Source organism: Amblyomma maculatum, chromosome 8 (assembly GCF_055883805.1).
Source record: "Amblyomma maculatum isolate TAMU_Amacu chromosome 8, ASM5588380v1, whole genome shotgun sequence".
Taxonomy (NCBI): domain Eukaryota; kingdom Metazoa; phylum Arthropoda; class Arachnida; order Ixodida; family Ixodidae; genus Amblyomma; species Amblyomma maculatum.
The window spans coordinates 39,038,054-39,110,142 of record NC_139351.1 but is presented as its reverse complement, the minus strand read 5'-3'; the positions used below and the strand labels follow the sequence as shown (position 1 = coordinate 39,110,142).

The 72,089-nt window shown below is 46.9% G+C and overlaps 2 pseudogenes across 1 annotated transcript; one reads left to right on the top strand and one right to left on the bottom strand.

Annotated features, from left to right (window-relative positions):
• Positions 1-1,262: 1,262 nt before the first annotated feature.
• Positions 1,263-1,712, top strand: LOC146181023 (rhomboid-related protein 4 pseudogene; annotated as a pseudogene).
• Positions 1,713-16,387: 14,675 nt separating this feature from the next.
• Positions 16,388-44,429, bottom strand: LOC146181022 (sphingomyelin phosphodiesterase-like; annotated as a pseudogene). The gene is made up of 12 exons (XR_014700404.1): positions 44,267-44,429; positions 43,560-43,717; positions 42,536-42,767; positions 37,567-37,736; positions 36,437-36,547; positions 34,368-34,448; positions 32,808-32,895; positions 22,991-23,073; positions 20,969-21,161; positions 19,907-20,075; positions 19,026-19,047; positions 16,388-16,496 (listed from the first exon to the last, which is right to left on the bottom strand). The product of XR_014700404.1 is annotated as a sphingomyelin phosphodiesterase-like (transcript).
• Positions 44,430-72,089: the final 27,660 nt, after the last annotated feature.

Sequence of the window (72,089 nt, the reverse complement as noted above, 5' to 3'; positions counted from 1 at the left end):
AGCTCGAAAATGCGTCTATTGAAACAAGCCCTGATGTTTTTCCTTCCGTTACATTTACAGGAAGTCCATTTCCATTGAGTTCCGGGACACTGCGGCATCGTTTCTAATAGAATGGCGGATTATTTAGCAAAATCACCTCTTAATGAAGCTGTTGCCGATGTTGTACCCAATACTATTTTGCTAAATATATCCCGTTTTAAACGGTTTCAAACGTTAAATTTCTTGAGCCATGAACCACCCCTTGCGACTACGGATTTTAATCATTTAAATTTCCATTGGAATGTCCGCAGTTGTACCTCGAGACAAAGTGAGATCTCCATGACGCTCATGCGTTAGAATTCCTTCCCTCAATCTTTATTTATGTCGCTCTGGATTCACGCCGTCGAATCTTTGTGCGTCCTGTGATGACGTGGAAACAATTGAACATTAAACCCTCTCCTGGCTCAGGTATGGTACTCAGGGAACAAACTTATTAGAAATACCCCCTGCTCGCCTAGAATTGCCATTTACAGTTCCGGTCCTCCGGTGTGAGTTACTTCACAATTATAATATTGCTACTGGAAGATTTGTGTGTTAGCGCTGATTTGTGTGAATTGTACTTTTTTTCTTATTATTATGTTTTTATTTTTTTTTTAATTTTAACTCATTTTTTATTGTTTTCTACTACTAACGCCTCAAAAGTCGAATTATTTCAGCAACACTAACTCCTAATTATTAGGTTATCTATCATACAGTCTAATCGACATTATCAATTATGGTTGGTTGGTTGGTTGGTTGGTTTGTGCGGTTTAACGTCCCAAAGCAACTCAGACTATGAGAGACGCCGTAGTGGAGGACTCCGGAAATTTCGACCACCTGGAGTTCTTTAACGTGCACTGACATCGCACAGCATTATGTCACCTACATTGAATTCTGGCCAGTCCCCTACTGTGGGTATGTGCTACTATAAAGAAGAAGAAGAAGAAGAAGAAGAAGAAGAAGAAGAAGAAGAAGAAGAAGAAGAAGAAGAAGAAGAAGAAGAAGAAGAAGAAGAAGAAGAAGAAGAAGAAGAAGAAGAAGAAGAAGAAGAAGAAGAAGAAGAAGAAGAAGAAGAAGAAGAAGAAGAAGAAGAAGAAGAAGAAGAAGAAGAAGAAGAAGAAGAAGAAGAAGAAGAAGAAGAAGAAGAAGAAGAAGAAGAAGAAGAAGAAGAAGAAGAAGAAGACAGCACGTCTGTGCTGCGAAGGTTGGGAGATTTGTGGGGTGTAGGCCTTCTGCTGGCGCGCATGTTCTTCGAGGTGGGACCCCGCAACATCCCGCCGGTCACCGCAGCGGCGACGATGCTGCAGGTGGCAATCTACTGCAGGCTGATGCCCGTCATGTGGAAGTCTCCCTGGGATGTGTGCATGAGTGTAGATAGCGTCCTGTGGCGAAGGCAGTGGAGGCGGGTCATCGTGAGCCAGCTAGAGCACGCCGACAGTATGCACCTGTACTTCAACATGCTGTCCTTCGTCTGGAAGGGAATCCTTCTAGAGAAGGAGATGGGCAGCGTGAAATTCGGACGCGTCTTAATCCTCTTCATCATCGAGGTGGGGGCCCTCCACCTGCTGCTTTATTCTGTCTTTGGTTGCCTATTTCAGAATGACTACTCCGAGAATGTGTGCTCCATTGGTCTCTCCGGTGTGGTCTTCGCGCTCAAGGTGAGCCTTGTCGTAGAGAACCCGGAGGTGTACTGAGGGCTAAAAAAATTAGCTGCGGTTAACCCTACCTGAATTGCGAATGGAACAACGCAAGCTTCGTTTGCCTGCTACATTATTCGCCTGTCATTTCCTATCAGTGAAAGGTGTCACATTATTGGGGACACTTAAGCTCATCGTTTAAGGGTATGACGTGAGAGCGTAAGCTACCAGCCCATATATGAAGTCACGCTTCAACCAAACCAAATGGACGTGCCTGCGTGTCGTGGGGGTAACAAGAAGGCAAACGGTTTTGGCAGTTTGATTCTGATATCACCCTCCCATATGACAGAAGCGACCCGAGTTGGCAGCTCTTGCCCGTAGCTAAGGGGTAGCGTGAATTCAAATGTCATGGCAGGCGGATGTTTTTATGAGGAGACCGTAGCTGTGCCTCTTCACGGCGTATCTTCAACCACCTGATTTCTCGCTTTGACTGACGTAGTATTGGTTTCGCAATAAAAGAACGAAGTAGAAGAGAGAAGGACGTCGTGAGGATGAGGATCATGTTGTCTTTTGGTCGAGGGTGTTCTATTAAGTTAGCCATAACAACACTTCAGCAAGAGAAGACCGGCTTCGTAGTTCTGAAACCTCGTCGCCTGCCACTTGCCTGGGGGCGGAGCTGCCTGCCACGTGGCGTATTGGCCAAACGTAGCCAAGCAGCCCCGCCGGCCGGCGGACCAGGCACGATGCCGAGATGCAGCGCTATCATAACCGTCGCTGGCCGCTGCTCTCCGGCACGCTGTGCTCATGAGGGAGGGCATTCCGCACAGGCATCAGTTGCTCAACGCTCCTTTATGGCTGGCGCTATGAAGCTATGGGTTTCGTTCAATGTTTTCGCCTCTAATATCCGTGCAGTGTTCCAGTAGTTGGAACGCATGGACACGACATGCTATTATGCTTGTTTGCATCGTTGGGAAAGTAAGGAAGGGAATTAATTTTGAAAACTAGGCACGCTTTGTCCTGCAGTTTCTGGTCATCTGTTGTGATGACCGGATTTGTTGTGACGCTTCGTTAAGCTGCGGGCGAGAAAAAGAATTCTAACTGGTTTAAAGTGCCCTTCATACTACATACCGTATTTCGCGCTATTTGTTAACGTACAAAAAGCATGCCGTATTTCGCACCATTTGATAATGTACCAAAAGCGCGCAATGTTTTTCGTGTTGATAATTATGTTCATGCGTTAAAGTTAACCTTTGGCCAAGCTCCTCATTTGATGACCGAATTGCACAAAATGTTATTTTCACATCCCAACCGTATATTGACCATTTGCTCAATAAGTGCGAAAGTTTTTTTTTTTTTTTTTTTTTTGCATGAACGCCGTGTGACCAAAACACAGCAATATGTTCTAGAAAGAAAGAGAAATCCTGGCACGTGCCATTTGAAGTGTAACATAGTTTTGTGTTTCTCGCTTCTACCTAGCCAACTGATTGGCTACATCGGCTGTTAGATAAGGTGCATCACGTTTGCTCTCATTATGATTATAAAAAAAACGCGCCATCACTATTATGGCTATTGTCATCATTGTCGTTATTGCTAATGGCCGTGTCATTCTCAACGCTACTATTATGCTCACGGTAGGCAAGAAGAATTAAAATGTGACTTTCACAATTCCGGGCGTGGCGCAGTAGTTAAAGCGCTCGGATACGGGGCCGAGGGATGGAAGTTTGATTTCCAGTGGAGGCAGAGTTTTTATTTTTCTGATAGCGTCATCGGAATGATTGACAAGTGACGCATCAGCGCACGGATTCCGCGCCCATTTTGAGCACGTCTCTCACGCAGGGGATTTCTTCTTTTGACTCAAATAAGAAGAGGACAGCTCATGGAAAGTGGTGCATACTCAAGTACGTTAGGTCAGTATGACAGTTTCAGTAGTATACAAGTTCTAAATCAGCTAATCAAGCGAGTAAAATTTAAACCGAGAGCCTACTCAAAGTGCACATGAGTGTACACCACTTTTTAATGAGCTGCCGCTGTTCGTTTTCCTTTTTATTTGAACGGTTCGTTAGATTAGCAGATATGGGTGTTAACAACGTTTTTAATGGAAGCGAATTTTGGTGGTGGTTTGTGATGGGTCGTTTTTTGTTGCACGATTATATTAATTTGTAAGTTGTAGTTCTGTCTGACCTAGATGTCCTTGTCCTATCAAACTCTTTTTTCGTTAAGCTAAATACAACAAAGAACCATTTGCATTCAAGTATAGTTCAATATGAGTTCAAAAATACACTCTTTTCGCCATATAGGAATTAAGCGTCTAATGGACATCTTCGCTCTTTCTTCTCTACCACTCAGGTTCTGAAGAACGTGCAGTGGTTTCATGTCACACCCTTTCCTGCATGGGTTGTGTGGCTCGAGCGTTTTCTAATCCACATCGGGGTTCCCAGCAGTTCACTGCTGGGTCACTTGGCCGGCGTGCTCGTAGGCTTTGGATACGTCTACGGCCTCTCTGTGTCGTCTTCACGTTTTACGCCGACTTTCGTGGCGACGCTTCTCTCGGCGCTGACTGTGGCGCTTCGAACAGGAGCAGTACCAGATAATTGGGAAGCATTTCTTCGTGCGCTTTGCTTAAGTTCTGACCTGGTCTTCAAAAGGTACACAGATCCCTGCCTAACGTTTCCTTTTTGTTCGGTCGTAATGCTGTTCGTCGTCAGAAACCTGAACTTGTCAGTTATCGACTAGTGGAGAAGAGCTCAGGAGTAACCTGCAGGCATAGCGCCCGATGTGCGCCTCCTTGCCGCCTCTGTGGTTAAGACATCGGTGTTTAGGTATCCTTTATATGGGGCTTGCAAACTGTACGCAATTGTTAGAAGACACGAAAATTAATGCAATGCGCCTTCTTGGCCACTTTGAGTCTACTTGAAAGGAACTGCAAGAATGAAGGTTATCATAGGTTGATCCGTGCGCCGCTGTGTAAAACATTAATGTGTGTACGTCGTGCGACCGGTCCCTGTATTGCAGCAGCTACTGTAATAGAGGTTTTGCCAGATTGTTTTCGCCGACTGACTATTTTTTGTTCATTGCTCTTATCCTAATAAATGTCAATATTTTAAATATGATGATTTATAGCAGAATGTTTTTTGATACAACCAACGAAAAGTCAATATGACTTAACCTGTGCAATACAAGTTCTAGAGAGGCTAATCCAATGAGCGAAGTTCGAAACGACAGGAACTTGCAGCACAGGTGTACCACATTGTCGTCGTATGTGAGTAGCGTGCAATAGATAGAAATATAATTTGTTATAACTGATCAAATCAAGGCAAGTGGACTTTTTATATAGGTAACTTCACAGTCAGTCCATATCTCATTTGTTACAGTCTGCGAAAATGAGTGGTTGAACAGCACTACGGACTCCAGGACGGGTGGGAAATTCGTTAGTAAGTGTACGTTATAGAAGGAAATCCTTTCGTGCGCTCTTTTTTATCACCCGCTGCTAACAGTTTCTTGTTTTCTTGCAACCTTTACAGGGGCCAATTGAAATTCCTGCTCTTGTCCCCACTCCATGCTCCGAGTGATCCCCACGCGGTCTACGTTTTCTGCTCCTTGATGTTCATCGGGTATCGCTACGAGAGAGGACTCGGCTCTATCAAGCTCGCATTCATGACACTGGTGCTGACGCTGGCCACAGGACTTGTCTACTGCTTGAGCACTCTGCTGCCTTGGTCGCTGCTGGGCATCTCCTACCTCGACGGTGTCCACACTTTGGAGTTGGCGTACAAGTGCTTCACAGGCTTTACGGCAGGCCTACTCGCGTTAAAGGTTGGAACCGACGTATGCACATTCCTGTCACAGCGGGCTTCGCTATTGACATAGTGATCACCATCAATCCATTTTAGGTATATTCATGGGCTACATTCGGACCAGGAAGTAAGCCAGGCATGTGCTTTTTTTGTAAGGAACAATCGCATTTTCTATAGCGATAGTATATCTGGCCAAGTCTTACAGACGAGACAGTTAGGCATAAACACGACTTTAAAATCAAATTGCTTTGTTCCGGAAGCCCTATAGCAATGGGAACGTAGCAACCTCGACCTATCTTTCACTTCATTACCTTTATCTGGCCTCTAAGCATTTTTTTTCTTACTAAATGTACCATTAACACGCGGCCGACCGCTTGAAAGATGTAAAACACTCAGCGAATGTTGACAAGAACGTGTGCTATAAGGCACTTACATTAGACCAGCTCCAATTATCAAGTTGTTTATCTCTGAATAGTCTGAACAGTCATCCAAAAACGTAGCACTACAAGTCTCAAGTTACTAATATCCCTAAAAAATACATTTTATGAATAATTAAGAATAAAGCCATGTGCAGAGTTGTATATTCACGGCAAGTATGGTGGACGTTTATAGGTTTTCATGATAAAATGATGCTATATTTTAACGTGATAGCGTTAAGGGCCCTGTGCCGCAGAAAAGTCTGTGTCGTCGTCGGCGGCCGCCGTCCCGCGTTGTCCGGAGTTGGCCGCGAGCGAAACATCTCAGAAGAATTAATAAATAAAACGAGTAGGAAAAAACGCCGACCTGGGGAAACGAGCGTGGGCATCCGGGGTGCGATACGAGCACGCTAACCACTTCGCCAGGAGAGCTGGATGGTTTTAAATGGACAACGGCGCGTCTACTGATTGCGGTGTTGTCTCAGAAATGTCCCTTAGAGAAGTGTATTGTTGAATATAATAATAATTATGAGCATGTAATTTACAGAATTACAGATCACGCAGTTAAGCGAGTGGCAAATTATTTTTCCGCCGTACTTCCTCTTCGCTTGACATGCACGCAGCGCCATCATGCGTGTGGCGCACGGAATAAGATAGGCAGGGCATGGCCTCCGAGATCTTCAACGCGCCGGTTTGGATCGGCAACGATTTTGCCGACGAACTACGATTGCAACTTGAGGCCCGCGCGTTTCGGCAAGGTGGCTGGTAGCGCTTCTACGTCCCGGAAGGATTAATAAATAATGTGTGGTGAGTGAGCGAGATTATGAATGCGCGCGATCTCTAAACAAACAGGGGAGCAAGAAAATCTGCAGTATGCAGAACACAACACAAAAGTGTATAATGTCAGAATCACGTTTCAGAACACGTAATTACCAAACAGTCATGCTTTGGACAAGTTAACGAGTGTTGTATCATGTGAACTACGTCTTTGTGTCACTGAAAAGCGCGACAAGAAAATGAGTAGACGGTGCGAACGGGGCGCGATAACGCTATCGCGTTCCATTCATAAAGGCGAAGCTTAAGCGCCCTCCAATTTTTCTTTTTGAAATACAATTTTCGGCAAAGAAGTTAACTTTTTTGTGCTTTTGTACTCCATGGCAAGAAGCACCAAAATTTTATCTTACCCTTTTATAGTCGTCCGTACAGAAATAGTTACTCATTTTCTCCATACAATTATTCGTGTACTGACCAGCGGTGGAAGCAATATGTTTTGTCGTTAACAAATAGAAATAATATATGCAAATGTAGCCGCGCATTGAGCGAGGAATTTCCAGTTATATGATGGGAAATATACAACGAACCTAGTCAACGTGTTGATAGCAGCTATGAATCTGCAACTTAACCGTGATTCCAACTAAACATAGAATTTTTCCGTGACTTTTAGATGTTTCACGTCAGTATCTTTACATGCTGATAGAAGCACAAACTTAGTGAATGAAATTTTTAAACCAAGTGACGACAGTGAAGACACAGGCTTTACGTATAACCTTACGGCTTAGAGAGTACTGAAGCCGCTGAATGGCTTAAGATGCAGACGTCCGCGCCGCGGTGGCGCAGCGGTTAGCTTGCCCGACTGCGTTACCAATAATTCGGGATTGAATCCCGACCGCGCGGCATTGTTTCGATGGAGGTGAAAATCAAGGTGCCCGTGTGCTGTGCGATGTCAGTGCACGGTGACGAACACCAGGTGGTCGAAATTGCCGGAGCCCTCCGCTATGACGGCTCTCACAGAGAAAGTCGCTTTGGAAAGCTAAACCCCCAAAACGAAATCAAAGCAATGTGCAGAAGTGCTCTAGGTCTGTCTGTATTTCTTGCTAACTCATTTTTTCATCTAAACTCTTATATATATCGAGTGCACCTTTTAGTGAAAGCCATGTTAACAATTGCACGCTTCTCAGAGATACCAATATTTGACGGCAGAAAGTGCACTTTAATATAGCTCTATGCTGTCACCTAATGTTTTCTTCAAGGAATATATCTATTAGTCAAAAGTGTATTAATATTGTCATCAGGAAAGCTGGTTTTGTTCCGGCGACATGAAGTACTTGTTTGAGAAGACAGCGCTATTGTTTCGGTAATATATCGCCTACAACTGTTTCACGTGAAATCTCCGTCTCCCTGTCGTAGAATAACAGTTCGAACCTAGGCAGCAAAAAGCATAGAAATTGCAGTCATTGCAAGGAAGTAATCTTAGATTCATGCGCTAATGCTTTCTAGGACAAGTTATTTTTGGCGCGAAGCTCTAATTAATAAAACATCGCTACGAGCATTGGGTTGAAACATTCGGCCGCCTAATCATTTTTCGTGTGCATGAACTGCGCTTTGGAGCGAGGTGTCTAGGCAGCGGTAAAAATGTAGCCTAGGGTAGCCAGGGTAGAGAATTTCGAACAGTTGTGACGGATGTGTGGGCATGTACGGTAAAAGAAGGCAGGAGATATTAATTAAATTATCGTGGCTTCGCCTAGAATGTTTAGTATTGGTGCTATAATTGTGAGATGGCAACGAGCAGTTACCTCAGCTATTCTGGGTGCTTCGTGTTGCTGAACTTGGGCTGCATTTTTTCCTTGTACCTAAGAAAGAAACATGGCCACCAGCATGATGTCAATGGTGTGCTAAAACATTTAAAACACATTAACATATCTTACAAATTTTGCATTCGCCTTCATAGAAAACTTCAGTACTTTTATTCGTGACAGAATTCTTGTAGTATGCCGCACATACTGCGGCGCTGTCCTTGAGAGCCACAATAGCTACCCATCGGCTCAAAACAGTCCTCAGCAGTTTAAAACCTGTCTTGTCATCATCAAAGAGGGCGAAAAACTTGTAGAACCCAGCGCATGCCCAAACTTGGCACACATAGGTGTTAAAAAAATGTTTCAATATTTCTGAGAAGGCAGCACTTTGGCGAAGATATAGCATTTAGCTGGGGCTATCTAAGCTCTCCAATTGGCTTTAATTCAAAAGCGTAGCTTTTTGGGCTTTTCGATGCCTGGACATAGCGATATTGTAACGTAAAACAGACAAGACACACGAGAAGACCGAACAACACGAGCGCTAACTTCCAACAGAATTCTTTTTTCACACATGCAGCACAGTTTGACGCTAAAGACAAGATATCACATGTGGTTCCGGAGAGACATGTGTTAGCCCTCCGTTGATTTGTTTATGGGAGAAGGAGCTGTCTTTTCTCAGGCGATGATTCTGTTAGCACATGTGATATCTTGTCTTTGGCGTATAGATGTGCTGCATGTGAGAAAAAAAAATTGTTGAAAGATAGCGCATGTGTTGTTCGGTCTTCTCGTGTGTCTTGTCTGTTTTGCGCTACTTTATCGCTAGGCTTTAATTCAACCGATCATTTTTTCTACAGAGCCGATCCTTATCGGAAGATATTCGGGTTCAAAATGGGGCTAATCAATTGGGCTTGTTGAACACTAGTTTTGCCAAACTTTAATCGATATCAGCGCACAATAAGGAAGTCTTCGGCGTCTGCCATAGCCAGAGTCGACTTATGACGACCTACCCCATAAACTAAATCAAACCAAACCTTGGCCTTCGGCGAGAATGCTTGTGCATATGGCGTATTTAAATACTAGGTGCAATAATTGAGTGGGTAGATAGAACTTCACAAACACGAGGGTTCGCTGCAAGCGCGAGATTGTTTGAATTTGGAATTTGATGAAGACGACGATGTTTTCTGCACAGCGTGAGTGTGTGTTGACATTTACCAAGGAGGAGGAAGAAAAGTGTGTTGCAGTTTTATACAAGGCGTGATCGGCTGCGGCAATAACATAATGAACTCGTGCCTGGGAACGGTAATAAAAACGACAATGTACACTGGGCAACGCTCGTGTTCAAAATCGCAATCGTGCCATTCTTTAACCTTGCTTTTTGTGCTAACGCTCTGAAAATTTGGACACTTATGCGCTGCCTTTAGCAACCTACGCGGCACGATGGCATGATATCTGCCTTTTATTTTTACAATACTGGTATCCTATTTTTTATTATTCATCATCAGCTCCTGCTAAGCATATTTACTCCCGGCACGAAGATAAGTAACAGCGTTACACGCTTTGCGCTGCGTAATAACTTTTTACTATCTAAGGTCACTTTAACTACGGGAAACAATGCCTTTATTTTTCTTCTATATCATTTTGAAATTTCCTGAACGTAGACATCAAGCAAACTCATACGCTTTTATTTTGCTAGGTCAAATTAAATCTTTTTCTTCTTAATGTGTAATTTTCATGCTATTCATCCTATTTATCGATGCATCGGTAAGTGTTTTTTTTTTTGTGACTGCTCCTAAATTATATTGTTTCTATTGAAATATTTTGGTAACTAATAATACACTATGTATCTACCTACTTGTTCTCTGCTCAGCTTATAATTATGTTGTGCATTGACTATTCAGTTGCTAATTGAAATCTATTTTCATGGGAGGCCGCACACACAGTCTTGTACCATGGGACCTCTCCCTGTATACGCTTCTAACTCTGGATTTCGAAATAAACTTCCAACAACGGGCTCTCTTCAGAACGCGGCATCGATCTATTTAAGTCCCTTTATGACACTACTGGATCCTTCTTTGCCTATTTCAGGGGTTAAAAGTCAAGCACCTAAAGTATATATCTTCTCAAAAACGTCCATGTGCATGTACAGGTCTTAACTTAATAATGGTTTCACAATGTGCAGTGCAACAGGAATGTACGCGTTGTTGCTCCCAGTAGCCCCTCAAAGGAGCAACAGTGCTCCCCAAAATTTAAAAATGTATATTGTGTAATTTGTATGTATTTATTGTGTAATGAATGTGTAATGTGTATAAATGTGTACCGGGAAATAAATATCTTGCATTACTCCTGCATCCTCAGAGCTACGTAGCCTGTTCATTTGATTGTTTTCTGGCCCCTGATTTCAGTAAACGTCTATGAAGCTGGCTGACGGTCGCGACAGACAGTCTAGTAAGGCAGACATTTTCTTAAGTATGTTTGCAGCGCCTGTTATCATTGCTTGGTACGAATCAGCTTCAGGCTAAAACCTTTCTTACAGGTATATATTACGCAAGGTGCCCTGCACATCAGCAGGAACACTCCAGAATCGGTAGCAAGGTGCCTCGCGCTGCTGACGTGGCGCTACCCGTTTCTCTTGTCGGAGCTGCCGTTGCACCCTCTCTTGGGGGCTGCCGTGGAGGTTGCCTTTCTTCGAATTATGATGCCCTTTCTTTGGGGACCCGGCCACGTGACTGGAATCATCGCGGGACTCCTGCCTGGCCTTTTCTCTGGTCTCTGCTCACTCAATCAGCGGTCTAGCAAGCAGAGGTCTCAAGACCCTACGAATGCATTTTGCGGAATTTGATCGAGAATTTACTTCCTTTCTTTTGCCTTTGTATAAGCCGTAGTTCACAAACTACGCCAACTTGAGTGCGAATTGAACTTTCTCTACAAGCTGATACACCAAGTGACGTTTTTTTCGCATCTGTATTGTCTCGTACATACGCAAATGAATGTTGCTCCTTAGTAGTAGTGTAAGTAGTAGTAGAAGACTTTATTGAATGCAGCACTTAGGCGCCTATTACATTGATAGTCTGCTGGACGAGCAAGCGCTGTTCTTCCTCACCCTCACCGCCAAGCCAGTTCACCCAGGTCCATATAGTATGGGAGGGAGTGGGAATGAAACCCGATTGCAATGCCACCGGGCAGGAAAATAGGCAGTTGGAAAGGTTGCCATAAGGGGAAGGGCAGTTGGAGCATGAAGGATCGAGGCGGAATTTACCAAATTCCCTCGCCATCCTTCATGCCCCAACTGCCCTTCCTCTTATGCCAACTTTGCTGCTTAAAACTGTTATAACACCTGAAACGCTTCTGCGCAGTGCCTACTGTAATTCAAAGAGATGAAAGGAGTGCTGTTTAAAGGCGTCATACATGAAATTTGGCCCGAAGAGATAAAATTTGGTGTTCGTAATGCTAGTTTTGAGATTTTGCTGTTCGTTTACTAAACGCGCGCTGAAAGAAGAGTATAATTGTTATCTCTAACGTAAAATTTTGATTTTCAACGTGCAATGAATGCTTTTATTTTCCTTTTTTGGTATAGATACCGGATATGCAAAGAATGTTCAGGTCACATTATCTTATACGTACTCTAGGAAATGTGAGACTAGATCACAATTCAGATTATTAGGGCATTTTGTAGATTAATTAAAACCATTTCATTACATGTCTTTTTCATTCGCTGCGTTTTCCTGTTGGCATGTTTGGATTTCATGAAATTTAATGCACTTTTTAAATTACGACCAATAGCTTTTTAACTGTTATCAGTTTTATGTTTAAAAGTAGAAACACACTAAAGGGCGCCACTGCGCTTTAGCGAATTAATCGTTGGAAGCGTACGGCAGCGAAAATGGTATGGTAGCTCTGTCGAGAACGCATCGTCGTTCTGATCGTGGGAGCTTTTATCCTGGCCACTTAGGCGATAGCGTAGACCTCAGACGCCAATAAGCAGTGCTGTCTAGCAGCATCACCCAAGCTTGGCTCCAAAAGTTTTCCTGCCAGGACATGGCGAGTGTGCCATGCACTCCGTACGCAAAGAAAACACACACAGGTTTAGTATGCCCATAACCAAACACGTTTACGACATCCATCACCTGTTTTAAAATTGACGAGCATGCTGTGCTAAAGATCGCAGTCACTAGCATAGAAGGCAGGAATATGCGATGGACCCCTCAGAGGTAGTCGTTAAACCTGCCTCCGTACAAACTCGATTTACGTATACAAATTTTTAGGCACATAAAATGCAACCTTATAGATTTTGTGCACTTAAGATCAATTGACTTGAATACATTCTAATTCAAAGCTGGTGTAAATGCGAACTACAACACTTCTTGTATATTTCGCACTTGCTTCTGTGGACAGCTGAAGTAATTTTGAGGTACCTCCGAGTCAACACGCCGGTGACCGTACGTTCGCGTAATGGGGCTAGTAAACCCCTCCCTTTAAAATTCTTTGCCATTGGGGTTCGAGCCGAGATCCTCTTCGTGCCAGGCGGTCACGCAACGCATATGGTAATAAGGATACTTGTTTTCTTTATTGGGGCAACGAAGGGTATTTTTGGTACCAAGCGTGTTAGAGGTGCACCTAATGTATGTACTGTGGTGCTTATGACTTGCTAACGTTTGTTTTCGACGTGTATACCAGTGTTACGGTAATTGAAACAATTTGAACAAAAATTAGTTTAAGAATCGTTCAATGAAAAAGAGCTTCGTTTCTTATCCTAATTCGAAGCCTAGGCGTTCCCCTAATGATATTTTGTTTCTGTCGTTCCCAAGGCATATACGTTCACGGCTATGCATGCGATTAAACTGATGGATTTTAGATCACTAGCAGCTGAGACTAAAGACTTGGACCGCTTTGGACTAAATGAGACTTCCCGCAGGTCAGGGGAGGAAAAGACTTTATAATGAACTATTTATATAAAACGCCCACTATGTTGGAATTTACTTTGGGCAAATATTTAGGCTCAGCAGAATTAACCCTTATCCGTACATCAGGCGCACGGGTGCTGGTAGTACTTTAAACAAAATCTACATAACCTTTTCTCTTGTCTCACGAAGTCAACTGGTTCAGGCTTATTGTTATGATATATTTATTATATTAGAGTGGATTTCGTCAGCTTTAAAAAACGTTTCTGTGAAAAATATGTATTCAAAGATCGCGCGAATTTTAATGTAAAATGGGGTGCAAAGGTGCTGTCAAATAAAACTAAAGCTGCTCTCCCCGAAGCCAGATATCAAAACTACATGACAGCACAACCTATCGTTCTCACTCGCACCGTTGCTGTCCTCTCTTATTGTCTTCACAATGCCTATAAGTAAGTGGCAAAAATTCAACATCTCTGTTGTTGGTAAGGCCAGCGTCAGAGATATCGTGAATAAACACATAATAAATGAGAAGGGACCTTTGAAGTAGGCCTGGTACTTCCACACAAGTTCTTCAGGGCTGCGCAGATCCACTGGAATGCTGCCGCGCTATTCTGTTCACATCCCAAATCAACTTTTGCCTATTAGGCAAGGATGGGCTGCAGCCGCTGTCTGCATTCTGTTCCCGGCTTCATAAGGAACACTGCGTCTTCAGGTAGCTATATACACCTGCTGTAGCGCCCTTGACGGCACTGGTGCATGCGCAGAATTATTGTAATATGAAATAATAAAGCTGCTGCTGCAAATTAGCATCCATTGCTGCCAGTGGCAAGGCTGTCTGGAGTGCATTGTGGGGTCTGACTATTCGATTCGCTTACCTGCATGTTTTGGTACATTTAGTCGTTTTTGTCCGGACGAGGTTTAGGCTTGGAGGTCGTAAAACAGAAAGGTAACTTGTATGTTGGAAGGAACCATTTTTATTCAGTTATTTGCAGGCGATTGCTGGCTGTACCGCAAAGTCGTGAAAAGGAATGGTGTACACGTTTGCATAGAACGAGCAGAAAAATATTACAACATCTTTTCGTTCTAAATTAAGTAGTGTTTTTATAAATACAATAAGCACAACTTATTTAACAACGGTGAAAAAACAAGTACGCAAAAAAAAAGCACCAGTACCTGTCGAATAAGAGCGATGACACTGTGCTGCTGCTCTCACGAAAACTTTCTAATGTATTTGACAGCAGGAATAAAGTTGAAGGAAAAATTCGAATTCTTAAGAAGGACACCAATAATTTTTAACCATGTTCCGGAGCTAGTGCAGCGTTTAACTCACGAATGAGGCGTAATAAACAAAGCGTTATCTTTTTAGGCTCGTTTTTAACACCATAAAAAGTCATCGTCACAAGTGCGAACAGGAGGGGAGTATATGGACACCGGGTTTTCTAGTGCGCACCGTCACCGACATGTGCAAGCGCACTTCGCCGATGTTGCACATTATTTCTATTGACGTTATATGCAATTAACAAGCTGTTATTATTCAATCTTAGTTCCAATCAATTGGTCACCTCTTTTCTTCTGTATGACGATAGAGTCAATTTAGTTTTTTTTTTTCTAAAAAAAATCCCGAGAGTGTGATTTAGAATAGCTTAGCAACACGGCTATGGTGCGATTCTCAATCGCTGTGCCATTTATCGCACAGGTAATCTTTTATTAACTGTTTTCTTCCTGCCTCTGAACATGTTCGTTTTGGTTTGCTTGTAAATTTAATACAACGTTAATATGTCTGCTGTTTCAGAGGAGCTACTAAGCAAGCGTGATATGCTTAAAATAAAAATCACCTGCATTTTCAGCCATGCTTGACCGTACACGCACGACTCAAGCTTCGTGCCAACGGAAAGAATATACCTAAAATGATTAAATGCCTAATGTAATCAGTTTCATATGCCTTTTCCGTAATGTTGCACTATGACATTATCCATAGTAAATTTGGGACACAGATGCTGCCGTCCCACCTGCTGCTTGCACTACTCGATTTGGCAGCGACTCGACTACTCGACTACTCGATCTGTCAAACAAGCTTCCGCGAATCGCAGCTGTCGTATGCACTACAATTATCGATGCTCCTCGTTCACGAATGCTGCTAGAAATGTTTCCCTTATAGCCTAGACAGCATTAAACGTTGAAGTATTCTTCCCTGAGGTCCAGCGTAGGTAGGGTGATTTTGCGAATGTAAACAGTATATAAAATTGGATCCTTATATGACATAAAAACTCTTCCGACATACACTACATCTTATGGTAAATGCCAGTCCGAGATTCAAAACTATTCTGGTACAACCTATGTACTTGTTACCGAAGCAGAGTTTTGCAACAGCAAATAAAGATCCAGATCTCTTTTCCAATTGCCGAACTAGCATAGCGTAAGGAATAACAAGGACTGCTGCTTAGGAATGGCTCTTCCTATCAGAAGTAGGCAGTTTTATAGTGGAATACGCGCGCATGAGAGAGCAAAGTACACTGAATACTCGTGTTTGTCAGCATTGTGCTAGCTGCTCTTGCCAGGCCCTAGCTGTATATAGCCGATTCGGCGCAAATATTTGCTGCCGATTTCAAGCGTTTTGTCTTTTAGCCTGTCAGCCTATTGACATCTGCTATTGAAATTAACTATCAGCCTTCTACAGAGTTGTGGACAGGTGAAAAGCGACGTCCAAAAGTCAGTTTTGATTAAAAGCGATACGATGACGACGTTTAAACCAAATATGAATGGGTACTTTACCTCAAACTTATAAATTATTGAAATATTTTCGCTTTTTATCGTTTCCAGCGCATTGCCTCAAAGGTTCTCACCTATTTTTGCCGCGAATATTTGTCATGTAAAGAATTAAACTGGGCAGTAGATGAAACATTGCCTAACACTGTGCGATTCGAAATAAGTTAACCAAACACATTGTCATATTGCTTCCGAGGCCCGCACAAAAGCTATCGTTTGAGCTGTCATTCAATTGGGTTGCAATGTTTAGGTCATTTCAGTCGACGCTGTCTTCCAGGAGAGTGTTCAGCATAACTTAAGGTCTGACGACCGCGCGATCATTTGTTCGCACAGAAGCTTCTTCCGGCAAGATGCTCCACAACGCTTCTTTTCAGGTGCGCCCTTGCGGTAGAATCTGCGTGGGAAAAAAAATTGGTGTGGTGGCTTAGCTCGCAGCTCTTGATCCGTACAAACACTGTCTTAAGATTAGCATATTCATTTTGTCTTGCCTTGTGTTTGCATGCGAGTGTACACTCAAAATCACCTACTAGACATGCCTAATTCTGAAAAAAAAAGAAAACTACGAAATAAATAGCAAATTATGCGTCTTCACATGGTCTGCGGGTCAACCAAAGCTGTACGTTTTCCTACATTCCGGACAATTGCTGCAAACTTTGCTCTTCCGAGGGAAAAATATCTGCAACAATGCGAAATAACACAAACAACTGAAACTACAAACACAACGAAACCTTATTCGCAATGCGGCAATTAGCACTTTCATGTAATATCGTGAACCATTTTCGATAAGTTTCTTATTGTTTCTAAAGAAAAGTACCGCATTTGGAATAGTCTATACATTTTGGCAGCTTTAAGATTCATTGTGATAGTATCGCCTCGCCAACTGCTAAAGACCAGTCAAATGAGTTCTTAGTTCAGTGCTTCCGCCGTTTAGGCACTTTGATAGCAGCAGTCGTTTTGGTGATTTATCCTTACGGAACGCGGTACTGATTTTCACATATCAATCAATACAGGGGCAATATAAGAGGGAGGCGTCTTTACAGCAATAATCAGACAATCACTGGGCATAACTTTCTCCTACCAGCATACAGAAAGTGACTCTTTGTATCAAGGCGTCTGAGGCAAAGTTATAACAAATCTGCTGTAAGACTATTTCTGCTTTATATGCTAAGAGGCGCCACATCTTAGCATAACCATTTTTAACACTCTTACTATAACAATTTTTGCACAACAAAGTCCGAAATGTCTCTTCTAAAAATATGAACTAAGCAGCTTAGTGTAAATGCAACATAAATGTTGCCCAAGCTATCACCAAGAGCTACAAAATGAAACATTTGAGGTGGGCAAGAGAAATCAATTGTATACAGCTGCCAGCCATCTGACGCGCCACAAAAAGGTTTTGCTTTGCTATTTACTAAATAGTAATTAAGATTTCTTTTCTTACTCACTCCCTTTAAACAATCGATTTGCCGAGTTGTACAGTACATTCCATAACCCCCATTACATATATTTCCGATAAAAAAAATCCCCACATGTGTCGTCTTTCCAAGCTCTGAGAAAGGCCACGAAATGCGACAAAGATATAACTGGACTAACGCATTCGTGCGTCACGACTCTGGCACTCTCAATCCTGATTTTAGTGAACAAAATTAGCTGCGACCGTGACTCGCCCGCCCTTTTTCAGCGGTAGGCTTATTGTTGGCGATGGTTGATGCCAAAGCTGTGAGCTCGCTGCGACTAGTACCGTCACGTGCGCCGACTGCTTCAAGCGCACGAAAAAACCACTATAGATATATCGGCCTGCCGTTGCAACGGGGTCGTTGATCCAAGGCTGCAGTTGAATTCTTTTACTGAAACCTAGGTGTAGAGCAGCACAATTGGGGTGCACGAAGGCGCCAGTCACGTGATGTTTTTGTATTTCGCGGCCTTTCTTTAGAGTTTGGAAAAGCCGTACACGTGAAGCTTTCGATGTCGGTAATCAATGGAATGGGGGTTTCAGAAGGTGCTCTTCAACTCTGCAAATCGCATTTATAGTCTAAGGCAATACTCGTAAATTAGATAATTATCTTAATTGCAATTAGTTACTAAGAAACTAAGGAATTGCCTAAGGTGCGCCAGATGGCTGGCACCTGTATACAAGTAGTTTCTCTGGCCGATCGCATGTGTTTAGTTTGTTAACCCTTGGCTGAAATTAGCTTGAACACCGGATATATTCAAACGCTGTTTTCAAGATTGATCTAGGATTGCGGACGCGTCCCTTTACTATGAAAAGCACACCATACAAGTTGCTACTTGTCTTCCCTGCCCTAATTCCTGCCTGTTTAGCGAGGAAATAAGGTGTTCTTGGGTGTTTCCCCTTTTTGAGAATGATGGAATATAACTTGCGGGGGGACAGAACAAAACGCTGTCAAGAAATGAAGCTGCGGAATCGCAATAAAAAGTTAAACTAATCATGAATATGAACAGGCAAGGACTAATAACGAGCGGACGCAGGCGAAGAAAAATATTCATATTTCGTGACTCCGTGTTACATTGATAACCGCTGGATTATTGATGTTTACTCATCTCCACGCCACTTTCACCAGCTCCTACGAGATGCCAGGTCGAAATTACACCTAAGCCTAGCCTATAACAACACTTGACTTGGAAGTCGGATATCAAGAGTGTCTATTCTGCAGCCGATATGTATACTGTATTTGGTACAGAAAACGAAGAAACAGATTTCCGTCACTATATAGGATAATGAATAAGGTGATGTCGCCCACTAAGAGTATTGACGAAGAAAATATCTGGTTTAAAATACCGTGACCAACTAAGGTTGTTAAGCTCCAACAAATATGTTTCACATCGTTCATATGATAGCACAGCATGAACTCTCCCGACTGGCGAGCGGGTTGTTTAGCAGCGAGAGTTTTGTAGTTCTTACTTGTAGAACTTGTTAAAGAGTGCGTCATTGTCACAAACCCCCGCCTTTACGGTCAAAAGAGGTGCGGGATCCCCTTAACGATTACCCGTCGTTCCTCTATGAGGGTTGTGAACACATTTAAAAGTTAGGCCGGTCAACCCGTGAAGCACGTGTGTCGGTGTGTGATTGAGGAATAAGTACAAATAGGTCACTTTCTTTTACAAACAATTGAAGGTTTTTAAATAGCAGACCAAAATTACACTGATAATAATAGAGTACAATGAAAGAGAATACAACGCCACGACAAGATATTGATAAAGACGAAGAAATAAATGATAAGAGAAAAAAAAATAACCCGACAATGAACAAAACACTGTGATAAAAAAATATGAAGACTATAAAGATAATAAAGCAGGTATTTCAGATATTATAAGTATGAGCAAAAGTTACATAAGAACACAGCGTAAAATACTACTAAGTCAGGTCAAAAGTTAACAAAGCGAAAATAATGTTCGATTGAACAACAGTCCGTGGCGAATGAAATTCTCACGTCTTTCTTGTTTGCTGAGGCGTCGAAGGCTGTGTTGCTCGGTAGCGGCGGCCGTAGGTGCAGAGGACGATGCGTCGATCGCGGGCCCGAAGAAACACAATACGCTTTCGGAGCACCGCGGAGTGGCCGGAAGTTTGAATCTTCCCAAACGCACTGGTGAGGGCGTGCTGCTGTCGGTTATTTTATACCCTCGGCCGACTATGCTGCAGCCGCGTCAAGGACAGGCGGTCGCTGCCCCATCGGCTTGTCGAATCTTGTCCAGAGGAGTGACGGAGTCCCGTGAATTTCGCTCTATATTCCAGCCATAAGCTCCCGCATCTTCCGCTGTATAATAGGTGAAGCAGCTTGTGACAGTCATCGTACTCCATTTTTCGGAGAACTTTGTCCCACTGCTGAGGCTCCAGGTTGGGCATGTTGTACGCTCTGCGTGCACTGTATTCCAGCTCCCACTTAGGTGGCTGGTCGGGAAGTGCATTCGCCACGGACAAGTCCAGCAAGTATGTGTGATGGTTTAGGAGCGACTGCAGTGATGTCATGAAATTAGTAAAATGCGCACTTCGGCAGGAGGTCAGAGCTAAGACAGAAACATTTCAATCCAGAACGATAGTGTTTTTGCTAGCGGTAATTTAGGGGCCACCGCTACTTAGTGAGCTCCTTTCAGATATTAAGCAGCTTGTAAAGCACACATGTGATACACCTCGTCTGTTAGTCGACCAGAGAAGATTCAAAGATAAAGATAACGTGTCAAAAGTTGATGCTATGGAACTGATATCAGACAGTTCTCGGGTGCTTGAGTAAGACGTCTTCCGGCGTTTATTGGTACAAGCTTGCAAAAAATTGCACCACTTAATTATTCAAAGCGGGATTGGTCGATGATGATAATAATGATAGCCTTAAGTTCAGAAATTTGTTACTACAGTGGGCATAATGCACAAAAAAAAAGACAGAGAACAATACAGGGGGAAATTTATCACTACAGCAAGCAGAATGTAGCAAAATGCCAAAGAACAATACAATTGCAGTTTTGTTTGGGGAGGAAAAGAACTTAGACTAACTTAGACTATTTAACGAAATTCGAAATGTCGACGGCACTGATATTTGCTGATAAATAAACAACGTATTAGAAAAAAATTCATTTTGCGGCCTAGTCTGTCGGAAAAAATGAGTTTGCGCATATTTTTGTGAGAAATACGACCACTGAAATGAGCGAAGTCACACGGCAACACAGATACACAGGGTCACTGAATCTTTGCGTCTTGTATAAGGTGCAGTATTCATACTCCACCGGCATCATAATTCTGCGACCTATATGTATTTCCTGAAATTGCCGTAGCAGTCTCTGTTTTCGATTTCGGATCCAACAAGTTCTTGATAGAGTTAACAGATTACAACACTGCCCAGCAATCATACGCACCCAAGTAGCAGATTTGTAGCCACCATCTACAGTGAAGATGCGAAAGGCGGGGTGACCCGAACCATACGTGGTTAGGCTCGGCGCCAGGTAGGACACGCCGATGGCCCGCTTCTTGTGCCGGGAGTCATACGCCACCTTCAGCTCGTTCGCGTGGGAGTGGCCGAAGAACTGACCTCGCACCGTTGATTCAAATCTGGGCACAATGAGGTCAAGGTGACATAGGAGGCTACACCTCGAAGCATAGTAAATTCACCTCCTTTAAGAAAGCGTGAAGAGAGCAATTCGGCATTTTTATAAAAAATAGCACTAAACTTAATACATCCTAAAGGTCGAAGTCAACTTACACACGTAATAAAAAATCCTAGACGACCTTCTCCAATGAGCACTTGCGACTATAGCGTTGTATGCAGATTATACGAATTTCCTACTCGTTTTCACAATAACGAATAGCGATGTGAACGTTTGCAAAGTTTAAAGGTCTGCAACTTTTACAAAGCTACTGAGACGCCTTCAAGGAGTGCGGAATGGGCACTAGCTGCTACTAATGCTCGGCTCCACTGTTATAAGTGATGTCGCTTTTAGCCTTGCTGCTTACTCTCCCATTGCTTATTCTCCGCGCAAATGCCATCTGCAAGGGAAACAAAGCTTACTTTGCCAATAAAATTAGTGGACCACTCAGGTTCTGCAATTTAGGGTATTACATCACAGCGTTATGACTCCTGTCTGCTGGCTTGCTTGGAGTATTTATGTTCGTACACAAGAATTTCGACACTTGCTTCTTACTACTCATTTATTCCTGCCTCTAATATCACACACATGTCATTACCATGAAGTGATAATCTGCCACATTACGTGCAGGATCATTCGAGATTAGCATAAAGCCTCTCTTTATTAAAACTACGTGAACGTGTCTGCGCAGCCCAGGGGTAGCGAGTCTTATTTGGGTCCGAGCATCCTGTAGAGGCTGAATATTGATCTCAACTCATAACATCAAAGGAGTAGAACGATTTGGCAGCATATGGTAGCTCGGCCGTAATATGAAATATTGTAAAATCTCATAACTCAATCAGTCCACAGTCTTGTCGCCTGCCAGATATTACCTGCCCCCGTAATTTTCGCGATCCTACAGAAGACTGCACGATCGAGTACTCTTAAGCAAACGTCTTTCAAAGCGCTAATAGATGGCATGTGTGTCTGCTTAGAATCGCCAATTGAAGTGTCTCAACGATGAAACATATGAATGGTTATAATTACGGTTATAAGACTCCCAAGCGACATGGGCTATGAGAGAGGCTACGTTGGAAGTCAAGGATAACCTACTACCTCCTGGTGTTTCTTAAAGTGCATTGACATCGCACAGTATAGATGCATAATTGGCTTCCATTAGAATGGAACCGCCATAGCTGGGAGAGAACCCGCGTTTTCTGGCTCAGCGATTGAGCACCTTAACAGTTCAGTTCAGTTTATAACCTTAAAAGTCCCCCGTGGGGGCATTACATAAGGGGTGGGTTCTTATACAAAGAGTAAGTAATTATTGACAAAAATGGTCAGATACAATTTACAGAAATGAAGATGAGCTAGATCGGCAGAGCCTATCAACGTCAACTTAAACACCATATCAAAAACGATAAGAAAATGTACATTTGCAAGCTATAAGGTATCCGAAATTGGGTTTGCTCCAAACATGGTGCATCAGAGTTTTCAGACCTCATTTTATGGACCAAACACGGGAGATATTTGCCGCTATACACTTCTGGCTGCAGGATTCGAACCAATTACCTTCTGACGCCGAGGCGGACTCCCAAGAGCGCTAGGCCAAACGCCTCTTTGACTTCATACATTCCAGATCCCTCCTCTGCCCCGGAGGTGAAGCAGCCCCTTTCTCTAGCCCAGAAATAAATTGATGCTACGGATCCCACAAATACATGTAAAGTGAACTGGCATTAGCACCTTGCACCATCTCGGCGCAAACAGAATATATAATTGAAAAAGCAGCTATATATCCATCACAGATTGAGTCACCTTTCTAGGATCCGGTGATAATTATCACTCCAAGTGTGCAAACAGTCGGAGGAGGCTGGGGCAATGTGTGCGATGATCTGCACCTGCAAATAATATCGTGTGAAGAAAGGTATTAGAGTATACGATGTGCTCCGAAAGCCATAAATTCTGGACTAGCACAAGTTTTGCATTTGAAGCCGTTTGTGAACATTTAGAGTAAGTTCACAGCATGACAGTAATTATACTCAATGATATCATTTCTCGGCCGCTGTTATACGAGCGAAGAGAAACCGCATTTATTTTTTTAATGGCGAGCAATAGAAATAGTGTTAATCAATTTTGACGGTCTATCTCCAGGTCGTCACCGAGTGCTAGTGGCCACGCTGTATTTGAGGGGAAATAAATTATTAAGTTGAGGACAACCCAGAGAGCTATGGAACGAAAAATGGTAGGGGTAACATTAAGAGATAGAAAGCGTGCAGAGCGGGTCAGAGAAATAACTCATGTTACCGACATTCTAGTGGAAATTAAGAAGAAATAGACATGGGCAGGACATGTAGTGCGAAGAGAGGATAACCGATGGTCGCTGAGGGTAACAAACTGGATTCCAAGAGAAGGAAAGCGTAGCAGGGGGCGGCAGAAAGTTAGGTGGGCGGAAGAGATTAAGAAGTTCGCAGGGGTCAAGTGGATGCAGCTAGCACAGAACCGGGTTAAGTGGAGAAATATGGGAGAGGCCTTCGCCCTGCAGTTGGTATAATCCGGCTGATGAGAATGATGATGAAATTATTGCGCTTTAAGGCCACCATCCTGCATTAATCAAAAAGCGGCGCGAACAACTCATCTTTGCCAGCCATTGCGTTAGACCAGTCGCGGTGCCCAAGCATCCCTCGTTTTTATCAGCCAGTCTCCAGCGCTGCTTCAGGCATCGTTGTCTTCATCGAGTTTCATCAATGGGCAAGAAATTCAGAGTACAGCACTGTGTTAATACCCTTCTAAAGGTCGTTAGTCGCCCTAAAATGTATAGCTCGCCATCAATACTGCCGCCGTTGCCAGGCGACAAAAATTTTAAAGAGAAAGCTTCACTACCCCACCTCTAGCCAAGGTCAGCAATGGCTCACGTTTGACCTTTGAGCAGGATGAGAAAGCATAGCTCTAAGCAAAGATCGCGCACCACAATTTGGTGTCACTTTAGCTTTGACATTTCACCTTAAATTTAAAGTAAGGCTGTGAGTGAATGCCCATACTGACATTTAAAAACACTTTCTCCACCGGGAACCGAATCACTATCCCTCCGATCCCTAGTAGTGCGGGCAAACCGATATTCTATGCTGTGATCGTGAAAAGCAGATCGCAGTCCTCATCCATAGAGTGAGGATATGATAGCAACCACGATAATGATAAAGCAGTTAGTGATAATAATGATGGTAGCAATGAAAATGGTGCTGCAGTTAGAGATAATGATAATTAGGCTAGTGGCGATAAGAAGGATGGCATATTGTTTGATAATTATGATATTAGCGAGAGTGATGATACTTATTTGTAACAGGAAACCTAAACAAGTTAACAAAGATTTCACTTCTTCTGGGTTGGGCAGTGGTAAACCACATCAGTTTTATTTGTATGAACTCATTTATTCATGAAAAACAAGCCTCAAATCGAAATAAAAATAAAAACATAAGAGCTAGGCACAGTTCGAGTTTGGTTCGAAATTGTTGAATGGTCCATCGCTTTTTCTTTTTGGGAGTTGAATATTTGGTGTGAGTGCAAGAGATTAGAAAGTCAAGGTAGTGCCTTCTTCCTTAAGTTTGCATGGAGACTAACGTTCGTTAGGATTGTCGGGCGCGAAGTGTTACAATGCTGAAGCATAGTAACAGCGAGCGAGACGGCCGTGACATTCGGAGTGGACGTATTCGAACTTTTCAGCGAGGCTGGCGCCATCACGCGGCTTTTCACGTAAGCGGCCCACAGATGACTGGCATTCACATTGCAGGCAACAATGCTTTGCGGGATGGACATGCTGCCACGAAAAGGGAAAAGCAATCGTATGTGTATGTTACACTGTGCAAAAATCATTCAATTTTAGGTCAAGTAAACTTGCGCTCTTCCCAGAGGAATAAAAACACTAAAGTCGTTTTGGATCATGAATCTGCGAACCGGGAAGAAAGCGACTGACTATAAATTTGTATGTAGTGAGCACTTCAATAAAGAATATTTTTTTTCTGTAGTAATCCAATTTTCCTGAAGTATGCAACGTAAGACAATCAGGAAAGCTTTCAGAGGGCGGCAAGTGAATACTTTTAATGGAAGGTAATGAAATCAGTAATGAGATTATGAATGATTTGGAACTATGTGTTATTCCAAAGTAAGGGAGAATGACTTGACTAAGCTTTGGCTCAAATCATGCCTATATAATAATATGTATATTTCAATGCAGGTACATGCTTTCAAAAAGAAAAGCGTGTTAATAAATACCTATATAATAATAATTATTGTTGTTAACTAATAATACTTAATACTTCGGTTCTCGTCCATGCCTATTTGCGCTGTCAATTATTAGTATGTATTCCAACGAAGCCCAGTAAATACTGTACTTCAAGCTTAGGATAGCTGTTTCATTTTAATAGTTCGTAATGGAGTGATTAAGGCACGGACGAACACGTCATGTTTTTGTTCGTTCATGTCTTCGGAGCGCATATATTGTCACGGTGTGAAGTCTCTGATCAGAAGTCACCGCGGGACACAGGAGTAACAGAAGTCACAGTGCGGCAGGAAACTAGCAGGCCCGCTTCGACAGAAGAACTTCAGTTTCTTCGCCTCGAGGAGACGAACGTCGGTTTCTTCGCCTCGAGGAGGCACACGCTCGCGATCAGCACAGAGGGAAAATAAAGAATGCAGCGTGTCATTGCCCCCCGGGTACAAGAAGCATCGTCCCGATGCTGGGAGTGTGGGTAGAGATAAAGAAAAAACCATTGTACGAAGGGCAGTTGCTCGCGCACAGAAAGAGTCAACACTATCGGTCGTAATACGGTTTCAGGCGGACCACGTGGACCACGTCCGGGAGCGTGGAGCATCGGGACTTTTTAAATCCATCAGGAACAACCTCATAGTTTAGGTCCCCAACTTGGCTTACCACTTTGTACGGGCCAAAGTAACTACACAGCAGTTTCTCGCTGAGGCCTCGTCGACGTACAGGAAACCAAACCCAGACGCGGTCTCCAGCTGTGTACCGGGCGTCACGGTGTCGGAGGTTGTATCGCTGGGCATCGCGGCGTTGCTGATTCTGAATTCGCAGCCTGGCCAGCTGACGGGCCTCTTCGGCGAGGTGCAGAAAGGTGTGAACATCTGGTTGTTGGTTGCCGTCGTCTAGATGTGGTAACATGGCATCAAGCATTGTGGTCACTTCGCGGCCATGGACCAGACGGAAAGGTGTTATGTTCGTTGTTTCCTGGACCGCTGTATTGTATGCAAAGGTAACGTACGGGAGCACTTCATCCCACGTTTTGTGCTCTACGTCGACGTACATTGAGAGCATGTCAGCGAGTGTTTTGTTCAAGCGTTCGGTCAAGCCGTTCGTTTGAGGATGGTAAGGTGTTGCTTTCCTGTGTTCAGTATGACTGTGAATTAAAATCTGCTGCAGCAATTCGGCTGTAAATGCGGCTCCTCTGTCAGTAATCAAAATCTCCGGTGCGCCATGGCGCAGGACAACGCAATTGATGAAAAACTTTGCAACCTCTAAGGCAGTACCGTTGGGTAGAGCGGAGGTTTCCGCGTATCGTGTAAGGTAATCCGTGGCAATAATGACCCACCGGTTACCGGAGTGTGAAAGGGGAAATGGTCCCAGCATGTCCATGCCAATCTGCTGGAAAGGCCTCGACGGTGGGTCTATTGGCTTCAAGAGTCCGGTGGGCTTAGTCGGCGGCACCTTACGACGCTGACAGTTGCGACACGTTTTCACATAGTGTGAAACGTCTGAGTTAAGTCGAGGCCAGTAGTACTTTTCCTTGAGCCTTGCAAGCGTGCACGTGACTCCCAAATGTCCAGAGGTTGGTTCATCGTGGCAAGCTTGTAAGATTTCATCACGTAGACACATAGGTACAACAATCAGGTACGGCGTTTGGCTGGCGGAAAAGTTTTTCTTCATGAGGACACCATTGCGCACACATAACGATGACAGAGCACGCTTGAAAGCTCTCGGAGCGGTTGTACATGCACCGTTTAGATAGTCCATGATGTGACGAAGTTCGGGATCTTCAGATTGTCTTTCAGCGATGCACTCTGTGCTGATGGCATTTAGCAGTATGGCCTCATCAGGAATTTCATCTGCGGGGGGATCTACAGGGGCCCGTGAGAGGCAGTCTGCGTCCGAATGCTGACGGCCAGATTTGTATGTGACAGTTATGTCGAATTCCTGTAATCGTAGACTCCATCTTACAAGACGGGTTGAAGGGTCCTTTAGGGTTGCAAGCCAGCATAGGGCATGGTGGTCAGTTACTAACTTGAATGGTTTCCCGTAAAGGTATGGCCGGAACTTCGACGTCGCCCACACAATGGCTAGACATTCTTTCTCTGTTGCGGAATAGTTCGATTCCGCTTTAGATTGACAGCGACTGGCGTAAGCGATTACACGTTCTTGGCCGCCCTGGATTGTAACTAGAACGGCGCCCAGGCCTATGTTGCTTGCATCGGTGTGAAGCTCCGTGTCGGCGTTTTCGTCGAAGTGAGCCAATATGGGAGGTGTTTGTAGGCGGCGTTGAAGCTCTTTGAATGCTTGTTCCTGTGGTGCGTTCCAAGTGAAAGGCGTGTCTGTCTTTGTCAGACGTGTTATGGGCTCGGCGAGTCGAGCGAAATCTTTGACGTAGCGCCGGTAGTAGGCACATAAGCCAAGAAATCGTCGAAAAGCTTTCTGGTCTTTGGGCGGAGGGAAGTTGGCAATAGCTGTCGTTTTCTCTGGATCCGGCAGGACACCAGCGTGGCTTACGACGTGCCCCAAGAACTTGAGCTCCGTATAAGCAAAATGACATTTCTCGTTCTTTAACGTAAGGCCAGAGGATGTTATGGCTTGCAAAACAGTTTCAAGGCGCCGAAGGTGCTCCTCGAACGTTGGAGCAAAGACCACAACGTCGTCAAGGTAAACGAGACATGTCTGCCACTTGAGATCTGCAAGTACGGTGTCCATAAGCCGTTGGAAAGTAGCCGGAGCAGAGCAGAGACCAAAGGGCATAGCCTTGAACTCGTAGAGCCTATCCGGAGTAATAAACGCCGTTTTCTCGCGGTCCCTCTCATCTACCTCTATTTGCCAGTATCCGGATTTCAAGTCCATTGAAGAGAAATATTTCGCGGAGCAGAGACGACCCAAAGCATCGTCGATACGTGGCAGGGGATAGACGTCTTTCTTTGTAACTTTGTTTAGCCGGCGGTAATCCACACAAAACCTCAGCGTACCATCCTTTTTCTTCACGAGAACGACAGGTGCAGCCCATGGACTCCGCGAGGGCTGGATGACATCGTCGCGAAGCATCTCTTTCACTTGGCGGGTGATAGCGGCGCGTTCAGTCGGAGACACTCGGTAAGGTGACTGTCTGAGAGGTGGCACGGTATCATCCGTAATAATGCGATGCTTGGCGAGATCGGTTCTGCCAACACGTGAAGAGTTGGAGAAGGTCGCCCGATAGCGCTGGAGGAGCTGGTTCACTTGGCGATGCTGCAGTTGAGAAAGTGCAGGGTTAATGTCGAAGTGTAAATCGGTGGTAGGCCTCTCCATTTCGGTAAATGACAGCGTCGCAAGTCCAGAGGCTTTTCGAACATGCGTGATACCGCAAATATGGGCCACTACAGTCCCACTGCTTAAATGCTGGTGCTCACCGCCAAAATTTGTGAGTAGGACGTCTGCTTTGCCGTCTTCGAGGCGAACGACTCTTCTGGCTACAGCAAGACTGCGTTCGAAAAGTAAGATCTGTTTACTCTCCACGACACCTTCAAAGTTTCGCAGTGTATTCGCAGCCACAGACGTCATCACGCTGGAACGGGGCGGAATAGTGACGTGATCATCAAGGATGTGCAGTGCTGTCGGTCGCTCTGAAGCACTGTGTATTGCGTTCTCAGTCGATAAGGTCACTGACTTAGTCTGCAGGTCGATAACGGCTCCATTCTCTGCTAAGAAATCCATGCCAAGGATGACGTCGCGGGAACACTGGACAAGTACGACGAAGGTTGCTAAGTACGTTTCTTCTTGCACAGTTACCCTAGAAGTGCAGGTACCGGTCGGCGTTATCAAGTGGCCTCCGGCGGTACGAATTTGTGGGCCTGTCCAGGGTGTAGTCACCTTTTTCAGAGTGGCGGCGAAAGGCCCACTCATCACAGAATAATCGGCGCCGGTATCCACAAGCGCTGTCACGTCGGTTCCGTCCACTGAAATGTTCAGGTCGGCGGTTACGGCTGTGGTGTTACCGGAACGTCGCGGGGTCCGGTCACGGCTGCGGTGTGGTACTAGCTGAATTCGTGTCGTCGGAGAACTGGAGCGCCGAGGCAGCGGATCATTGTGGGGCGCGTCGTGTCGTCGTGAAACGGAGTGGCCATCCGGTTGCAGCGGTGGAGGAGCTTGAGAATTTCGTCGATGAGCAACCTTCCCTCCAAAGGTTGCCGCGTCTAGTTTTCCCGATGGGGGCTAGGGGAGCGGACCCGCGTCAGGCCGGCATTACCACGTGTCTGCGAAGAGTATTGGCCCGGTGAAGGCGACCGCGAGTAGTCATAGGGCGTTCCGGATGATTCAGCCAGGTACGCGTCAATGGCAGGGGGTCGTTCACCACGCTGCGGCTTTCGCGCGTCGGCGCTAAATCCCGGCAGACCCATTCGTCGGTAATAGCAATCGCGGAACAGGTGACCAGCTTCGCCACAGTGGAAGCACAGCGGGCGATTATCGCGAGTGCGCCAGACGTCGCTTTTGCGTGGACGCACCTCAGAAATACGAGCGGGAGGTGCTTGACGAGTGTATGCAGGGGCTGCTTGGTGCTGACTTGGAGGTGGATGCTGACTGGGAGGTGGACAGGCACGACGAGTGACTGCGGCGTAGGTCATGGCCTGCTGTGGTGGCATTGTCGGGAGTGGCTCGGGTGGGTTGAGTGCCTGGTTGACCTCTTCCCGAACCATCTGAGAAAGGCTGGATACTTGAGGGGGTGCTGCCGTCGAAAATAGTTTTTGCAGCTCCTCGCGTACGATGGCCCGTATGGTCTCACGGAGCACGTCAGTGCTACCAGTGTCCGCGATGGCGGCAGCAATAGGGATGGACGGCCGCTCGTAGTGCTTAGATCGCATCTCTAGAGCCCTCTCAATGGTAGTGGCCTCGGATACAAATTCCCCGATGGTCTTGGGGGGACATCGCACTAATCCAACGAAGATCTGTTCCTTAATTCCCTTCATAAGATATCGAAGTTTTTTTTCTTCGGACATGTTTGGATCAGCGCGACGGAATAGCCTCGTCATGTCCTCGAAGTAAACGAGGACGCTCTCGTTAGGGAGCTGAACTCTCGTCTGTAGGAGCAGCTCGGCGCGTTCTTTCCAAAAAACGGTGGTGAAAGCTTGCAGAAACTGGTCCTTGAAGGAACTCCACGTTGGGATAGTAGTCTCATGATTTTCAAACCATGTGCGAGCTGAACCGTCAAGCGAAAAAAATACATGTTGCAGTTTCTGGTCGTCGCCCCAGCGATTGTACTGGGCTACTCGCTCAAATTTATCTAGCCAGTCTTCCGGGTCGTCGCCGGGAAAGGATTGGAAGATGGGTATCTCCCGCGGCTGCTGCAACACGAAGGAGGGGGCAGTGGTGTCTACCTGCGTCATTACGGGTGGTTGTGTTGTCTCCGAAGGTGGTGCTGGAGAGGATGGTGGCGGCCTCGCAGTACGAGAAAATTGTAGAGGCGCGAATTCAGGATCAAGCCCTCGAAGCCGTCGGCTACTCTGATGGGTAGGCGTAATCTCGATGGTAGGAGATCCTTGAGGGCTGGAGTCTCGGCTGGTTGGAGGTGTTCGGAGCATGGGTTGCGTTACCCAGCAGCTCCACCAGATGTCACGGTGTGAAGTCTCTGATCAGAAGTCACCGCGGGACACAGGAGTAACAGAAGTCACAGTGCGGCAGGAAACTAGCAGGCCCGCTTCGACAGAAGAACTTCAGTTTCTTCGCCTCGAGGAGACGAACGTCGGTTTCTTCGCCTCGAGGAGGCACACGCTCGCGATCAGCACAGAGGGAAAATAAAGAATGCAGCGTGTCAATATGACCGTTGAAAACATGTTTGTATGTTGCATATACATTTGCTACTTGTACAACCGCGGTAAATCGGTCAAACCACCCAATTTGGATTGTTTGTTTACACCTGCCGCATTTCTTGCGTAAGTGTACGCACTGCACATGGACGGGGTACGCAACGTCAGTAAAGGTACCAAAAATGTTGCACGTGCGTAAAGAAAAACTACGCCATTGATTCTTGCCTTTATGGTATTTTTTTTTTGGGGCAGATATTGACGATCACGGTGTGTGGTGGGGCTTTCAGCAAGCTTGTTTGTAGGCATAGCGACTCCATACAGAGGTCGGTTTACGTCATAGTTCTTATGCCGCAGCATATGACATGGCCGTAATTAAATGTTGCTCAACCCTTACCACATACCTCAGCGCTTCATCTGCTAGTGAAAAAAATCGTCTCGCTCCACGCTCCCTCATACTCGCGCTTCTGTCCATCTCCATCCCCCCTGCGCACGCCATGACAGTGATACAACCACGCCACCTATAGACGTTGAAAAGTACGAACAGTAATAAGGACATGGCACAACAGACCAAAGCAATGCCAAACTGCTCATAACTTTTCTTCTGTTCATTGGTGTGATGCACGATCATTAAGCAGTTATAGACAATTCCATTTACTGTCTATTAAAAGCACGCACACTTTTCCAGGAGTCTTTTCTCAGCGCTGCGGCTGGCCCATATATTTACAGGCAGACGAATATCGCTTCAAAATGTGTCTCAAGCTTTAACTCACGAAGTGGAGCTCTCTAAAAAACGGTCGCAGATGGCACTTCAATTTGCGTAAGAGAACAAATAAACGGGGAAAGCACCTTCACAGTAATGTTTCAGTGCTGCATTGTCATTAACATCAATAGTATCATCGTAATTCTCAACTAAATATACCATCATTTCCATCGCTGCTGCCATCAACTTTATCAACTAAATGCACTGTCATTGCGAGCGCTACACTAACCATTATCACTATCACTATATCACAATTACCAACTGAAGTCACCATAACTGGCATCGCTACTATGATCGTTATCATTTACAATCAATATGATTCTAATATAATCTATTCGCTATACAAGAACAATTGCTATTGTCATCATAACCATTTTAATTTGAACACACCAGCATTGTAATCGTTACCATAATCATTATCATTAGCACTAACTGCTGCGTCGTTGTTGTCGCCTTTATTATAATTACAGTAAATAATAAGAATTACGATCTATGTCGCCAGCTTGGCGTGGAGTAGTAGTTTACGTGCTTTTCTGGGGTATTAAGGATAGTGGTTTGGTTGCTGTTGAAGACGGACGATTCCTTTGAGTGCTGGTGTAAACAGCAATTACTGATCGCTCTTTCTGTACACGGCGCGCATGAACTAAAAGGCTTTCGCCTCAAAAGAAATTACTGAGGTGTACTCGAATCGAACTGTACTGTCTTTTCTCCTGAAATGGGAAATTGAAACGTTGAGATATCTGTAGGGTCGACGCGTGCAAATGGCTAACCTTTACAGCCTTCGGATATTTCACAGGGCAGTAAGCCGACGTGCTTCGTACTCACCTTCTCTCTCTTTCTCTCCGATTCTTTAAGCTCGTTAACCAACCATTCGAGCTGCTGTGCAGGGTCAGCTGCATTAATGAGAAGCCACCTGGGTTCAAATAAGTGAGACTGTAAGTCTTTCTTGGCCAAGTTGCTGGAGTAGGTTAGAAGCGGCGAAATAGTAGAAAACAGAACACTACAAAAAAGCACTTATTAGGACGTCATTTTTCATAGTATTTTTATTCTTGTGATTGCGCCTTTGCGCTGGTCTTTGAATGAAGAAACAAAGTGAAGCAACTTGCTCTGAGTAAAATTTATTTACTTACGACCGTAATCTCCAAAGCTTTCTCATGATATCGGTTGTTATAAGAGTCTCAAGGGACATAACTTATTCTGAATGGTTATATTGACATGCATCAAGACTAGAAAAAGAAAAAAAAAACTGAATGCAAGCATTGAATTCCTGACCTGCTAAAAGCTATGGACGAGTTTAAACAACAAATCATAAAGCTATTGCAGTTGAATAATATGATGTGCCTTGCAAATAATGCGGGATATTCAGATTTATTGGATAGTATTTGCAAGGATGAAGCGGCTCTGGAATAATTACAAGATTGTTTTATCGAAGTATTGAAGAGAATTGTCAGATTTTTCAACGCGTGAGAGGATATTTGTTTAAAGAGTTTTTATTCGTTCCCATCAAGGGGTTATGGCTGCCACAGCAATCTAACACAGGACGTATTTGACAGCAGCTAGAAACGTAGAGACTTCAGATCTACGATGTGCGTATATGTTGATTGTTATAGTGAAATAAACAATTTGCGAACAATATGTTTCCGCATACAACGTTCGGTTGAAAAATGGGACTTCCTGCATAAGAAACATCTAATATGCAGTCTTCGTACCTGCAGTACTGACCAAAATGGCCTTTTTGAAATTCTCTATTGATACAGCAATTGCTTAAGATTGCACTCAAGACTCTTAGTAAATAATCAATCCGAGAGTAGTGTCAGTTAAAGTTGGCAGGAAGTTTCAAGGGAAAGCTAAAGAGTTAATTACTGAATGCCATGTTAGGCAGCCAGCTAAATACCTCGTCTTGTTGCATGTATTTTCACCATAGAAATGTTAGAGGAACATTCAGTCGCACTTTTTTCATGGGCCTAATGACCACAAAATGAACCCTATAGTTTTTAGGACTAAAAGAATGAATTACGTAATCCCCCTTCTTCTCAAATTACCTGTTCCCTAAAAAATACATTAAACATAGAGGCACTGGTGATCGTTTAATATGACACTTTTACTTCTGTTTGCGTCGACTCTCGCGGCGACACATTCTGTATTCGAAAAAGTGCCCGATTGTTGACAAACACAATGTATCATGCAAAGTGCTACTCACTATATTATAATCAAATGTCACCTTACGCGTAACGTATGGTTCTGCTGTTTCGGCGAGATGTGCGATGGCTATGCATGCCTAATTTGGTTGTAGCCTACATTCCTCTTTTCTTATATAAAAGGGTGCACAAATTGATCTCATTGTGTTCAAGTCAAAGAAATTTACTTCGACGCTAGCTTTCTTACCAGTTCAGGCTGCTACAGTAGTTCGTGTTGAGGGAGATGACCTTGAGTCCCGGAAAAGGCCGCGCAGAGTAAAATACCGCTCTATAACGACAATGAAGTGATACACCTTAAGTTGCACTCTGTGTTAGCTGAATATTTTGTCACAATTTAACGGAAAAGCAATACAGACCCTTTCTCCAGAAAATACTGCGGCGGCACAGTAAGCTAAAGATCTCCGGCATGTTTATAGATGGTGGCACTTGGCCACTGACAATAACTAACTGGTCGTCGGGTGCGTGTTTACTCGGGAGCCATAACATCGCCGATTTGGAAGGTTCTGCCACCTCCAGCTTCAATTTGAGGTGGTAGGGTGGCGTGAAAAGCAGCTTCTCAGGACCCTTGCATCACTTGTTAGAGCAGCTGCTCGTAGGCCACAGTGAAACGTTGATACGGTTATGTCAAATCCGGGCTTCGTATTTCCTTCGGGAGCTCTGCCTTAAAATGTGGTAGCTCAAGAATGCATGCTGATTCGTATTTGCCGCATAATAGTGACACAAGTTGGAAAATAGTGGAAGTACGAGTAGTAGAGTTCATGTACACCACGGTCCACTGTTAAAGAGAACATGCGGCCGTCTGACGGCTGCACTCTAAAGCGCTCCTGCAAGCTCCGGCGTGAAGCGATGGGAGAAAGTGCATGCGGGAGAAGCATCACCGTCGCTCTTTCTGAGCATTCACATTCACATTCGGGTTATAGATCAATTGGCTCTCGGCCTACTATCTGATCTGCTAGCCGTCCTGGTCAGGTCTGTCGGTAGAGCGACTGCCCCGAAAAGGCGCTGATGCCGGGTTCGATCTCCGGATCAGGAGGAATTTTTCTTTATCTACGAAGTTTCTGAGAAAGCTGTATAGCTTTCTTTTCTAGCCGTAAGGCTGCGCTTGGGTAGAAGTCAATGAGTAATTACTGCCTTGTTAGAAACCTACTCCACTTCGAGGGATTCCCTTAAAAATTTGACCAACACCATTCCCACTTCGAATTATAGATCAATTCGCTCTCGCTCTACCATGTGATATGCTAGCCATCCTGGTTACCTCAGTCAGTAGAGAGACTGCCCCGAAAAGACGGCAGTGCCGGTTTCGATCTCCAGATCAGGACGAAGTTTTCTTTAACTACGAAGTTTCTAAGAAAGCTTGATACCTTTCCTTTGTAGCCGTACGGCTGCTCTTGGGTGGATGTGAATGAGTAATTACTCGCTTATTAGAGGGCTGTTCATCCTTGCCAGTTGTCGGCAGCAGCCCTCTGTGAAGCGTATGGGATGCGCCATTGCACGTTTAGATTGGTAGTGGACCGTACTGTACATGAACAAGAATCCGCATGGGTAGCCGGAAACATTAACCATTAATGCTTTCGCATCAAACCCTAACAGATGGAACTTAAGTTTTCCGGTAATCATGTTATCACTTTTTACTGTTTTCTGACCACTTGTGTTGCAAACGTTTACTGCCATGGGCTTTGAACTTATGGGATGGACTTACACTGAATACAGAGCCGAGGTACCCACTCACAACAGCTCTTTGCAGTTGCATCCGTACGGACACTGCTGTTTTTCTGTCACGTAATCTTGACGTTTTCAATTGACCATGTTTTATTTATTACTGCTTCAATGAAATTATAATGAGCCATCGCCCTCAACATGCATGCATGCAAATATAACAAAAATATTTTTATAGCATCTCGTTGAATTGTTGCAGAATGCTTGTAATGTTTGATTTTCTACACCGCTAAAAACAAAGGGGAAAATACAAGCCCCTGTATCTCGTCCCTTGGTGATGCTATAGAACACCAAGTAAATTACCCACCTACCAGAACCCTCTCCTTTTGATTCCAATTTTCTATTCGGCTCTTTTTATAGTATCCAGAGCACGTACGCCTTTTCTCAACTGTTTCTGACACAGGTCCCCACAAGAAAAGCCAAAGAAAGAATGCGACTAACTGCATCAGAAATGGGAGCATTTATAATGAACCAGAAATTAGCACATGAAGTATCACTTAACGCAACTGAACGTTTCCGACGATTCCTGCAAAAGCACACCTGCGGACTGTAGAGGTCGCCGACGAGGGTAGCCAGCGCGACCACTGCTGCGCCAGGGCTCCAAAGATCCACGAAGCCGACATCTTGCCTTTTTGTTCAGGCGGCGCGAAGCTGCGAGGCACGAAGTACATGTATAATTTAGCTGTTTGCTCTTGCCGCAGTTTCTTAATATTTATGCGATCGATCGACTACGACTAGAATCATGCTGGGTTAGTGTTGCGGGGTTGTTCTGCGGCTCTCGAGGGAATATAGTAAAGCACGTCATGGCAGTGAGGGAATTTTCGCACCACACCGAGCTATATAAGGTGCGTTTATGGCGGGTGGATGTTACATTTATTAACAAGTACCTTTGTAGGGAGAAAATAAGCTGTCCACAAGAGATTACTGGGACGGAGAGCAGTATCCATTGTTTCAGGCGCTAACATGAGCATGTCTAGCGTTTTCATGCTATGGTTAGCTTGGTCACGAGAAAAACCCAAACGTATGTTCTGCCTGTCTGATTGATATACCTTTTTTTTTTAGTTAGTTGCCGCTGATTTTTACTACTGTGGTGCACAACAGGATATAAATTACTTGAGATGTATGTACCTGTGCAGAAGAAAGTAAACGGAACGCGCAAATTCGTTCCCAAGATTTTTCACTTGTTATATAATATAAACTGGCAGTCGTGGTATGTGCGAACCAGCCGTAGACGGCAGAACCCATTCATTGAACAAATATTGTTTTCTTATCCCCGTGCATAAGGCGTGATTTTTATCTGAATGATCAAGCGTGCTCCGTTTACTTGTGTCCGCGCCTTTACGCCTTGACTATACGCATATTAGAAAAAGTGCACACAGACTTGCGACAATGACCGTATTGATCAAGGCGTCCGACAGGGGCCCTCGCTACTGCGCCTTTTCATGGCTTTGACACAAATTGCCGTCAGGATCATGCTTTCTCCTGTTTCGCGAGCCACGATAGCGCTGGTTAAGTTTATTATTCGGGCATCATAATCTTGAATCTCAATAAGGGACGCAATAGCCCCGCTAAAGGCAGAATACACAGCTTGTCTTTAGTTCGCGAGTAGCGTTTGTTTTAAATATAGGTTAGTCTATTACACACAGAGTCCTGCGCTTGCCCATGCTCACCAATTCGCTGGGTGTCCCTCGTGGTTCCCTACTGTGGGAAAGACAGGCACTCCTGGTAGAAACTTGGCGATCGCATCAGCCGTGTACTTTGTTATGGCCAAGTTGCTTTCACGAGATGTGTTCCACACGTCGTGGGGGACCATGTCTCCCGTCCATATCACGTAATCTATCTGCATCGCAGCACAAGCATCAGTAAACAAGACACAACACGTGAGTACAACGTGCACTGTAAACTCAAAAAAATACACACATCGTATTTTATTTCTTCCTAAAATATAAGTGTGCCACTCAGCAAAACATTAACTTTATTCAAAGTTATGGTTTAAAATGGTAAACGAAAATAATGTCTAGCTGCATATAAAAAGTTTTTTTTTTCACGCACATATTGCGACCTGCTGAACGCAAGGTAATTTCGTAATCCTTCCCTCCATAAATCCAATTTTCTAAACCCACATAGCAATGATTTATATCACTGAACATGACCTACGAGTTGAAGTCGAAACTTACAAATGCATTGCGCTCTTTGTCTATTCTATTTAATCGAAAGAAGTGCATAGCTGAGCACCCTTGATGGTGATGGGTTTCTTGAACTCGTACACTTTTTTTTTTTCGCTTTCAATTTCATTTTTAAGTTAACGCTTGTCCTGTTTTCCTCCCTTGTCCTCGTCCGTCTCGCCCTAAGCCATCATTGATAAGCCTTTGGCTTATGGTTAGCATGTTTGTCTCAAAATACGAAGATCCAAGTTTAGATTCCCTTTCAAAACCGAATTACCTCAATTTTCTTTTCAGCTTGATTATGGTTTTTCTCGAACCGTTCTGAGCCTCTGGCCAAATTGACTAAACCTAAACGCTTTTCACCTATTTCGTCTTTTCCTAATGGAAAAGCATTGCATGTCCTATTAGAAAACAATATGTAGTTACAGTCTCCCATTCGGTGCGAAAATTATTAGGACTTCAAAGTAGGTAAACCTTAGTGGGAAAGGCGATTACTTTTTAACATCATCATCATCAGCCTGACTATATTCACTGCAGGGCGAATGCTTCTCCAATTTTCTTCCGATGAACCTGGCCCTGTCCTAGCTGCATCCTTGACCCCTGCGATATTCTTAATCTCATTCACCCACCTAATCTTCTGCCGCCCACTGCTACGCTTACCTTCCCTCGGAATCCAATTGGTTACTCTTAGAGACGATTGACTACCTTCTCTTCGAACTACATGCCCTGCCCATGCCCATTTCTTATTCTTAATTATGACTAGAATATCAGTAACTCGAGGTATTTCCCTGACCCACTCTGAATGCTTCCTATCGCTTACATTACACATACAATTTCATTTAACAAGAGGTTAATGAAGATGCCAACTTACAGCGCACAACATGATGCTAGGTTGCAGGTTATCCCATGGCGCAATCGGCTGTCGCGATAGTAACGACTTTCCTTGTTGCTAGCGGGCTCTGAAAAACTCGTCTTTGGAAAATCGCCCCGCCCCAATATTTGTTTTCGGTGAAGCTTGGAAGATACGAGCTAAATATTTAAAATGAGTGTGAAATAGCGCTTTTGCACCCTAAATGATGCAGTCAAAGGTCAAAGCTGTCATTATGCACTCTTCGAATTACCCTTCTCTCCCGGGACACGAGAAGAGTGGCAGCCCGATTTGTAGGGTGAATAAGCAATCAGGAACAAGGTGTGCAAAGGTGTCCATATTAGCACAGACAAAAACTTGGAGTGCCGTCATGATCTCAATACCGGGAGAATGGAAGCGCTTCAGAAACTTCGGAGAACTGAAAACGCTATAGAGAGCTCCGCGGGGAAGTGGGCGGAAGCGTCGTACAGCGAAGAAAGTGTGTGTGGTTTGTTGGCCACGTATGTTTGTTAGCGCCGATGTCCGAAATAAAGCGTGCTAAAATTGTTTGACGTCTGGAATACTGAGCCGAATATCAAGTATGAAGCCCTTGTGAGGATCGCTGACCAGCAGCAAATTGCTGGTAAGAGCGATAGCCTTGATATAAGCAAGTTTCTGCTCAAGCCAGCTGCCCCTGGTGCATTTCGGCCAATCCGGTCTGCTCGTACTAGCTCTGCAATTAATGCGTCGCTATAGTTAATCCTATGATTGTTTTACTACGGCAGGATAGGATTCACAATAAGACAGTTTCATAAGTAGACGATTTACGACAGCGTTGATCAGTTCCAAAGAGCCGACCGCCGCGGCTTCAAAGCGAAAAAATTTAGGCCTAGCGACGGCGAGGGACGGGCACGCACGGCGCCGTCGTTCGCCGCGCTCGCGCGCCCCACCCCGCGGTAAAGTGTAACTTACCTCAACCTGCTCGCGGCATCCCGTGATGCAAGCGTTGCAAACTCGTGTACTTTCATTACAGCTAAGGCTGCTGCACTTTTTGGAGTTCTGCTCAGCAACAAGCCGTTCAAACGATACTGCAGGTCGGACAAGCACGCAGTCGCTGCGCTGTCGGCCGTAATCGAAGACTTCGGGCGGCACAGTAGACACCGCATATTCTATACATCGATCTTTAAACGTGATATAGTAGGCAAATGAATAACTTTGTGAAGCAGACCCGCTCGTACGTTTCGCGCATTCGGGCGCCGACGAGTAGCCTCCGTCAACAGACGCTGCCATAGCCTCGGCTAACGACGCAAACCGAAGTTGCCAAGCTCAGTTTGCGATAATCGCGGTTAGTGGTGTAATCATGGTTCGGTCCGCCGTGTAACATGGGCTAACCACGGTTTCAGGTAACCGCGGTCACGCTGCGCGACCTGGCAATTTCCTCATGCATGTGCGAGCGAAGACGGGTTGACCCGAGTACGCCAGCGAGCGAGCAGGCGCGCGGCAACCGGAAGTTCGTCGAAGTGACGTATTTCTGGGTGGAGCTTTGAACTTGCTTGTATTCTTTATTTTTTATGACTTCCTTAGCGTACGAGTGGAGAGCGAAAAGTGTACTTGTCATTTTTAATCGCCGATATCTGTAGTGTTTCAGAAGCTAGATCGACTTTTTTTTTTTCGGGAGAATGATGAATGGTTCAATATCTATTAGTATTATGGCGTTGTTTACCCTTCTTGGTGACCGTTTCTATGGACCTTTAAATTCACGAAAGTGCGTATCACGGACATAGGTTGGGTGTGAAACATAGTCGGCGCTGCGATCAGGATAGTAGCGAGGTTGTGGCAGTGGAACAAAACGGCTGCGGCAATGGCGAGAAATGTGGCCGACACGTGAGCAGTTGAAGCATATGGGTTGGTCATCCGAGGTTCGCCATTCGTCTGGGCTGCGGTAGCAGTAGCGGTATCGCGTCGGAAAGGGCGTAGTAGGAGCCGCACCTGCTACGACTGGAACGTTAGGTTGGAGCGAGGGCTGTGGGGAAGGCTGGCCCCAGTTGAAGCCCAGATTCGTGCTTAGGCCCACATTTGCGAACTTCTAGCAAACGACATATTGGATTAAGGCTATAGTAGGATATGCTGGCTGAGGAGAGAACCCAACGAGTGTCATTTCTTCCATCTCTCGGCGAACAATCCTGGTCAAGTTGGAGGGATGATATGGCTGCTGCAATGTTGGACTATCTTCGCACGAGGACGTAGCAGCTATGTTTGGCAAGCGGTCGAAGCGGTGAGTAATGCGGCGGTGTTTTGCTTGCTCAAACTGCCGGCAAACTTTGATGACTGAGTCGACCGTCGGACAGTCTTTGCAAAGCAGCAGATTCTAAACATGGTCTGCAATTCCCTTTAATATGTGGCCCACCTTGTCTAATTCGGACATGGCGCAGTCAGGTTTTCGGCATAGCGCTAGAATGTCTTGAATATAAGAGAAGTATGATTCCGTGGAACACTGGGCACAGGATGCGAGGTCTTTTTGTGCGCCGAGCTTGCGTCCGATCGGCTTGCCAAATAGGTCTCGAAGCTTCTCCTTTCACATACCCCACGATGTGATGTCGTCTTCATGCGTCTCAAACCAGACGCGCGCCGTACCTGCCAGATAAAAGATTACGTTGGCGAGCATGAGGGTCGCGTCCAACGGTTGTGCTTGCTGACCCGCTCGTACTTAGCAAGCCAGACTTCGGCGTCGACGTGGTCCCGCAAAAGGTGGCTGGATCACGAGGCTGCGTCATGACGATGGTGGGAGATTATGGTGCCGCTGAAGAAGGTGTCGCGTCGGATTGCATTGTGATGGTACCAATCTGGCGGTCACTACGAAGATCCAGGTTTGATGACTTACGTACTTCCAGAAATCCTTCACCAAATGTTAAAGAAATGTACAAAGCGGTAAACGCTAGTTCACTGTTAGACGCACCACCATACACCGCACACCAAAGAACGAATCCAGCTCAGCCTGAGCGTCGTCTTTGTCACTACACCTCACCAGCACATCGTCGACGTCTCGATACTGCGCTCTGGAACAATATATTATTTCGTTGCTTGCATGCGCTCTCGACGGCAATTTCGTCTGAAATCAGGCAAGAGAGATCTGTACTGATTTTGCGGGTAGCTGCCCTAGTAAAATGCGGGAATATGCATTAATCTGGTACCAGTCATAATAGTACGTGTAATCTTTAAAGTGCGCGCCTAATGTTGCTCAGCTGTGAGACATTTTTATTATCAGCAAATACGTACAGATAAAGAGCTTGAAATACAATTCCAGAAATAAGACTGATATGCCCGAGTACTGTAGTAGTCAACCTTATGATCCCATGATAAGCCGATAATGAACTGTGGGATTAACATTAATAGGTCACAAAATGTGGCAATGAAAAAAACGGAGGAATATCATTATAGTATGAATGCCCAACCCTGGCGCTCGGGTCATCGGCCCAATATTGGTACTCTGTTAGTAATACACTTGGTTGGGTTTCTTGTGCTTATCCACCACTCTTATTTTGAAACAAACGCTCATTTGCCCCATTGGTGAAGAGTCTCCGTATTTCTGGAGACCATTGTCCCCTGAACTGATAATTCCACACTCGCCTTGTGATGTTTGTGGACATTCTGCAGCATATTCTCGAATGTCCTTGATGGAAGGTCACATTTGCCCAGGGAACCCCCAGCGGCCTGCGGGAACGTTGGCAATCCAGTTGGCGTTGCCGTGCTCCTCGCGGCAGCAGAGTGGCTCGGGGCAGTCAGCGCGGCTACCCTCCGAGTACCGAAAGTCCACGTGGGTGTCGCTGATGTGCAGGAAGCGCAAGACCGGAGCGCTTTGCTGCATTATTGTTGAGAACCCATGAAAGAATTACTTGGGCGGTTTGTCGCTAGTTGAATGCAGTTCTTCATATTTTGAAAAAGAAAATCAATGGATGTGACAAGGTGTGTGACTGTCGATGGTGCGTGTGTCTCTTTTCCTTTAAAGGGACGTTGCATAGGGCAATCAATACCGTTAAAGGAAACGAATTATTTTGTGCTGGAAGTATACAGATAACCCATGCATGCATTCGTCGAAACACTTTTTGTTTTTCAGGTGTAAGGCTTTAAAATGTCTCTAACGTCATTTGAGTCTGGTAATCGCATAGCCTCAGCTGAGTGGCAGCCAGGTGATATTTAAGGTATGTGTTGTACAGATTGTCAAGCTTTAAAAGGAGCGAAAAATGTCGGAAGGTTTCAGGATTTAAGAGGGTGGTAGCGAATCACCTGATCTCTTGATTGGCTACTCAGAAGTATATATAGCGCAGTACATTTTATATACATTTGTTAAGCTCGAGCCCGCATATAGTAGAAGGTTTCTGTCTGAAACAGAAAATATTAAACAGGGCAGAGTCTTGTGGCACGAGCGCCGCTTTATCCGAGGAAGAACGGCTATGGCTGCTACTGGTTAGAGGAAAAGGGATACCGAAGAGAGATGAAATTATTCTCGCACGGTACAAAGAACCACTTGAAAAGCAATACAGCGCATTTGAAGTGCGCTGCTTTGCTTTCTAAGATGATTTACCAACTGGCCCGTTCCTTCACCCTTGAAAATACGCAGAACGACAGCTGATTATAGTGGTCTGCTGCATACCTTGGGCTTTCTAGGCTTTGGTTGTAACTTCCGGCGTGGCGGCAGAGTGATGGTCCAATTGAACGCCTCTTTATCTCCGCACTCCTCTCCAAGCACTGAGCTGCAGATCTGGCTGGCGCTCAGAGTAGTTCGCTTCATCACATAGAAGAACTCGTCTTGCACACAATTATGAGTACTGTTGATGTTCCTGTTGAGAGCGCATATTTAAGGCACCGGACACAAAGCATATCAGCTCTTGTTTAAATCTCTTCTAACACAGTGATTTAACAACTAAATACACCGTTACACCTCAGTGGTAAAGTCACGGTCTCAGATAATAAAATCGCTGTGCTACTGAGCTAATTGCCTCTAACTAGCTGCCAAAGGTCACCTACTCAAAGACGCAGATTTAATGCATATCGGTATCAGTGGCTTGGCGGGAAAGCCCTATCAATTCTGGTCGAAATAATTTCGCTTATAACTGGTTACCAAAGATTACCTCATTCACGACGCAGCTTAAATAATTATTCGTATGACTGGACTGTAGGTGAAGAGCTATGAGACATGTATGGAGCACATTCTTGTGCAGAAGATTTTGATTCGCTGCGCCGTGAGCAAAATAAGGAGGACGGTGAAAATAAAAAGAACAAAGAGGTGCCAGGTGTTCTAAATTCAAATAATATAGCTACGAGACAGCGCTTTAAAATGAGTGAGCTTGAGACGTACCCTAAAAGTCTTCACGAGGCCGTCGCAGACACGGTCAGTGCCGGCCATCCCGACAAGCTTGCATTTATGGCTGAGGTTATCGGCAATCAAATCTTCGGACATACCGCTCCGGATATCCTTTAGCACTTTGCCCGCCGCTTAGCTGCAGATGCCGCAGCTCGGCATTTGTCTGGACGAGGATAGTGCAGTCAGCTCCTGCATTCAAGCAATATAGAGCATGGTATGGTGCATAGAAGTATCGCGTGGTTTGACAAGGTATACGCACGACACATTATGGTACGTATTTTCGCACGTGTGGTTCAATGTAACAAAGTAACTCTGGGAAATTGGCAAAGTGTAACGGCAGGCTTCGTGTTGATTTCATTGAGATAGCATTAGAGTCTATAATTGTCACACAGTTCTGGTGGCACGCGTGATGAAATGTTGTAATTCGTTTAAAGAATCACGTGGTATAGTGATGTTTACAACTAGCACTCGACGCGGGATATGTGATCTTGTGGCTTCATCAACCTCTCGTTGATCAGGGGCTTCCTTGCTGAGTTGCCTGGCACTCAACAGCGCCTCATGTACATTCCAGGCTTTGAATTGTACCTCGCGTGTGATGTCTCGAGTCTACGTGGCACGGCCGAGTCGGCAATTTGGCAATGTCTCTGCAGTGAACAATAAAGAACTTCGACATCATTCACACACTCTTAACTGCAGTGAGATTGCATTGTGAAATGCTTCTGAAGGAAAACAATTAGTTGCATGTTAAGCGACCTATATGTTGATGAGATATCATCGCCGCATGGACCTTATGCGCCTTGTTATGATCGTGCATGGTCCGCACTTGTGCGCACTATTGTTCGCCTGTGGGCATGGATATGTGCTGTGGATATCTGCTGTTGGTGCAAGGGCTCTAAGGGAGCCTGTTTCCATGAATCCTTTTGCGTGAGCCTGTTTTGCTTTGTGGAGACCCTGCAAATGCCAAATTGGCCCTGTCAAGGAAACGTCAAGAAAAATACAAAGAAACGTCGCCCTATGAGAAATAGGCGGATGTGCTTTTGTTCAATTGTTCACCCTTCCCGTCGAGAAGCGCTATTGTCAAGTGAGGAATGCCTATTGTCCAAAGGAGAAGACAGAGTGACACGTCCGCTAACGTACAGGACAAGAAAGGAGCATGACGAATACGGCCATTAGAGGAATTCCCGGGAATGCAGGAAAGATTTGTAATTGTCGGAAAGGGACAATGCTGGGAGCAGTATGTGGCGCGCACGTGCACTGGGTTTCTGAGAAGGAAATCCACTTGCCGGAACTACCCTATCGGATCTTTGCTGAAGAATAGAAACGGACCTCCTCGCCGTTCCCAAGCTCTACCCGCCAACAAGTGACCACGCCCAACGAAACAATACCGGATCAGTCAGTGCATCAGACCATCAGTGCAGTGATGTGTTCAATTGGATGCCGATATCTGAGGGGCGGGCCCTGGAACTGGTTGGTCAGCATCTTCAGAGCGGAGCTGGACATAGGGGGTTTTAAAGACGTTGCAGAGCACGAAATGACGCTCTGAGCCCTGGGTAAACGGCTCATCCAGACGCTTCTCGCTATGGACTCTTAACGCTTGCCATTTTGCTGATATACTATTTTTTTATGTAAATAGGTTTTCTCAAAGTGCCATTAAACCTGCTTGTATATATTTTACCAACTTCGAAGATTCAAACCTTCATCAACCCGGAGTCTCTGCACGCTACCAAGTGAAGGCCGGGTCGACTTAGTCCCAGTGTCACGACAACTGGTGACCAGCTTTGGGATCCTAATCTACAAGCCACAATATCTGGTCATTGGAGGTGGATCAGAATCTACAAGCCACAACATCTGGTGATCGGAGGTGACATCTCAAGCAACAAGCAGGAGCAGCAATCGGCCAACAAGAGAGCATCTCGGAACATCGATCGCATGTGTGGGTGAGTGCTTGGCTTTTCTTCTGATGTGGACCAGGTTCTAGAACAAGGTTAGATTTTAGAACTGGTAAAGAGTATTGAAACGCCTTTAGGTTTGGTAGTTTGCACAGTTGTTTTGGAAGTAGCCGACACTCGGAGCGATCATGGACCTACAAAAGCTGCAGAAACCGGAACTGTTGCTATTGTGTGAGGAATTGGGAATTGATACAAGTGGTTTGGCACAAAAACCCTTAATTATAAAGGCAATCACTGATTTGGGAACCGATGATGAGGAGCTCCGTGAAGCATGGAACCTCATCGGACAAAAAAAGGAGGAGCAACTCAGCAGAAAGAGCGGGAAAAAGAGGAAAAGAGGCGTGAGCGTGAACTTGAGAGGGAAAAAGAGGAAAAGAGGCGTGAAATTGAGAGAGAAGCAAAAAGGCTGGAGCAAGAAATTGAGCTCCGGAAATTAGAACTAGAGTTGAGCAAGAGGTCAGGCAATTGTCCCCAGCTAGCGGTACCTCTTCTCAACAAGGAGGCAGATTTCAAGATGTCAAAGTACATGCAGCCATATGTGATATCAGGGGATATCGGTCTGTATCTGGCTAACTTTGAGCGAGCCTGCGAAAAACTGTCCTTCCAGCGAGACACTTGGTCTCAGAGATTATTGACGGTTCTGCCCTGCGAGGCAGCGGAGGTTGTCGCGCGGCTAAGCAAGGAGGACGCGGACAACTACGAGAAGGTCAAGGCTCGCCTTCTGGGAAAGTATAGGCTTAGCGCCGAGGCGTTCAGACAACGTTTTCGGAACGCTACTAAGTCCAGGGACGAGAGTTACCCTGAATTCCTGTATAATTTAAGAGTCAATTTGGGCGAGTGGCTAAAGAGCACAGAATAATACAGCGATAGGGACGCTGTAGTCGAGCGAATTCTTTTGGAGCAGTTTTATAACTGCCTCCCAGAAAAAGAAAGAAATTGGTTACAGGACCGAGGCGACATTAAGTCGGCAACTGAACCTGCCGAACTCATTGAGGAGTACGCTTCGCGCCGACAATTCAGCAACCCACCAGTGGATAGGCCCCGCAATCCCAAGTTGAGTGTGAATAACCGTCAGGAAAGGCACTTTGCTAGAGTTGCAAACGAAGAAAGGAAGGTTTCTTCAGGAAAACTCCCTAGAAAAGACGGCAGTGAGAAAAGTGGGGAAGTGACCAACGCGCAGAACACAAAGAATAAGCTTGATGCTAGGAAGCCGCTAACAAGCTTTAGTTGTAATGAGCAGGGTCACATTGCCGTCAACTGCCGGAAAGAAAAGATTGCTTTCTCGTATGTCAGTGACTGCGATGAAAATATGCAGCTTTTGGAACCCTACCTGCATGACCTAGTAGTCAACGGGAAGCCTTGCAAGGTACTGCGCGATTCGGCCGCAACGATGGATGTTGTTCATCCGGCGTATGTGTCGCCTTCCGACTATACAGGACAGTGTGCATGGATCCGCCAGGTAGTGGAGGAACAGAGTGTGTGCTTGCCAATCGCGAACGTGGTCATCGAGGGTCCTTTCGGCGAGTTAACAACCGAGGCTGCCGTTTCAGGAAAGCTTCCTAAGTGCTATCCGTATTTGTTTTCCAACAAATCGGACATGCTACTGCGAAAGAGGGGCATTCTTTTCGGAGACAGAGTGATGCAAGCCTTAACACGTTCAAAGGCGCGAGAACTAGCTACACTGCTCATTCCAGAAAAATCCACAGCGGAGGAAACGGCAGTTAAAACAGTGGTCGATGCTGAAGATAGCGGATCAGAAAACTTTCAGAGCGAGGCATCTCAGATAAGTCAACTTGAAAGTGAGCTTGATGAGACGCGGAATGAGGACGTTCTTGAGAGTAACCTCTTGCCGCCAGTGTCTAGTAATCTCACGAGACTTTTAAGTGGAACCCGTAAGGACTTAGCTATGGAGCAAGCCAATGATCCCAAGATACAGGAGATAAGGGAGTGCCACCGCGCCACTAAGACAGCAAACAATATTTCTTTCGAGATGAGAAAGGGAGTGCTGTATCGCTTATTCAAGGATAAGCGCGGAGTAGAGCGGGACCAATTAGTCGTTCCCCAAAAGTACCGCGAAGACTTACTGCGACTTTCCCATGGCAGCTCGCGGTCATGTCACCTTGGAATAAGGAAAACAAAGCAGACGCTGTTGCAAGAATACTATTGGCCTGGATGTTTAAGGACGCGGAAAATTTTGTACGGTCATGCGACACGTGCCAGCGGGTTGGAAAGGCGCAAGATAAGTGGAAAGCTCCGATGGCGTTAGTACCAATCATTACCGAGCCGTTTCACCGGTTAGTAATAGATGTAGTTGGGCCACTTCCTGTGACAGAGTCAGGGTACCGTTATATCCTCACTATGTTATAGCCAGCCACAAAGTTTCCAGAAGCTGTTCCGCTGTGCGAGGTGACGTCAGAGAGTGTAGTGGATTCGCTGCTGTCAGTGTTTGCACGAGTTGGATTCCCTTCCGAGGTCCAACGTGATCAGGGAAGCGTTTTCACAAGTGGATCCTCACCACCTCATTTCTCGAGCGATGCGGCATTAAGGTAGTGCATAGCTCGATCCACCATCCGCAGAGCAACAGCGTTGAAAGATGGCATTCTGTTCTCAAAAGCGTCCTGAGAGGACTGTGCTGTGAAAACAAGCGCGAACTGGATACCTGCCTGCCTGCAGCACTTTTCGCTTTGCGGTCAGTGCCGCACGAATCCACTGGATTTATCCCAGCCGAGTTGGTGTACGGAAGGTCACTGCGCTCACATTTGCGAATGGTGCGCAAAGCCTGGGAGCGGCGCGGAGAAGACCCAAAGTAGTAGAATTCATTCTGAACCTCCTGAAGCGCTTACATAACACTAAGGAACTCGTTGAGGCCAGCATGAAGTCAGCGCAGGCTCGTTCCAAGGTGTACTATGATAAGTCAGCCCGTCAAAGGACGTTTCGTATTGGGGACCAGGTGATGTTGCTGAGAGGTTCAAGGCAGAATAAGCTCGAAGTACAGTGGGAAGGACCTGCTGAAGTCGTTGCAAAGCTTTCTAACACTAACTACGCAGTGAAAATCCCCGGTAGGCGTAAATAAGTGCGCACTTATCATTGCTATCTTATGAAGCCTTATGTCCAGAGGGATGACGATGGTAATGAGCACCCCATGCTCTACCTGAGCAGAAAACTGAGCTCTAGAGAGAGGGCTTATTGCGCGTCAGAGAAAGAGTGCGCTTGCATTGTATAGGCCTTTCAAAAATTGCAGTGCTATCTTGGAGGGGCCCAATTCACCATAGAGATGGACCATTGTCCCCTGACTTGGCTGCAAACTGCGACACCGAAGAACAGTCGCCTTCTGAGGTGGAGCTTGATTTTATAGCGGTACAATTTTGAAATAAGATACAAAAAGGGGAAGTTAAATGGCAATGTGGGCGTGCTTACCCGCTGTTTCTAAGCGGTCCGAGGAGCTCCTCACCCTGTATCCAAATTGATACTCAGGTTCTGTTTGTTATTTTCGTGCGCTTGTATATGTGTGACTATGTAAAGCAGCACGTTTGGTTTTCTGGGCATACGTGGATCCTGAGCGTCTTAAGTGTGGGCTTTTCTCGGACAACGATGACAGTTTTTTTTTGACATGGTCTCTTCAGACGGGAGCCGAGTGCTTGCTTAGACATGTGGTTGAGTTTCAGACAGCTCAAGCAATTTGGCCTACGACAATCAAGACAACGTGACAAGCGACAGCGATCTTCAAGCGTTCATGTGCAGTCCATTAAGTAGTCTCTTCATTCAGCATTTGCGACTGCTGCCCTCCGTGGCTCTTCTGGCGGGGGAGGAGGCTGTTGTGACCGTGCATGGTCCGCGCTTGCGCGCACTATTGTTCGCCTGTGGGCATGGTATTGATATGTGCTGTTGGTGCCAGGCCTCTAAGTGAGCCTGTTTCCATGAATCTTTTTGTGTGAACATGCTTTGCTTTTTCGTGACCCTGCAACTGCCAAGTTGGCCCTCTCATGGGAACGTCAAGAAAAATACAAAGAAACGTCGCCCTGTGAGAAATAGCCGGAAGTGCTTTTGTTCAACTGTTCACCCTTCCGATCGAGAGGCGCTATTGTCAAGTGAGGAATGCCTATTGTCCAAAGGAGACGACCGGAGTTACACATCCGCTGACGTACAGGAGAAGAAAAGAGCATGATGATTACAGTCATTAGAGGATTTCTCGGGAATGAAGGAAAGAGTTGTGATTTACGGAAAGGGACAATGCTGGGAGCCGTATTCGTGGCACGCACGTACACTTGGGTTTCTGAGAAGGAAATCCACTTGCCGTAACCACCATATCGGATTTTTGCAGAAGAATCGAAATTTACCTCCTCGCCGTTCCCAAGCTCTACCCGCCAACAAGTGACCGCGCCCGACGAAAGAATACCGGACCAGTCAATGCATCAGACCATCAGTGCAGTGATGTGATCGATTGGTTGCCGATATCTGAGGGGTGTGCCCTGGAACTGATTGGTCAGTATCTTCAGAGAGGGGGGGGACATAGGGGGATTTAAGGACGTTGCAGAGCACAAAATGACGCTCTGATCCCTGGGTAAACGGCTCATCCAGACGCTTCTCGCTATGAACTCTTAACGCTTGCCATTTTGCTGATATACCCATTTATTTTCATGTAAACAAGTGTTCTCAAAGTACATTAAACCTGCTTGTATATATTTTACCAACTTCGAAGATTCAATCCTCCATCACCCCGGAGTCTCTGCACGCTACGAAGTGAAGGCCGGGTCGACTTAGTCCCAGCGTCACGACATGGTACCCCGCGCAAACTCATTAAGAGCTGTTACACTCCTCCCGGACGCGTATTTGGGTTTGCTCGGTACGGGGGCTCCGCAAGGGACAGGTTTGCTCGGTACGGGGGCTCCGCAAGGGACAAAGCAACAAAAGAGACGAAGAAAACGGGCTGTTCCGACTAGCATCTACCGCCCCCAGGAGCCGGCGCATGCTTTTTCAATGGGCGTCACGTTGGACGCGGCACTAGCTTGAGAGAGCCTATAATACTACTACTACTACTAAATAATAATAATAATAATAATAATAATAATAATAATAATAATAATAATAATAATAATAATAATAATAATAATAATAATAATAATAATAATAACAATAATAGTAATAATACGCAGCAATATTTCTCTGCAATTATTATCATTATTTTTATTAATATTTTTATTATTATTATTATTATTATTATTATTATTATTATTATTATTATTATTATTATTATTATTATTATTATTATTAGTAGTAGTAGTAGTAGTAGTAGTAGTAGTAGTATAGAGAAAGACTCGTTTCACGAAGTTGGCACTGAATTGTCTAGTTAACGGCCGAATTAACTGGCTAAATATTATCTTCACAATTTTAATTATTAATAATAATAATAATTGGTTCACAGGAAGGGAAAGGCGCCGTTACCTACAGACAATTTAGTGCCAACTTAGTGAAACGAGTCTGCCTCTATACTACTACTACTGCTACTAATAATAATAATAATAATAATAATAATAGTAGTAGTACCAACATGACGCCCATTGAAAAAGCATGCGCCGCTAATCGCTAGGCTGCTCGGATCCTGGGGGCGGTAGATGCTAGTCGGAACAGCCCGCTTTCTTCGTCTCTTCTGTCGTTTTGTCCCTTACGGGGCCACCGTACCGAGCAAGCCCAAATACGCCTCCCGGACAGACACAAGCCCAAAAACGATTTGTCCTAATATACGCGATACACCTATACTCCGTTTCATACATCAAGTGCAGCATTGCCAAAGCTAGAGCTCTTGATTGCGCTCCCTGTATCCGCGATGAAAAATAGTGCCTGCTCTTGACGAGAGGAAATAATAGTTGCTTTGTCTGCAACCCTAATACATCTTGCATTTGTCATCAACTAAATAAAAAGCACCTTTTTTAAGGAGAAAAGATCAGATTCGAGGAATTTGTATGTTCTGTTGTCGTTTTTGTTCGTGTCCCCTTTCCGCTGCCCCGCAACCCTGCCAGCGGTACCTTCCGTGCTGCGCCACGCAGCAACCTTGACTGCCTCTTCGGAGCGGATTTTTTTATAAGATCCGCACTGCGAAGATGCCAAGGCACTCAAACCAAGTTGTTAAGGCGAAAGCCTTTAATGGTTCATGCTGTTGTGGACAAAGTGTGTCCCGCTCTTACGGCGTTGTGATTGGCCGAGGCGGGATGCGTCCCTGCCATCGGCAATGCCACACTTGAACACGCGCCATGGAACGCCACCCCACAGGAGCGATCGCGTACTGTCCGAACACACTTGCCGGAGAAAGTGTTAGATACCGCGTCTTTCCTTTCCTGTGAACCAATTATAATTATATGTAGCACTGAACGAATGCCGACACGATGCTAACGATGGGAGGCAAATTATAGGATAGGAAGAGTACGCTTTCACGGAGACCCTCTAATTTTAAGGCCAAGGCCTTTAATGGCTCATACTGCCTTGGACAAAGTGTGTCCCGCTTTTGCGGCGGCTGTCGCGTGTTCAAGTGTGGGATTGCAGATGGCAGGGACGCTAGACAAGATGAGGCTTCTCAGGCTTTTGCCTTTCAATATTTTAGTCGTTAAAGTTCTTAATAAATTTTTGCAAACGTGTATACTCAGAATACAGCCCGATTGCGCAGAAACCACTTGGCCACGGAACGGGTGCGTAGTGATACGCCTCCTCCTTTTCTTGCGGACTACTTGCGTAGCTTTCACTGCGTTGCTCCTGAGAGAGAGAGAGAGAGAAAATGTCCTTTATTGAATTTGAAGGCTCATGGCCATGGAAGGGGGTAAAGGGGAGTAGAAAGAATCTCTATTGTTTAGGTCGTCACTGAAATCATATTGCCACGTGCCTAGCGCCGCGCGACAGCCGTGTTTGGTGCCCACGACGACGAAGCGGTGGTTGGCACGAGCGGCGCGCTGGTGCTGGACTCTGTGACTCTGTGTTCGGAACTACAAGCCGACCTTATTTTCGGGTCCTCGGCTACGTGTACTTTCACGGCTCCCTCTGACTTCAGTCGTGACACTGGTGGAGGTGCCATCGATGATCCCTTCTCCTGCGGACGACCCTACGCGGCCGCCTCTCGTGACCCCTCCTGTTCATCGTACCAGCCGACGGCTCCGAGGCTTGTCCCCCGAGGCCTTCCCTCTTGACAAAGAGACTCTGGCTGTGGCAACGACACCGCCCGCCCGTACCATGACTGTCCCTTCCACCCCTTCGTCCTGTCTCATCCTTCAGACCCCACGTACCCCTAAACCATTTCACGGTGAGCAGTTTGAAGACGCCGAGGACTGGCTAGCTCACTATGAAAGGGTCGCGACGTTTAACGGCTGCGACGACGCTGCGAAAATGCAGAACGTCGGAACGTCTACTTCTGCCTTGAAGACGCTGCTTGGACATGGTTCGAGAACCACGAGGCCACATTTTCTACAAGGCCGGCCTTCCGAAGTCAGCTCCTCGGTACGTACGCCAACAGTGACCGCCGAGAGAATGCCGGGCGTGCCCTGACCTCTCGAGTTCAGCGTCAGAATGAGGGGGTCGCAATGTACGTTGAAGACGTCATGCGCCTTTGCCATCGCGCCGACCCGTCTATGAGTGAGGAGAAGAAGGTGCGGCACCTGATGCACGGCATCAAAGAACAGTTGTTTTCCGGCCTCGTGCGGAACTCGCCCACCACTGTCGAGGCGTTTCTGCCTGAAGCTGTGACCATGGAGAAACTGCTACAGCAGCGATGCAGCCAGTATGGTCGGCCGCTGAATTCCATCTCCACATTACCGCCGTCTGACCGAACCGACTACAATCCCGGGGCAGATATGAGGTCCCTTCGCGACCTCATTCGCACCGTGGTTCGCGAGGAGCTCCAGAAAGTTCATGGATCATTTACTCCTGGCGCAGCTTCCCTGGCCAGCATCATCCGTGAGGAGGTCCAGAACGCACTCATGCCACCAACAAGTACAGTCGTTCCACCACCACCCCCGGGCCCAACCGAGCGGATGACTTAGATGCTGATGTCACACGCCACCCAGCCCTGCTACCTACCCCTTCGCCTTACACGCAACCTCAGGTCGCTGTGCACGCTGCGGCACCGCTGCCCCTTTGGGCAGATCGGCGCCAGGCGCCCGGGAAAACTGATCTCTGGCGCGCTCCAGATAACCGCCCTCTCTGCTACCACTGTGGCGAGGCAGGTCACCTGTACCGGCAGTGCCCTTATCGTCAGATGGGCCTTAGGGGATTTTCCGCCGACAACCCTCGTCCACGGCCTGGTCAGCGGCCTCAGGACATCGCCGAGTACGTCACCCGCCAGCGTACGTCACCCGCCAGTCTGCCACATTCTCCTCGTCGCGAGTCGCGCTCGCCTTCGCCTCGTCGCTCTTCACCCTCTGAGTCACGGTATAGCGCTGGACGCCATGGTTCCTCGAGCCCTCATCGGGAAACCTAGCTCCGGCGACCTTTGGGGGCGAGGCCGCCGCACACCGATTCGCTGTAAAGCTTCCACCGCCGCACCGCTCGATTCGCCCCGACATCGAACGCCGAATTCCTGTCCAGTTTTCGCCGCACAGACCAGATCGCCCCGATGTCGTCCGCATCGCCGACCAGTTATCACCGCCGTGTCGCTTAAATCGCCCCGACGCAGACCACACAACTGCCGCCCAGCTTCCGCCACCACACCGCTCACTTCACTCCGAACCGAGGCCCTGGTCTTGGCCGGGTCTCCCTGGACATCCCTATTATCGTCGACACGAAGGAGGTCAGCGCTTTAGTTGATACGGGAGCCGATTATTCTATCCTTAGCGGGCGGCTTACAAGGACACTGAAAAAGGTGATGACGCCATGGAACGGACTAGACATACTTACGGCAGGCGGACATGTGGTTGCACCACTTGGTATGTGTACAGCCTGGGTAACGGTGCGAGGCTGCACATTTGTTGCGACTTTTCTCGTTCTACGCGAATGCTCTCGTGATGTTATTCTTGGCATCGACTTCCTTCGTGAGCACGGTGCCACTATAGATCTACCGAACCGCTTGGTGACGTTTTCCGCCAAACTGGCCACTGAAAAGCATGAGTACCACGGGTCCCACTCCACGCTGCGAGTCGCCGATGATAGCCTCACAGTGCCACCACGCGCCAGCATCCTCGCCAGAGTTACTTGTGACGAGCCACATCACGGCCTCCGGGTTGTTGAGCCTAATGTCTCCCTCTCACTCGCCTTGGGAGTTTCTGTGGCAAGAGGTCTTTGTTTCCTTCGTGGAAGAGAGACGGAGGTACTTGTCACCAATTTCTCCAATGAAAATCGACATCTGTTCCGTGGCACTGTCATTGCTTACGTCGACCATCTGCACGAAGTCGCCGAATATTTTGCTTCAGAGGAAGCTACGCCTAGCACTGAACCGGATGATGCCGTACACGCTGTCGACATCAATTCTAGCCTTTCCTCAGTTGAAAAGAGGCAACTCCAAGATCTATTGCTGGAGTTTCGTGTGTGCATCACGTCTTCATCTAAAGTGCAGCAAACGTCGGTCATTAAACACCGGATTATCACGCATGAAGGCACTCGACCCATCCATCAGCAGCCCTATCATGTATCTCCTCGGGAGAGAGACGCTATCCAACAGAAAGTCAAGGAGATGCTCGCCGATGGCGTCATTCAACCTTCAAGCAGCCCATGGTCCTCGCCTGTAGTCCTCGTTAAAAAGAAAGACGGAACACTTCGTTTCTGCGTTGACTACCGGAAACTTAACAGTATGACAAAGAAGGACGTCTATCCGCTGCCACGGATTGATGACTCTCTCGACCGACTTCGCCGAGCCAAGTACTTCTCCTCTATTGACCTCAGGAGTGGTTATTGGCAAATTGAAGTTGATGAGAGGGACCGTGAAAAAACTCCCTTCGTAACACCAGATGGGCTCTATAAATTCCGCGTCCTCCCATTCGGGCTCTGCTGTGCTCCTGCCACCTTCCAGCGGATGATGGACACTGTGCTCACAGGTCTTAAGTGGCAGACATGCCTTGTTTATCTCGACGACGTAATAATTTTTTCACCGACGTTCACGGAACACCTGCGCCGCCTGAGAACTGTTCTCTAAGCTGTCCGGTCTGCCAACCTTTCTCTCAAGCCTCAAAAGTGCCACTTCAGGTTCACCGAATTGAAGTTTCTTGGGCACATCGTGAGTGCTGATGGCATCCGAGCTGACCCTGAGAAACTTGCTGCCGTTGCTGCCTTTCCCGTCCCCGCCCACAAAAAAGCAGTCCGACGGTTTTGGGGGCTGTGCTCCTATTATCGTCGCTTTATCAAAAACTTTGCACAGATGGCCAGCCCTCTGACTCTCCTGACTCGAGATGACGCATCATTTTCCTGGGGCGCCGAGAAGCAGATGGCTTTCGACGAGTTACGACGCCGGCTCCAGTCACCCCCGATCCTGGCACATTTGGACGATGATGCCGACACAGAATTACACACGGGTGTGAGCAACGTCGGCCTTGGTGCCGTTCTAGTTCAGCACCAAGACGGAGTCGAGAAAGTAATTAACACGCTACGCTGAAACGAAGGCCCTTGCCCGAGGTACTGCCGGCGAAGTTGCTCGATTCTTTATGATCGGCATTGTGCTCAGACACGGTGCACCGTCGACCATCATTACTGACCGAGGAAAGGCGTTTACAGCTCGGCTACTGCGGGACACCTTAACTCTCAGCCATACCGAGCATCGCACAACAACAGCGTATCACCCTCAGACAAATGTATTAACGGAACGACTAAACAAAACTTTGGCGGACATGATCTCAATGTACATCGACGTTGAGCATAAAATGTGGGACGAGATCCTGCCGTATGTCACCTTCGCCTACAATACGGCGGCGTAGGAAACCACCAAGTTTACGCCGTTCCGTCTCGTATATGGCAGAGAGGCCCGCACGATGTTGGACGCGATGCTCCCGTGCGGGGAAGAAGCGGTCGAACCCGACGCCGCCCATTTCGCAGAACAGGCCGAGCAAGCCCGTCAGCTGGCCCGCTTGCACATCAAGGAGCAGCTTGCCACTGACGCTCGACACTATAACCTTCGGCACAGGGAGGCCCACTACGAACCAGGGGACCAAGTGTCGGTGTGGACCCCCGTGCGTCACAAAGGCTTGAGCGAGAAACTACTCCACCGCTATTTCGGACCCTATAAAGTCCTGCGCCGCTTAAACAACGTTGATTACGAAGTCATTCCAGATGGAACTGTGACGGTCAGTGTTCGACGCCAGCGGCCTGAAATTGTGCATGTCCAGCACCAGCGGCGCACTGGTGCTGGACTCTGTGACTCTGTGTTCGGAACTACAAGCCGACCTTATTCTCGGGTCCTCGGCTACGTGTACTTTCACGGCTCCCTCTGACTTCAGTCGTGACAATATTACTCTAACCAGGCCACTATGTGCGCCATACTTGGCAAAAATCATCTGTGTGTTAGCATCAGTTTCAAGAAGGGAACGGTAGTTAAGGCGCTAGGGTTTGATCTCGGAGCGTCCATTAGAAAAAGCAGGGCAATCTCAGAGTAGATGATATATGCCGCCGTGCGTAAGGATCGTACAGTGGGGGCGCGTAATCATTTCCTGTCTATACTGACGCCAACGGGCCGCTTGGGCGATGAACTTATTCAAAAAGACTTCTTGACTTCGGGTGAGGTGGGGTTTTCGCGTGAAAGGTGGGTCTGGTGTGGCCATCTGCATACGATGCTGACTGAAGCTACGAAGAGGAAGGAGGAGGAGGAAAAAACTTTATTTGCTGAAGAATTCGAGGCACGCAGGCCTCCTGGGTCTCCGCACGACCCCACTCAGGATCTAAACGTTCATATTATGTTTATCCATGACGTATGCGGCCCGGCTGACGACGATCTTCTGCCTGGCTGAGTCCGCTGATCGCAGTGAGGTCTCCCAGTCCTCCCAGGTTCGGAGAGGCACCGGCCCGGCGGGGGGAGGAGACGCAGGGCAGGATAAAAGAATGTGGGTAAGAGTGCCCTTGGGGTGGGAGCACAAAGTGCATATGGGGGATACCGGCTGAAATTTCGAAAGTAGAGCTGGTGTCGGTAGAGTTCGTGTCTGCAGACGACGCCAGATTGACTGCTCTTTGATAGTGAGGGATGGGTGGGGTGACGAATAGATGAGGCGCTCAGCGCGGGAGTTTGCGGTGAACTCAGCAAACGGGTGCATACGATCATTCGAGAAATCCTCCATGAGGTCCGCCTGTGCCCGGTTTCTAGACCCTCTGGCTAAGGAGTCGGCAGCCTCGTTGCCGGGATTTCCCGATTGCGCAGGCACCCAGATGAGCTCAATCCGTCGGGGGAGGTGGGAGGTGGGCATGTGCAGCAAGCGGTGCGCCGGAGGATGAACCCGGCCCCTGGCATAATTTAGAATGGCAGTTTTTAAATCACTGAGTATGTAACTGGCATCGGTGTATGCCAGAGCAATAGCTATAGCGGTCTCCTCGGCTTCTTCAGGGGTCGTGCCTGAAGGAAGCTCAATAGTTAAGGGGGAAATGTCGGGGTTGTGGACAACTGCAGTGGCCCCGCTCTCATCGCAGGCGGCATCTACCCAAACGGCATCGGGCTCATTCCCGTACCATTTGTGGAGCGCTGCGGCGCGCGCCTTCTGCGACCTTGGTCATAGTGGGGGTGCATGTTCCGCTGTAATGGTTTGACATAGATTGAAGTGTAAATTTGGCTAGGGAGTGTTAATAGGGATGAATTGTTTGCAGGAATAGTGATGCCTAGCTTAGTGAGTATATGTCGTCCGGTAGTTGTAGCAGCTAATCTGAGGTATTGTGCTTGTAAATGGGCCTCTCGAAGTTCATGTATTGTATTATGGACTCCATGTTCGAGTAGTCTCTCGTTACTAGTGCCTTTCGGTAATTTAAGTGCTGCCCTTGTTGCTTGCCGAATTAATGAGTCTATTTGCTGGACCTCAGTGCATGATAGTTTGAGGTATGGTGTAGCATAAAGAATTCTGCTGAGGGTATAGGCATGCACAACTCGAAGTGTGTCCGCCTCTCGAAGCCCATGTGCGCGTCCTGTCACCCTTTTTATGATTTGTGTGGTGTTTTCAACGGCCTTTTTGAGCCGCTTAATTGTGTCGACGTTCTTTCCGTCCTGTTGCAGGTATAGTCCCAGAATGCGGATGATATGAACCTGTGGTACTTGTCTTCCCTGAATTCGAATTTCTATGGGGCTTTGGTAGGTCCGTCCTTTAGGGGGTATGATTAGTAATTCTGATTTTTCTGGGGAGCACTCTAATCCGATTGTTGTGGTAAGCTTGGCTATCGTGTCTGCTGCTGTTTGTAGCGTGTCTTCGATTTCACCGTCTGATCCGTGTGTTGTCCAGAGTGTGATGTCATCGGCGTATATGGTGTGACCGAGGTGTGGGATTTTCTGTAGTTCTGCGGTTAAGGGGATAAGGGTAATGTTGAACAGAAACTGGGAAAGAACGAAGCCTTGCGGCGTCCCCACGTTGGCAAGCGTGTACGGTGAGGTGTGGAGATTGTCGATGTGAAGTGTGGCTGTCCTGTGCTGAAGGAAGGCTCTTATGTAGTTGTAAACCCTAGGACCAGTTTGAATGTTCGTGAGTGCCCGTAGGATTGCTGTGTGTTGTACATTATGAAACGCTTTTTTTGAGGTCTATTGCTAGTATCGCCTTAGTATGCGATGGTATATGTGGGTCAAGCACTGCTGACGTTAGCTGCAGCATAGCGTCCTGCGTAGATAGACGGGGCCTGAAACCGACCATTGAGTGCGGGTATTGGTCCGTGTCATCCATGTATGCAGTTAGCCGAGCTAGTATAACCTGTTCAAAAAGTTTTTCTAAGTTTGAGGTGAGCGATATTGGGCGCATATTCGCTGGGGAAATTGGCTTATTGGGTTTTGGTATGAGAATTACTTTCCCGTGTGTCCATTCTGCTGGGAGTGTCCCTTCTTCCCAGTGTTTGTTATAGAGGTCCGTTAGTTGCTCCAATGATTTATCATCTAGATTTCTTAGCGCCGCATTTGAAACCTGATCTTCGCCTGGCATTGTGTTCTTGAGCTTGTGAAGTGCTGCCCGTATTTCTGATGTCGTTATTGCAGCATCTAATATATCATTTGGTCCTCCTGCATAGGAGGGAAGGGATTGTGGTTGACCCGGGGTGGTGTGCATATGCTTTAGAGTAGATAGTAGGGCATCTGTGTCATCTCTGTGTTGATGGGTTAGTCTAGCTATTATGTTTCGTGTATATGTCTTGCTCTGGGTTGGGTCCAGAAGGTGCCGAAGTAGGTGCCATGCACGCTTTGTGGTGAGATTTCCTTTTAGCCCTTCACATATTTGTGTCCAATTCTGCTGAAACAATTGCGCTCCATAGTCTTCAATTTGGGTGGCCAGATCATTAGTCTTCTGTTTAAGTTTGCGGTTGTGCTTCTGTGTGGCATACCGTTTATTTAAACTACGGTGGGCCTCAAGTAAATGTGCCATTCTGGCATCTAACGTTGGCACATCTTCATTTGTATCAATGATCTGCGTATTATTTTCCTGGTGCCGAAGTAGTCGCACCCATTGCCTTAATTCTATGTTGTCTTCAGCAGGGGTGTTTTGTCGTTGTTTTCGAAAATTTTCCCAGTTCACCAAACGATGCTTATATGTCTTTGGCGTGCACTGTGGTCCCTCAAGGGTTAGGGCGATGATATAATGATCGCTGCCTAATGTGTGTCCGGTTCGTTCCCATTTCAGGTGCGGGATGTGTCTGCCGAGCGTGAGATCTGGGCTGGTATCCATAATACCAACTGTACCCTGTCTGGTGGGCATTTCAATATCATTATGTACGGATAGCTGTGACTGCTGTATCTGATTGGACAGAACCTCTCCTCTGCTGTTTGTACGGCTGTATCCCCAATCAGCGTGTGCGCAGTTTAGGTCCCCCGCTATTAATAAAGGTGTTTTCTTGGCTTCCTTTGCTATTGTCCTAATTAGATTCGCGCAACGAGATACGGGGCTACTAGGAGGGTTGTATATATTGGAGACTATTAATGATTCTTTAGTAACATCATTCGGTATAATTTCTACGGTAATGTGTGCTACCTCGTATGTGTAGTCGTGTATTGTGTGTCTGAGTGTGCGTCTGATGTAGGTTGTAACCATGGGCTTGTCCACGCTAGGTGCATGGTATGCTGTATATCCTGGTATGTTGAGTGCTATACGAGTTTCTTGTAGAAGTACAAGGTCTGGGGTGACGAGTTGCTAGTAATGAGTTGCATTACAGGATCCCGCTTTCGCTTAATGCTCCGACAGTTCCAATGCCAGATTATTAGTGGGTTCTTGTTGCCCTTAAGAATTGGAGGATGAGCTGCCATCATGCTGCACTTGGGGTGCTACGGAGGGGGGTATTGGTGGTTGGATAGAGGGATAGCTTGGTGGGTGGATAGAGGGAGGGCTTGGGAAGAGAGAAGTGGGGGATGGTTAGAGAGGGAGTGAGGATGAGCTGCCATCATGCTGCACTTGGGGTGCTACGGAGGGGGTATTGGTGGTTGGATAGAGGGATGGCTTGGGAAGAGAGAAGTGGGGGATGGTTGGGTGAGGAGTGTAGCCAATTTGGCGTCAACTACGTTCATTATGCGGGTAATTGTCCCTTCTACCATCGTTTCTACTTTAACAGTTAGATAGTCACAGAATGTGTTTAGCCGCGCCTCTAGCTGGGCCATTAGGGTTTGGAATCGTTCTTCCATTTTTTGCTGGAAGAGTTTGAATTTTGCTTGAAATTTCGCCTCTAAGCGGGCTTCTAGTTCAGCTAGAGGATCGGTGTCGCTGTTTAACTCTATGCGTTTCTTTTTTGGCTGGGGGGGGGGGGGGTATCAGGAGGGGATGGAGTTTGAGTGGTTAGGGGGGTGGTGGGAGGAGGAACATTTGAGTTGCTATCTGAGTGCAATGAAGGAGATAAGGTCGAGGATGAGTGGGAGAGGTGTTGCTGTAGGCGTCTTACCTCCTCGCTGAGCCGGGCCATCTCCTCTGCCTGACGGTCTGGAGTGCGGGCGACCCTTTCTGCCCACGTGATTCCCATGCGCTTCTCGTCAGTCGTGTCGTCTTGACGCGTCCGTCGTGAAGAGCGTTCTCTGGAAGCGCTTCCGCTGCGGCGAGGCTGTCCAACGGAATCTCTGTGCCGGAGCCGTGTCACTCGTTGCTTCGCCTTGCACCATCCTGTTCCCGTTAAGTGTTCACCACCGCACAGTATACACTGCGGGATGCAGAGTCCCTCATGGTCCGCTCCATGGTCGACGCCACATCTTGGGCATTTTGATTGCTTCGGATGAGGGCAAACATCGTAGCGATGACCCGGTTGCCGGAAGTTGGTGCAGCCCTCTGGCCTTGAACGGTATGGTGTACACAGGTGTACACCGCCAAAGTAAATTAGTTTCCGGGGAAGTGGGCCTTGTGCGAAAGTCACTAGAATAGACAGTGCGTCCCATACGATGAGCGGCTACAATGTCCGCATCTGGGTTTCGTCTTTGGAGATCTTGAACTATTTTTTGGTCTGCTTCGTTCCAAAAGGCATTCGTAATGACGCCTCGGACAGCGTCCGATGCTGGCGCTATGTACGCAGTGACTGCCTACTCCTTGCAGGCGTGCGTTATAATCTTCACCTGCGCCAGTTGAAGTGCGGCCTCTGCTTGTTGTGGCCATCGTGCAAGTGTTGTTACTTGGATGGATGCGTAACTGGACATGATCTCCCAGTGGTGTGTTGGCTGCTGCACAAATACTTCGGAGCAGTTGCTGTGGCTGCACTGGGGGGAGATATAACCCTCCTTGTGAGCGGAAAATGACCTTGTGTGCTTGATGAGGTAGTGGCGCTACTTGTCTGTTGCGGCGTTCAACAATCCTTGTGGCGCGCAACTGCGTTCCGTTGGGTTTGTACGTCGGTCTCCACGCGGACGCTGACGACGACGCGGGTCCCGCGTTGTCTGCTTGGTTGCCTGATGTTTCTTTTTTCTGGTAGGTACTGAGCACGTTAGTCCATTCTGAAGGATTAAAGTCTCCCTCTTTGAGGGTCTGACCCTCAACTTGCACTTGCATTGTGCACGGCGGTACGGTGGCAATCCAAAGCGCTAGGCTTAGCGCGGCGGCAGTGCCGCTTGAGTCGCTTTCGGACGGTTCTCGATATTTTGCCTGGAGCTAGGGAAAACCAAAATTGGTGGGAGTAACCCACTCACCTTCTGCTCGTAGTGGTGCAGTTTCACGTCCGTACCTGGTCCCTTAATTCTGTAGCGGGCAAGGTTTCGCGGAGCCGTGCTGAGGTGCGTCCGCTCTTCTTGACCCCCTAGCGGCCTCTTTCGCTACAAAGACTGGTCCGAATATAGTGCATAAGGGCAAGAGAAGGGGTGTGTTGCCCGCCCAAGGTCGAGTAAGGATGAAGCAAGGGGAGCGAAGTAAATATGGACATCCCACCTGCCAAGGCAGCCGCGGCGTGTGCCGCCGCATGGCCCCCTGATTCGTTCGAGTGACCTGGGGTCCACTGAATTAAATTAAATTAAATTGGTTCACAGGAAGGGAAAGGCGCAGTAACTGTCACACTTGCTCTGTGGACACCCGAACCGCGCCGTAAGGGAAGGGAGGAAGGTGGGAATGAAAGTGGAAAGAGAGAAAGAGGAGCCGTAGTGGAGGGCTACGGAGTAATTTCGACCACCTGGGGATCTTTAACGTGCGCTGACATCGCACAGCACACGACGCCTCTTCGTTTCGCCTCCATCGAAACGCAGCCGCCGCGTTTCGGACAACGACAGTTCTGGTCGCGAGTTGATGGCGTTTAAGGAGGCGCTGTATGGCCGTAGCAGTTGCATCTTGTGAACCCGGAGTAGCGATTTCGTTGTAAGCTTCATAGGAATCAGTAAGAATACGTATTGAACCAGCTCTGGTGCAAGACACTCCTCACAAGGCTCCCCAAATCGAGAGTTGAGCCTGAAGAGGGGTACCTTTAGTAGGTGGCAGGCATAAGCCCCTGAAAGGGAAGGGTTGTCATCGCATACCCAGCCAATAGATGCAAATTCGCTTGCAATCGATGCGCCGGTGTATATGTCAGTCGTATCAGGGATTCTCTCTTGCCGGTGATGGGCAGCGAGGAGCTCCCGGGGAATGCCAGGTCGCAGTTTATAGGTCGGCGATGGAGGCGTGTGACTACTGGCATCTCCCAAGGAGGATGAGATGCATATAGGTCTGGTGTTTTGTCGTTACACTGTTCATCCCAGGCCAGCAGGCGACGCCCTTGGACAGTGTTCTCTACACGTATTCGATGACGCGTCTGTGACTCGGAAACGATGGTAGCGAGCGGTGGAAGAGCGGCCAAACGCTCAAGTTCGGCTATAGGAGTGTGCTTAGGTAGACCGGTAATAATGCGCAGTGTTGCGCGATGAAGGCGTTTGACCTTAGTGAAGTCAGTCTTTGACGGTTGGAGGACGGGTGTGCCATAGATGATATTTCCAACCGCCGCTGCTCAGGCCATCGCACATGTTGCCGCGCACCGCCGTGCTGGTTGGACAGGCGACGAATAGTGTGTAGCACTGCTGGCCAAAGGCGTTGTAGCTGATGAACCCATTTCTGGGGACTGTTGCAGCTTGAGATGGGCATGCCAAGAATGTGGATTTGCCCATTTGAGGAGGTGATGGTGTTACCTCCGATGTGAAGATGGATCTGCATACTCGGGTTGGTGGTATGTTTTCCGTTGATACTAATCAATTCTATTTTATGTGGATCGAGGTCAAGGCCAATTTTGGTTAGTGTATCTTCAAGACAAGGAAGGACCGCCTGAAGTTCAGTCTGCATAGAATATTTGTCTACGTAATCCGCTGCCTCAGTCTAGACGGTAATATCATGGGCATAAATTGCGAATCTTGCGCTCGTGCCGAGCCTCGTGCAGAAAGAAGAGAAAATAGAGAAGAAAGAAAAGGAAGAGGGAGAGAAAGACGGGCGCCGCAACAAAGCCGTCGTCCACCACCGAAGCGGTGGTGGGTGCAATGACGGCCTACAATAGACAAAAATTCGATGGCAGGCTAGCCCCCGCCGCAAGCGGCGGTGACCTACCTGTCCCAGTCCCATCAGGGGAGTCAACTCCCCATTTTATTATAGACAAGTGAAGGCCACGTCCGCGGGCCTTCTGTCGAGCGAATCCGCCAGGCGGCATCTCCTAGGGGAATCTACTCTCGCTAAACATGGATTGATTGATTGATTGATTGATTAACACTTTAATTTCCACCGATTTAGGAGGCCCCCTACTCCCCGCTCCTGGCACGCAGGCCTGAGGAACGGGGGCTGGAACCTCCGCGACTAAGGACTGGCAAATATACATTGGTTATTCGCGGCCTCAGCCGCCAGGCGGACGGCTTTCTGCTGGTCAGCGGGGACGTCGCTTTGAAGCAGGGTTACCCAGGCTTCGTTACTTTTAATGTTGTCCCTAGCGCCCGGAGATTTAGGGCATTCCCAAATTATATGGTCGAGGGTCCCCCTCGCTTCGCAGGCTTTACATTTATCGTTTTTTTTTCTCCTCTATCTGGGTGTGAAACAACCAGACAGGGTTCGGGAACTTTCCGGCTTGTAATCGCCGCCAGGCTATGGCCTCTTTATTATTTAAGCTAGGATCCGGTGGCGGCATCAGACGTCTTCCTAATCTATAATTTTCAATTATTTCTTCATAGGTTTGCAAACGTTCGTCCATCGCCTGGCAGTCGGGCGGCTCTGCGTTTGCCCGGAAGTAGAGTTCTCGGGCTAAATCATGGGCCGCCTCGTTGCCGGGGACGGACGTGTGTGCTGGGACCCAAATTGGGGTGATTTTGCGATCGATTTTAGTTGCAGCTTTTAGAATTCGGGCGGCTTCTTGTGAGACCCTGCATTTTTCGATATTCGAGAGAGCAGTTTTACTGTCGCTAAAGATTAATCCAGCCTTCGTTCCGACGCAAGCGAACGGTATTGCGACCTCTTCAGCCGTGTCTATATTTCTACTTCGGATGGTGGCGGAGACGACTGGTGCGCCGCTACCATCGACTACCGCGGCGACTGCCGCCCCTTATAGGCCGCTTGCAGTGTCTACGTAGGCAACTTTTTTGCTCTGAATTCTTTTGCACGTTTAACCAGTGCTTCTGCTCTCTTCTCCCGTCTCTCCTTGTGGTATTCTGGGTGCATGTTGCGGGGGAGAGGACGGACAATGATGTTCTCGCGACATTGTGGTGGTAGGGCAACCTTGTCGGCTGTGCCCCTATCTATTTTTCGACCCACCCATTCTAAGATGGTTTGACCCGTGCTCGACCTACATAATATTTCATGTTGGGCGATTCTCACCGCTTCAGTAAGTTCCGTCCAGCTATTATGCACTCCCATTTCTATCAGGCCTTCCGTAGAAGAGGAGATGGGTAGACCCAGCGCCCTCTTGACGCAACGCCTGATGAGTGCGTCTATCTTATCCTTTTCATTGGTCCTGATGTTGAGGAACGGTGTGGCATAGCATATTCGACTTATTATGTACGCCTGCATCAGTCTCAAGAAGCTTCTCTCTTTGAGGCCTCTGCCTTTGAATGCAATCCTCCTAAATATTCCTGTTACTTGCGTCGCGTAGGTAGTGAGTTTTTTTATCGTTCCGTCGTTATACCCGTCCTCTTGAATAAATAGTCCGAGGATTCTGATTTGCTGGACTCTTGGTACGGTTTTGCCGTCGACCTTAATTTCTACGTTAAAGTCGCCCTTGCACCTCATTGATTTTGGATTATATATGAAAAGTTCGGATTTTTGCGCAGAGCACGAAAGACCCCTTTCGGCCGCGTAGGACACAGTGGCGTCCGCCGCCGCCTGTAGGAGTTCCTTGATGCTACCATCGCTGCCATTGTTCATCCAGAGATTAACGTCGTCCGCGTAAATGCTGAACTTCAGATCTTTTATGACTTTAAGAGCGGCAGGCAGGCCTCTCATCACCACGTTAAAAAGTAAGGGGGAAAGCACCGAGCCTCGCGGAGTTCCTTTACTTCCCAGGTGGACAGTGGGGGATTCTAGGTCCTGAAACTTTAGTTTCAACATTCTGTTTGTCAGGAAATCCATTACGTAATTATATGTCCTCTCGCCGACTCCTAATTCCTGTAGTCCCGCGAGAATTGCCTGGTGTTTTACGTTGTCAAATGCTTTTGTTAGATCTAGTGCTACAATTACCTTCGCTTCTCTGGATTTCGAGTCAATTATGTCATGTTGTAATCGGAGCATTACATCCTGTGTGCACAGGCCCGGTCGGAACCCGACCATCTCGTGCGGCCACAGGTCGTTTTTCTCCATGAAATTAGTTAGCCTTGTTTGGATTACGCGTTCCATAAGCTTTCCAATGCATGAGGTTAGAGAAATAGGTCTGAGGTTTTCCTCTTTCGAGGGCTTGCCAGGTTTTGGAATTAGCACAACGTTTGCAGTTTTCCACTGCTGGGGAAGACAACCGCTACTCCATACTTCTTGCATGTACGCTAAACATGGAGAACGCCGCAGTGCGTGACAAGTTTACAAGATACCACAGTGAGCAGAATCCGCGAAGATTGCTAAGCGCGGATGCGAGCGAAGGGACAGCAGCGTCTCCGACTTCGGCCGATGGCTTGCACTCGTGAAAATTTGTTATGGTAGTGGAGCTTTGCAATACTCTCCATCCGATTAAGTGATTTCGCAATTCATTTAACGTAGCAGAACTTCAGAAAACGTTTTGTTGGGTTAGTTGGTACATGCTGTAAAATAAATAAGCGAAAAACAATAACAGAGCACCAGGAAGTAACACGAAGAGCTTACTGATAACGGGTTCTTCATTGAATAGAACACTTGAACGGAAGACGTTCAAAAATGGGCCACGAGCACGCACCCAAAGACTGAGCTCTGGGATAGTGTCTAGAAAGTCTACATTTAATGCTTTCGCAATCTCAAGATGGCGACTCAACCATGTCCTAGCTCACGAGCTCGCGCTTCCTTTCTCTTTCCACCTGCTGGCTCGGTATCTTATTTCTCCTTGTTGGCGCGGAAAGAAGAGCGGTGCTAAAGATTTGACACACTCTCGGCTGCGAAATGTGAGGTGTTGATCACCAATGGCATAAGCTTCTGCATTGCTCGCGTAGTGACAAATCCGTTTCTAAACTTGACCTTGTTCTGGTAAACGTTGTACTTGTTTCGTGGTGCCTCATGTAGCCTAAAATTGTTGAAGGCGAGTAGATGGGCACCATCAAGCCCAAGAGAACGTAAGGAAAAAAATATTGTATCAGAAATATCGATGTCATATTGGCGCTGAATAGTCCTCGGGCAGTACGATATATCCAAACGCTTTCATTGTATGCCTAGGACATGTATCCAAGCACCTCGCTGCTGACACTGACTTTCGCGTCCATATCGGGCTGCCCCTCGCTGCATATCTAATACAATTCGCTGCTAGACTGTTGCATCATTAGAAATACTTAAGACGTCGACTGACTTCCCAGTGGCATGGCCATCCGTGTGGAGTAATAAATGAATTCTATCATCTGAGCTTCCAGCTGGTACTCAGTGCGGACGCCGGTGATGGTGGTGGTGGTGAGAAACATTAATTTGTACAAGGATGTGTTTGGACCGAGGCTCTATTGGCCCAGGCCCTCGCAAATCTAGCTGGAGCTTCTAGTTCGGGGCCCCAATGGCGTCTAACGCCGCTTGCGCCCTGGCGACCAAGGTCCTCTGGGATTGTATGTCATGGCAGCTGAGCAGCGCCACCTCCTAGGCCTCCCTAGAAGAGTGAGTAATGAAGGATTGGGAACGATGGGGATTGGATGGACGGACCCAGACCATCTCGAAAACATCCCAGAAAGTCGCTCCACACAGGCTGCAGCCCCCATCAAAGTCTGCATTGAAGTGCTTCAAGACTGCTGGGCACAGCATGGTGTTTGTAAATATTTTGAGAAAGAGCCTTTCGTCCACTCTCTAGAGACCTTTACAAGGTTCCGGAAAGCGGCGGTGGCTGCCCTTATAAAATGTGGTAATTCCTTTGAATGTAATGAGACATTGAGTGGGCTCGGAGAGGATTTCCCGAGCAAGTTTGAGTACCCGAGGAGAGAGCGCGAGTTGTAGAGCTCCGCGGTAACGTGTACATGTTCAGCCGGCAACATCCAGTCTTCTATTATCAGGTGATTCTTTACTTTCTCGATATTTAGGGCCAAGCCACGTAATATCTTTTGTAGTTCGTTCCTGAGTTGGGTTCCAAAGCTTTCCTGATCTGCATAGAATCAAAGAACCACATTCCGTTAGGGTAGACGTCCTCAATAGAGTGTAGGAATTGCTTGGTGGTGGGTGGGGCCCAAGAGAAGTAGGAAATGAAACTTCTCAGAGAGGAACCGCGCCGCGAAAGTGAAGTCGTGGTAGCAGATGCAGTCAAAGATAGTGCATGTGTCAGCCTCCCCTATCACTGTGGAAAGCCGTTCAAGCATCTCGAAGGGCCTAACAATCAGCTTGGAGGTGCGAAAGTCTCTTAGATGACGCAGGAGAGCGGCAAAGTACTGGTCCCGCTTCCAGAAAGAGTGGTATTGTTCCCAGGTATTCGTAAAAGGTATGTCCTCTGTGTGCTGTTTGTGAGCCCGCACAAGGCACACGAAGGATTTCTTCGGCTTGCGCTCGAAGTCGTGCACATTCTGAGGGTGCCTGTGCATCTCCGTGTCGGGCTTCAGAAGTCCCAGAGCTCGAGCCATGACTCTTAAGCACTGTTCATCGGAAAGCTGCTCCCACAACAAGTATCATCCTTTCAGCAGCTTAACTGCTGGCATGACCTGCACTCGCGGCTTGTTGGACGCCAGAGTGCTGACTAAGAGAAACGCCCGCAGTTCCCTCTCTAGGTAACCCAGTAGGCTGGTCAGAGTTCTCTTATGGCTGGTCTCCAGCACAAGGAAAACAAAATGCACTTGCCTGCTACTGGCTCTGTAGCTGAGCCACCTACACTAACTCGTGCGGACAGAAGAAAGTAAAGAAGAAAGAAAAAGAAGAGGGGTAGAAAGACGCCAACCGCAACAGCCGTCGTCCACCACTTAAGCGTTGGCGGGTGCAATGACGGCCTACAACAGATAAAAATTAGGTGGCTGGCTAGCCCCTGACGCAAGTGGCTTTGACCTGCCGTCCCGGCCCGTAGGATCAAGAACTGCCCCCTTCACCACCTCACCGCCATCTATCTGACGAGTTGTTGTTGTGGCTGTAGAAACAAGGAAAAGAAAATGCACGAGCGTGCTACTGGCTCTGTAGCGGAGCCACCTCCGCTGCCTCATGCGGACAGAAGAGAAAATACAGAAGGAAAAAAGAAAGATAAAGACGCGAGCCACCACAGCTGTCATCCAACACCTAAGCGGTGGCAGGTGCAATGAAAGCCTACAACAGATATAAACTCGATGGCTGGCTAGCCCCCGCGTAGTACTCCCCTGATGGGGATGGGAAAGGTAGGTCACCACCTCAAGGGGCGGTGACCAGCCTGCCACCGAATTTTTATCTACTGTAGGCCGTCTTTGCACCCGCCACCACTTCTGTGGTGGACGAAGGCTGTTGTTGCGGCGCGCGTCTTTCTTTCCCTCTTCCTTTTCTTTCTTCTATATTTTCTCTTCTGGCTGGACGAGGCTGCGGAGATGGCTCAGCTGCAGAGCCAGTAGTAGGCCCGTGCTATTTCTTTTCCTTCTTCCTACAGCCACAACAACAACAATAGCCCCTGCCGCAAGCGGCGTTGACCTATCGTCCCAGCCCCGCAGGGCTAGGAACAGCCACACTTCACCACCTTCCTTTTTCTAACGAATTGTTGTGGCTGTAGGAAGAAGGAAAAAAATGCACGGGACTAGCAGTGTGCCTCTTTTATATCGTCACTCAGAGAGGAAGCGCAGGACCTCTAGCGGGAGAACCGCCGGCCTACATGGCACGATCCGGGATCGCTCGACGACTCGACTTGGTAGCGCATCTCTCGCACCTGGTGTGATGCCACAGCGAGCGCGGCACCTCTAGCGGGGAACCGCCGGCCGAGGCGCCACGATTCAGGATCGCCCGACGACTCGACTTAGTAGCCCATCTCTAGCAGCTGGTATGACGTCATAGGTCATCAACGGTTGACGCTTAAAGGTCAAACGTGGAACTGCCCGGGATTACGCGAAAGGCCGTTCATGGGCGTAATATTGCTTTCACAATAAAAAGGTTTTCATACAAGTAGCGGAAGCTGAGGTAAGATGACAGCATATATGTCAATACAACTAATCAGTTCGGTAGCGAAAGCATACATTTTTCGCAAAACGGTTCGATTCCTCTGATAGGAGAGGAGCTTTTCGATGGAGGCGAAAAGCAAGGCACCCGTGTGCTGTGCGTTGTCAGTGCACGTTAAAGAACCCCAGGTGGTCGAAATTTCCGGAGCCCTCCCCTACGGCGTCTCTCGTAGCCTGAGTTGCTTTGAGACGTTAAACCACACAAACCAAACCAAACACTACTACTTTACATATTCTCCTTTCGTTTTTGTTCATGGAACACAGGAAATGTTTCAATTTGTCGCTGCATATATCAAAAATTTGACCAAAGCACTCGTGCTAATTTATATGCGACGCGGAGCACCGGACAGAAAATGAAGGTACAACTCAATGATAACCTTCTGATCCTGCACCTGAAAACATAAACCCGCTTGAATTACAGGGTCCGACAAGGGGACATGAAAAAAAGGGTTGTGATGAATAGCTGGTTTCTAAAAGCACTTTATTCTCACAGACTCGCGTCCCTTATAGGGAATTTTGTTTGGGATGGCAGGACAGTGCTAGTCGCCCGTCACATCCTAAATCTTCAGGAGGAGCAGGGGAGGCCTTGGCCTTCCGTGCATCCTGACAGTGGCTCGAGTA